The sequence below is a fragment of the Hypomesus nipponensis genome, chromosome 13 (genome assembly GCF_054491055.1).
Source record: "Hypomesus nipponensis isolate SF chromosome 13, ASM5449105v1, whole genome shotgun sequence".
Classification (NCBI taxonomy): Eukaryota; Metazoa; Chordata; class Actinopteri; order Osmeriformes; family Osmeridae; genus Hypomesus; species Hypomesus nipponensis.
The window spans coordinates 7,596,347-7,647,500 of record NC_140373.1 but is presented as its reverse complement, the minus strand read 5'-3'; the positions used below and the strand labels follow the sequence as shown (position 1 = coordinate 7,647,500).

Sequence of the window (51,154 nt, the reverse complement as noted above, 5' to 3'; positions counted from 1 at the left end):
TTATACACCACCACACTCTTCTCACAATCATCAAAATATTTCTTACCAGCCCACCGCCCCCCCCCCCCCTCCCCACGCCTCCCACTTTATCATCTCTCATTGTATGAATCATCCTAATTTTTTCCACAAATTGTTGAACGTTTTCTGGGAACTGACTGGTAAGAAAAACATTATTTCCAATTAGTCTGACTTTCTGAGAGAGGGGCCTTGTGGAGCTATATCTGCCTGCATGGTAGAAAAGTACTAATTGCTGTTTAATGCTCAATCATTTGTCCAAAGATGAATTCCGACTCTGTTCATTTAGAATTCCTAGATTTATTTTTTTCTGAAGAGAAAATGAAGTCCAATTTACAGTACCCAAACTGCGTCATGGCTCCATCAATGCTGGACGTGCGAAGAAACACAGAACAAAGATTTAAGTCAAATTTACATCAATATATTTTTTCCTCTCCTATAATTCATACCTATTCCATTTCAAAGAAAATGTCCAATGATCCTCAGATGCTATGTGGTTCTTGTATGTTCTTAGATATTCTTGTCTGTCCGTCTGTCTGTGTCTGTCTGTGTCTGTCTGTCTGTCTGTCTATCTGTCTGGCTGTCTGGCTGCTTGATTGTCTGCCTATCTGTTGTCTGCTTCAACTTCATAATTAAGGGTGGTGAGGGCACATTGTCACAGCTCTTCATTGCTCATATCAGCATATATAGACATTACCTTACTCTGCATGTTGTTGTGACATCATTGGAATTGTAAAACATCCCCAAGGTTGCGCTGGAGGCTCGGGTGTGCATGATTAAGGAAAGGAGATCTGGAGAGCAACAAGGAGAACAGTTGCTTTTTCTCAGAAGGACTGATTCAACAACATGGATGGAGCACTAGTCTTTTGCTACAAAAGTCCCACACACAGATATAAACAGCCTAAGAAGCCACTTCAGAGGAAGTTGGCTGTTGGTTGGAAGCCTCACTTTAGTTGGAAGTCTGTCACATCCAACCATTAAGACACTGTGTTTTGTGCTCTGCCAGTGTACATCCAGCACTATTGGAAGAGAAGTATATTCTACAAAACAGACAGTGTGACATTTGTGTCCTTCTCAGAATCATCCATTTTCATTGTGTGTGTGTGTGTGTGTGTGCTGGCTGGCTAGTGTAGCAAGGATTGCTGCCCTTCCTACACAACCAGTTAGAAAAAATGTGTTGTTTTCTGGATGGGTTATGGCGAGGCATCAGAAAATTAAAATAATTACTTCTCTATGATTACAATAGTACCTCTCTATTCTCGTAGACAGTAATAAACCAGTTATATGGCTGTGCACAGCCAAACACATGGCAAGTAGCTCTGACTACTAAACTTATACATAGTCAATATAGTGCTTGTACATACGATTAATTTGCAATTGATAATCTAGTTATGGTGTAACTATACATTGTCAATATGTCATATGTCATATGTCAATAATAGAAAATATAATACTGTAATCTTTTCTGTTTTGATCATAGAGAGCAGGTTGCAACAACACAAAAAACCTAACAACACCAAGCATTGTCTGTGCTATGTGAGTACAGTTTAGCTGTGTCATTGCCCTCAGAGGACCTTCCACACAGCTCTAGACAGACCTGCGGTCGTTGGCTGTGGTATGTGAGTCTTCCACAAACTGAAGTGACTCTAAGTAACTAGGTGAGCCTCCTCATACAGTAGGAGGCTACTGAGGTAAATCCTTTGTGTTGTTTTTGTGTTCATGCATCATCAATATGTTTCTATGGCTGATGATATTACTGCGCCTGGTTTACAACAAGGTTGTGAATGTTACCAAGCAGGATACATAGATGGTTTCCCTGCAAGTGATGTGTTATGTACCTGAAATGCAAGGGTAGTAGTGACCCCTACTGTTTGTTACTGATACTGGAATAGAAAGAAAAAAACGAATATTAGATCAGATGATTGCATAAAATTCACAAAAATGAATTAATCTTTTATTAATTATGCTTTAAAAATGAAAAAACAACCACTGACAGATACTTGTTCAGCACCAAGAACAAGTTGACAAGATGGCCGACATGTAAGACCCTGGTGAGATTATGTGGTTGTTAAACTCACCTTGACAAACATAGTCATAAGGAGGACAAGATCTCAAGACTCACACTACTTGCAGCACATCCCAACATGCGTATACAGCTCTGTCTGCTTGTCTCCTACCCAAGAAGACCCAATCCTTAAGTGTAATGGTTACAGTGATAACCAGTTGTATCACTCAGTGTCTACATCAGGGTAACAAGGTGTATGTGCCTTTATTGAAGAATATAGGACAGCGTGTTTCATGGTTGGACTAACTGGGTCTAACTAAGTGGACAGTGTATTAGCACCAGGTTCATGTTTTGCTTGTGTCTACATGGTAAGACATTTTCTATATAGAAGCTTCAATACACTTCAGGGAGAATAATGATTCTTCAACTTTTTCTCAAGGTCAACCATTATGTAGTCTCATACAACTGACACATGAAGTCAGGATGTAAACATAACTTTTACCTTGGTTAAATGTTAATATGAAGAAAATTATTGCTAGAATATACATATAATATACATATTCTAACATACTCTAAAAATAAACATAATTGTATTTCAATTGTATTAATATCTTTCTATTTATCCAAATACAATAGTGAGCTGTATAATCTTGAACATGTTGTCACTATTAATAACTCCTTATTACAGAAGTAAAAAAGATGAGACTTCTATTTCCATGGTTCCCACCCCCAGTTATAAAACCACACCTCCTACATTATAATTTGTACCAACATGCAATTTGTAGCGACTAATTACACATAATCAAAATAAAAACTTTTTGGCAATTTGTAGCATGGAAATCCCCCGGTCTCTGTCCACTCTCTTATAGTCCAGCCAGCCGTTAAAAACATCAACTTAACCTAAGTTGAGAGGAACAAACAAAGGTATATACTGTTGGCACACTGGTGGATCTCTGTGACCAATGACAGAGAATTATTTGCATTTGGGAGTCCCTCTTTTGTTAGTGCACTGAAACCTGTAAATGTGATCTCTTCTGTGATCGTTGTCCTCTGTGTATACAGTGTGGCCATGCTGTGATAGGGACAGCAATTGCATGAGCATGCATCTAAAGATGATCCAAAGGGAAATGTGTGGATCAAACATGTACACAAGAACCAAGAACATTTGAGCAAGTTGTCATAAAAATCAAACATAAATAAGATTCATCCCCGGTTCAGATAGAAATTCTTGAGAATCTTAGAGGGCTTTTGATGTAAGTCTTTGAGCACCATCTGCAGGTACAACAGGAAACACATTTGGTGGTCTTCACTGTGGTCTTCACTTTTGGACTCATGATCCCAGTGCAGTGTGGCTCTTCAGGATGGTCCCTGCTGTGAGGATACTGCTGAGTTCACTGCCTCTTGCTGTCCAGGATGGCCCTCCAGTCATGGGACCAGGACATCAGGCGTCGCTGGGTAGGGCTGGGGGGCAGGTGCTTGTTGTGGCAGGCGGTAAACAGGATGTGCTCCCAGGCAGGGTTAGGCTCTACTCCTGGAGGAGGGGAGGGGGACACATTAGATTGCAGCTCAAAAACAGATAGATAGAAAGGAAAGGTAATGGACTTAGAGTAAGGTGTCAGAGTCAACACACAAACTTACCAAGGATGTCTGGCTTGTCGTCTATTAGGATGTCTCCTGACACCACCGTTTTGTCTCTGGTCAGAATGATCTGCTCCAGGAATTCATGGCCCAGGTGCTTTTCTACCCATGCATACTGAAAAAATACACACACATATAAACAAACAGATGTGACACACACACACCCATCACATACACAAACAACTCCAATAACCACTGTCCAAACAAGCCACCGTACCTACAGAACACCATAAAGTACTGTATAAACACAGTGCTGTGTCAGATTGCAAGCCTACCTTCTCATATGGGCAGTGTTTGTAATGCTTGATAGGGCTGGTGCATATGAAGACATCTGTGCTGTGGAAAAGAAAACAGCTGTCAACAGCAAATTAGACTGATTGAACAAGGTGTACTTCGCGACTCACTTGTTTATGCTACCTTACTTGGTTCAGTGTACCTGTGTAAGTTGTGTAAAGGAGCAACAATTTCCTTACCTGGCACAATGGGCTGGAACAGAGGCCTCCAGATAAATAGTATCATGTTTCTTTTTATTACATTAAATATCTTACTACTACAGCATAGCACATGTCTAGCGCAAAGTTTAGGTACTATAGACCCAACTTTAACAACCTCCTTCAAATACTGAGTCCGTTTACAGGGAGAGAAAAGGATGATGACTTGTTCACTGTGTAAACACCAAACACATGTACATATAGTACATTTACATAACTCACTATGTGGTGCATTCCTGAAGGTACAGAGTGGACTGGTCAGATCTGGACTGGTCTGGTCTCTGAGGCCCCATTCATCCCTACTGGTTCTTCCACCCCATTTTAGGATTTACATTATCTGTTAATGATTGTTAGTCTTCCAGCAGCCAAGAATGATTTGTATTCAATATTTGTGTACATTATTCAAGCTCCTCTGATCTAGCTTTGTTTGTATCAATGTGAGTTGATACGGTTGAATGGTGCGTTAAACAGACCCCCGTTCATCAATACAAATTCACGTGGCATTTGGTAGTCTCTTACTTTTCCAGCAAGGCCATCTCCTTGACAGCCTTCAGTCCCCCAGGGAGTGGTTCCAGGTTGATAAAGAAGTCCTTTGACTCCCAGATACTGATGGCTTTCTCCTGCAGTTAATACATGCATACATATTGTGTGTAATTAACACGTTTGTATGGAGGTGCTTATGTGTGTGTGAGAGAGAGTGAGTGAGTGAGTGAGTGAGAGAGAAAAAAGAGTGCCTGACAGAGAATTCCACTCATATCTTACACTAGATTCATGGCCACGGTGGACTGCTCCACCTGTCCAAAGTCTCATACCAAGAAGTTATTCAAAGGTTGTGGAAGGCTTGGAGCATGTTACTGAGCTAACTACACTTGTATGTCTGCCAATTAAGACCTATGAAATAAATTAAATCATGTTGTGGTCATGTGCGTTTGTGTTGGAAATGTAAAAAGTGAGTCATATGATCCACTACCGCACAGCAATCACATCAAATGATAGCTGCCGTGATCTGACATGTATTTAAAACTGGGTTTAATAAGATCTGCAAAAATGGAAACGATAGAAAGACCAACCTTTGATCAAGCCATTGCAACTTGACGATTCAAATCTATTTGAAAACATGTTGCTCATTTTGCAGAGCCTCCAATGGGCCACGGTGATCCACTTACACACAAGTCACTCCGCAGCTGTCCATACTGTGATGACACCCAGAACCCCCGCCTGTCTTCCAAGGTTATGAACGGATCGTTGGGGTACCTTGCGCGGTAATTCTTTAGGAATCCCCCTTCGAAGTCAGCGATGACCCCGTCCATGTCCACGAGCACCCGGAGCCTCTTGCTTGATGAGGCAGACGACATGTTCGCGGAAATACACCGACCATAGAGCATGGCTGTCTCTCTTCCGAGCAGGCGTACAACTCTCGACAGTAGTAACATTATGTTTGTGATGTTGCAACTATCGGTTCTGGAACTAAGAACAGCACGGCGAAAAAGCGAGAGGACTCAAATCCGTCTAAAAGTCCGCATGGAATCCTAAATTTAACACACCAGATAACGTCCTAGTTTGGTACTATTTAAATAAAACCAGTTTTGACTATTGTTTTTCCTTGGCAAAATGTTTATATTTCAAATCCGTCATTCTTTGTTAGCTAGTGCCAGCAGTGCAGTGGTGCAGTGTTCTTGACCAGAAGCAGGTCAAATGTGACATGCCTTTGGTAACTGTATAGACGTGTTTACAGACAGTGGTCTAATACTGTGACGCACAATTGTACAACGAACACTAGAGTGCTACATATCCGATGTGGAATTTAGGATTTGCATGCACCCTTGTACAGTGTTACTTCAATGTACATTGCGTCCAAGAATGTGCAGGTTCCAAATGAGGTAGCCTAAAGAGTGGTGTAGCCCTCTTACTTGGTCCAATGTCGATATACTGCAGAATTCCAGAAATGCTTTAAAAGCTTCACCCAGCTAGATCATACTTTACTTTAATTGACTAATACGATATATGCTTGTATGGGATAATATGTGCCTTTCTTGGGTAGCAAGCGTTTTATACTATAGTCTTCTTTTTCATAAAATCTTCCCTATCAACCCGCAACCCGGTAGTGTTTACTGTAGTTCCTGTATTTATAGATTTTTAAAGGGCCAGCAGCGAAGATTACCCAAAGCTTTCATGTGCGTTACAGGTTTGACTAGTTATCTGTATTAATCACTTTCACATTTATTAATAATAAATATTATACAACTTTATAATGGTAACTGATATATTTTCCTTTGGCACTAGGAGTCTCTTTCAAATCCAACACATACAACAATCAACAGTAAATATGTATGGTAAACATGTAAGGTGTCATGTGATCTTTACTGCGTATATTTAATTTGGTGAAAAACTGAAGGACAGGATGTTACATGACTAAATGCTAAAGTGTCAAGATTTGTTTTTAAGACTCATTAAGGGGGTTTACCACACCTCAGTTGCAGTGACAAGGGACCTGGCAACCCCAACATTCGGTCTCACGATACTTTCCTCTCTGAGGCGGCTGTGTGGCCCCGTGTTTCAGTCCGGACGGAGTTATTTCTGACATTTGAATGAAAAACAGTGCGTTTTACCTCCACTTCGGACAGATGAAATAATGGCTTCAGCCTTGGAGCAGTTCGTGAACAATGTGCGGCAGCTCTCTGCTCAAGGTTGGTGAACGAAACTGGTTTTATTTATCAGATGAGCTGGGACTCTCAGCTAATGCTAACCAATGCTTTGCCGTTGATAGCACGCTAGCCAGCTAGCCAAACTGGTTAGCTAGGTCCTCCTTTTTGCTTGATCATGTAAACACGCCGCTTGAATATGCGTTTAAGACGACAAGACTCTACTAAAGTGACACCAAAGAATATGGTAGTATCTCATATGTACAATAATGAACTGGGACCACACTGCTGTTGAAAATATCTTGCGAAATCGCACTTTTTGTTTTTGTTAGAGAAAATCATTTCTGGGGAATGTCTACCGGTAGTCCCACCCATCGCCCATACCATTGGCCAAGGGGTACGATTGTTAAATGTCATTGGATAGAAACCCAGTCTGTTAACTAATGTGCACTACCTCTAGTATTGCTAATGTGGAGGCCTTGGCTTGACAGGAGTATATTTGACCTGGCGCTACATTTTACAGTAAATAGCTGGCTAGCTTACATCATCACATGAGCTTACATTAGCTCATTCAGTCTCTTTCCATCATGTAAACATACCTTCCGTAGACGTAACTGATTCCATGAATGTATTTGTTTTTGGGATATCCTATTTTATCAATTACTTTCATATACAACATTTTTTGGATTTTTTTCTTATCATTTTAATGGCGTTGTTATTTGCATCTATTGTTAAGGCCATTTTCATTAATTAGGGGTTGTTTTGTCTAATTTGTCTCTCCAGGTCAGATGACTCAGCTGTGTGAACTGATCAACAAGAGTGGGGAGCTGCTAGCCAAGAATCTGTCCCACCTGGACACTGTGCTGGGGGCCCTGGACATCCAGGAGCACTCCCTAGGTGTGCTGGCTGTGCTGTGAGTAGCCCTAGAACCATCTGGAAACTACTTTCTCTTCTTGTCTTCATTGTTACCTTTTGTAATTGAAAAAGTTGTCTTCCCTGCTTGTTACCTTACATTTCTTAATTTCTCTCTCTTTCCAAACCTTCACCCCTCTCTCTCTTGCTTCTTTTATAACATTCCTTACCATTACATTTCCCACTCCCTCTCTCCCTTTTCTACAGGTTTGTAAAATTTTCCATGCCAAACATCCCTGACTTTGAGACACTCTTTTCCCAAGTCCAGCTCTTCATCAGCACTTGCAACGGGGAGCACGTCAGATATGCAACAGACACTTGTAAGTTTACACCAAATGACCTTACTCTGATGTGTTCAAGACTGTTGTTTTTCCTCTGTGCACAATGTCAGTGTGATAGCATGCAAGTGCCAAAGTGACGTGGTTACGGATTTCTCAAGGTCAAGTATGGTGATGGTCTGAAATTGATCTTGACTGATACCGACTGTGTTTCCTCTGCATCTCTTTTCTACCAGTTGCCGGCCTCTGTCATCAGTTGACAAATGCCCTTGTAGAACGAAAACAGGTACGACTTTCTCAATAAACGCTCGCCTTCATTAACCCCAAGTATTATTCTGTGAAGTTCAATATTGAATTCCTAGAGTGTTTCTCACAGTTACTAGTAGTACTGAGTCCTGGCCAACTGAAATGGTTCAAATAGATAGATGTTGAATAATTTGACTCAAATTCCGGTACACTCATCACGCTGGAAGAACAAGCAATATGATTGACATAAACCTGAAGGGAAAGTTGTCAAATTAAGACCAGTTCATTTTTTAATGTGCCTTGAGTGAAATAATCCTTTAACACCTCTTCTCCCTTCACAGCCATTGAGGGGTGTCGGTGTCCTAAAACAGGCAATAGACAAAATGCAGATGAACACAAACCAACTTACCTCAGTTCATGCAGACCTGTGTCAGGTATGTACTCACTTGCTAGAGACTGGAATCCTGGACACAACTTGGGCCTCTGTTAAGAAGCCACCTACACCAGACCTCTACCTAGGTTATGTCTGCATGCATTCTGATTCTACCGCTCTCACAATTGTGCCTCTGTCTCCACCCACACAGCTGTGCTTGTTAGCTAAGTGCTTCAAGCCCGTCCTGCCCTTTCTGGAGCAGGACATGATGGACATCTGTAAGGAGAACGGCGCCTACGATGCCAAGCACTTTCTATGTTACTACTATTACGGAGGCATGATCTACACGGGTCTGAAGAACTTTGAAAGAGCACTGTATTTTTATGAACAGGTACTGGTTGCTTCACTTGTCCCTTACAAACCCTACAGCACATTGTTCTTCCTAGTCATTGAGAATAGAATATATGGATCTTGGATATGACTTTGAATTGAAGAAGATAAATACCTGATTATCTCCTTATAGTTTAGATGTTTGGTTTAGTACGGTATTTTAGAGATTTGCACCCTAATTGTGGCACGTTCCAAAGCATTAATGCCTATATAGAATACTTTAGGCTATCCTAGTGTAAGACTCCCTTCCGGTTTCCTCTCCACAGGCAATAACCACTCCAGCCATGGCAGTGAGCCACATTATGTTGGAGGCCTACAAGAAGTACATCCTTGTATCCCTCATCCTTCACGGCAAAGTGCAGCAGCTGCCCAAATACACCTCACAGATAGTGGGCAGGTTCATCAAGGTAAACATAAAATGTATTACATCCATTCTTTTTATAGACAATATGTCTGTCACATTCAGTCAAATACAATATATATATATATATATATATATATATATATATATATATATATATATAATATATATAATGCCATACATATTAACTGCTGCTCTGTGTCTCCAAACAGCCCCTGAGCAATGCCTACCACGAGCTGGCCCAGGTGTACGCCACCAACAACCCTGCCGAGCTCCGCAGCTTGGTCAACCGACACGGCGAGACGTTCACACGGGACAACAACACAGGCCTGGTCAAACAGTGCTTGTCTTCCCTCTACAAAAAGAACATCCAGAGGTTAACGAAGGTTAGCTCTGATGAGTGATAGCACAAATGAACCAACCACCTCAAGTTCACACTTGTCTAAAAGGGGGTGTTCCTCACTCAAATGTTGCTCTGAACTCCCTGCTGATCTCTCTCACCCTCTTTGCCTCCTCTCTCCTGTCACCTTTCCATCTCACCTCTATTCCCCCCCCCCTTTCTCTCCTCACCTCCTCCTCTCTCCCCCGCTTCACCTTCTCTCCCCTTCCTCACCTGTCCTCTTTTCTCCCCCCTTCCTGCAGACGTTCCTGACACTGTCCTTACAGGACATGGCCAGCCGAGTGCAGCTGTCTGGCCCCCAAGAGGCTGAGAAGTATGTCCTGCACATGGTGAGTAGACCAACATGGACATCAAATGACTGCTCTGCACCAGATCAACCCCTAAACCCTAAGCAGCCTCCCAAAGAACACATTTAGCATGTGAATCGAGATTAACATTCTCGTTCTGATTACAGTCCAACTGCCAGAAATCGCAGCATTGTAACTATATCAGTCTTCAGTTATCCTGTGCGTTTTCACTCACGCCTTCTATTCTCTGCAGATTGAAGATGGTGAGATCTATGCTAGTATCAACCAGAAGGATGGCATGGTCTGTTTCCACGACAACCCAGAAAAATACAACAACCCTGCTATGCTCCACAAAATTGACCAAGAGGTAAGAACCTGTGAATGGCATTACGTATGCACAGTACATACTTGTACTTCTACTAGAATTGAAAAAATGATGCTATGAAAGCTGCGTTAGTAATTTGTTGTATAACAAGAATCTATAAATGTCTTTCCTCTGGTAGATGTTAAAGTGTATAGAGCTGGATGAGAAACTAAAGTCCATGGATCAAGAAATCACAGTAAACCCGCAGTTTGTGCAGAAGGTGAGAATCAATTTACTGCAATCAACTAAGACCATTTTGGATTGTGTGAAGATATGAGTGATATGAGAATTGTGTTTGAATGCTCCCGGTATGTCCCAGAATCTCACAAGGAACTATCACACGTTGGGTGTCTGGTTTACTATTGTAGATCCAAAGTTTATAAGACAATGGATTGTCTTTAATGTGTTTCAGAGTATGGGAACCCAGGAGGATGATGTCGGCAGCAAAACATCAAGTTATTCCTGAGGGCCAGGGTGAACTCTGCCTGACAACAGGTTCTCATTGGATGATACTTTTTTTAAAAGAGGAAAACCTACAAACATTCTATAGAGTATGGACATTGGTCAAGGAAAATCTAAATGTGTGGAATTATAAATTTGGTTATTTCTTCATGGTGTCTTGAGGAAACCTTTAACGAAAAGAAAAAAAACAACTAAATTTTGTCAGTGTTTTATTTATCAATGTTCGAGTGGGAGAACCACTGCTGCATCAACAACCACAATAATAAAAACTGGACTTATTTGTTCAAAAATTGTTATGTGTGGATAATCACTGTTTGTTTCTGTTGCATGGTCATCTATTTGGAGGGCACCACATTCTAGGTAGATATGGCTACAAGTTAAGAAAACTTAAGTGTTCTCTTCTTGTAAAGATCTTCCATTGCAGTTTCTTGAAACATAATGTAGATTTGATATCATATGGTATATTATCTAAATCTGTCCTTGACCAAATGCAAAGAGGGGAGTATCCTATTCACAAAATTGGTGCACTGTTTTTTAGGTCCGTTAGAGGGCGCACACGCATTGTCTTGTGGATTGAATTGACTGAGGAGCAAGTGTGGTAAACAGCTATTGTCATGATGTAATCTTAGAGGGATCGCGCTTTACGATTGTCGATCTGTTGTAATAAAATGTTTCAAAATATTGTGCTTGGTTGTTAATATGATTTCTTGGACAGCTGCTGTTGAATATTCTCACGTTCATTTGTAATGTACAGTACTCTGGCTTTATTTATGCGACCAACATTTGACAGGCGGATATGGATCGTAATAAAGACATGAGCCAATCCCAGTGTAGACTCCCCCACAGTGGAGGCGGGACTAAGATGGATTTTTTTTCCTCTAATGTCAATCATGTTCCCGCCGCTTTTCCATTGGTACTCAGAGACATGAATGAGGTGGGTCTTGCAAAGCTCGCGGTGTACTGTTAAAATTCCATTGCCAACCATTTAGCAAGGCTAGCTACTGTATCTGTCAGTTAGCAAGCAAGCTAACAAGCTATTAACCCCCACTTACCAGAGAGGGAAAACGGGAGATACTTTATCCAGGCATGGATCTATTTGTAGATGGAATTTATATTTTCTAAAGCGGAAGTGATACAAATTGTCTGGATGTGTGCTTTGCCTACGTCCTATTCTGATGTGGCTAGCAACCTCTCAAACTAGCCCACTGGAAACAATCGGTGGATAACCTGGCTAATTAGAAGTGACCTGGGGGTTTGCCAGTGCCAGGGATCGTTGGAGGAAGCACGTTTTTCCTTGCTGAAAATAGTCCAACCGAATGTCGTGTCCATCATGAGTCCCGGCGGGTGCCCTCATGTGAACAGTTTTAAAGTGGATAACTGGAAACAAAATCTACGGGTTATCTACCAATGCTTTGTGTGGAGCGGATCAGCCGAGACCAGGAAACGCAAGGTAAAAATTAAAAATAAAGATGAACATGCAACCAGACGCAGACTGCGCTGCAACAAGCGTGATGTTGACAGCTATCCAGAGGCCGTCAACCGCCGACCAAGACACACGAGGAGGCAACTGGCTGCATAGGCGATCATTTTGGTGGTCTGCCACTATTGTGTGTGTGTATGTGGTTGATGTGTAGGGAGAGCTATAATGCCTGTAAAACCCGGTTTGCCTCTTGTGTACATTTTTCAGTGGAACAGACTTTAGGGCCAATACAGGGATATTGAGTCTCATCAGTCTAATTGTCTCAGAACCTTTTGATGAAAGGTACTGAGGACCGCTCGTAGTCTTAGGATCCCGATGCCACTGCAGCCACTGCAGTAGTTCCAACGTTAGGAAGATCATCTATTGTGCGGAGGCTATTGCTGTTATACATTAGACATAATAATGAGTTATATCGTGACATTCATTCCCTCTCGTGACATATGACACAATATCTCAGTGTTTTTTTCAGTCTCTCCTACCTTATGAATCAATTGAAACATTATCTGCTCCATCCAGCCCTCCCTACCCCTGTTCTGGAATTCCTATTGATTTGTTCCCTGTCAGTGATGCTACATAAAAAAACAACAGCTCATTACCAAAATACCATTGTAGGCCATCAAAAATGCAGCAATGGTGCATTAAGACAGAAGCGCCATAAAACTATGTATACGGCTGACATCTTACTACTTCCCAAAATCAGATTACTTGATATTTTCTATCATACCATAGAACTCAAGGCCAACATTAGAGGAGAGTTTGTGTGCTGTAAGAAACCTACCTTATGTTTTTGAGAGAGAAATGTTCTGTCTGTGTTGTGTGCTTGTATGCAGGACATGTGTGCATTGGCCAGTGAATGTGCTTTGGTGGGGGCAGGTGTGAATGGAAGTGTGTGTGTGTGTGCTTGGTTATGTGTTGTTGTAGACAGTGAGTGATGGAGGGGGGACACCTGTATTCGGAACTGGTCCTGAAATAGGCTTGTAATGCTCAATCCGATCGTGTACTAGAAATGACACCAGCTGCATCACCTTCCCATCCATCCGCCCCTCCTCCTGTCTTTTCAGTGTGCTGTCATTCCTGCAGGAGTGGTGATGGAGGATGGGAGGGTGGGTGGATAGAGAGAAGGAGCCCCAAAAAAACAAGTTGTAGATCTCAGCATTTTGGGAGTTTCCTAATGAGAAGCTGATTGGCTCATTTGTCTTCTTTAGAGGCAGACAGTAGGAGAGGCAGGGAGGAGGCGAGGCAGGCTTGAAGGGCAGACAGGAGTACAGTTAGGATAAAGGCTATCGATGCTGATATTGACCAAAAATCTATTGGCCATCTGAAAATAGAGAGAGACTCCATGAATGACTGAGAGTATGAATGAAAAAATCTCTCTCTGTGACCTCACCCAAGGAATACTTGATTTGCTGAATGACAAACGTCATGCATCATTGAATACACACACTTACACAGTGATGTCCCAGTTATTACCTTGAATGTAGCCTGCATCTTACTGTGGCACGGTTCCCTCTAGCAAATGGCTCTCTGACAGATATGATGCTAGGACAATCATGGCGTCATTATTGTTTTATTATCGTATTAGCCCTTATGGCAAGTAACATCATTTAAGCATTAGGCTCAGTCTCTCCATCCCCTTCTCCCAATACAGGGAGTTGGCTTGTTGATTTCTGGCCAGGTCTGGTGACCAGGGCTGAACCTGCATCCACAAAGCTCTGATTAGGACGGCTGGTCTCGTATCCCTAGAACCTCATTCATAATGATCTGAAAGGATCAAACAGGCACTAGGTCAGCACTCCTGCACAGAGGAGCTATACAAGCACAGACCCAGGACCCGGTAAATCCTTCCCGTGATTCACTCGGTGTGTCGTGGGACACAATGTGTCCCCTCCCTGCTCAGCTCTCCATGACTGCACGCCTGAACCACCTCCCAGGGATCATCCCTCGACCAGGCAGGACTAGGCCAAGAAATATGGATTCTGTGTCATATATATCCTTCTCCCTCTCATCCTCCCATCCATCTATAATTCATACAATTCATTGGATCCAGTGGCCATACTTCATACTTATCCGCCCAGTGAGAGCGTGTGAAGAATTTATATACCATCCAGCATGACCCATGTGTACTACTGGTTGTTAGACTGTCCTGGTCTTGAATGGAAGTCAATTGAGCACTGTAGGTGTGACTGTTACTCTCTTGTTCATAATTCATGGGCTCTATAAATGCTTAACCATGCAGCAGTGAGCAGACTGGCATTTGAAGTGATCTCATGTATATGTATGTAGGGGTAGTCTGTTGCTGAGTGCACATGTCAAGAGACATGGTGGTTTGGTCAAGTGTTTATCACTGCTGTAGCTGGCTGGTAGTTTGTAGTTTCTGTTACTATTGAAAAGGAGGTATGAGGCCGTTTCATCAGGAGGCTGGTGGGAGAGGCAGGAAGAACACGGCGCTTGTCCAGAAGTCTCCTTTTCTCAGGCTCCTCTGCAATGAGCTCGATGGGTTTTCTTCTTCTACATTTCCCCAGATTTGTTCTCTCTCCTCCTGTCATGCACAGTTGACATCCCACAATACTCTGCCCTTCACAGTTCCGCTGGCTCATCGGCGTGCAAAGCTCTCTCATCTGCATGCTTTGAACTGCCACTATCTGTCCTCCACTGCCATCTCTCTCTGTCTCTCTCTCTCCCTCTCTCTCCCCTCTCTCTTATTTCTTCCCTCTTTCAAGCCATCCTCTTTCAAGCCAAATACTCCACATTTCTATCAGTACAACAACCTTGCTGTGCTGTGTGTGCGTTTATATCTGATATCCTCAATAGGAGTGCCGCAGCCTTGTACGAAGACACTTGTGGTGAGAGTGTGTGTGTGTGTGTGTGTGTGTGTGTGTGTCTATGTAAGTATGCATGCGTGTGTGTGATTCTGTCGGAGACCCCATACTGTGAGGACTAAGGAGGTATGGATGGAAAGGAGGGGGCATCAAGAAGAGAGCGTGAGAGAGCAGAAGAAGGAGAGAAGATGGAAGCAGGGCTGTAGGGGAGGAGGTGTTGCATGACGCATGTGTCATCAGGGTCCGTTTGAAGCCCTGACCCCCAGGCCTGCTCCTCTGAAAGGTTAGATTACATTTGTGCCACCAGAGGAGAAGGAGCGTGGGGGCCGGGCGAGGATACGATTCCCTTCCTCTCTCTTTCAGCCTCCTGCTTCCTGATGGGCACCCCCCCTCCCCCACGCGTCCTCTCTCTCTCCATATGGTTTCTCTTGCTCGCTCGCCCCTTCCCAGCTCGTTCCGTCCGTTTGCCCCCTCCATCAGGCGAACACGAAACAGTCCCCCCAAGTTGTTCCCAGTTCGGACTGAAAGGCTGGGATCTGTGATTCTCTCTCTCTCTCTCTCTCGCTCTCGCTCTCGCTCTCGCTCTCGCTCTCGCTCTCGCTCTCCTTCCCTCTCTTGTTCTCCCTTTCCCTCACTGTCCTCTCTCGCCCCCTGCAGGCCAAGTCATGTATCTGTCACATGTGTGGCGCTCAGCTGAACCGGCTCCACTCCTGCCTCTACTGCGTCTTCTTCGGCTGCTTCACCAAGAAACACATCCACGAGCACGCCAAGAACAAACGGCACAACCTGGGTGAGACCCACACACACACACACATTTCCACACACGCTCCAACACGCCAACACCCAGGAAACACACACGCACCAGGTCACCTGAAACAAAGACACCGACCCACATCCATGTAGCAGTGCAAAGATGTGAACACACACATACACAGACATTCTAACCGACAAAGCAACTCTACCCCTGCAACATCAAAGACCTTCTTCTGAGGAGGCCACCCCTCCCTCCCTCCCTCCACTCTCCTCCTCCTCTCTGCAGCTCCCACAAACACGATGTGCCCCAACACAGGCTGCTAATGAGATAATTACTCTGTAGAGAGCTGTAATTAGCACCCAGACGAACGAAAAGTCAATAAACACCGGGTGGAGGAGATGTGTGTGTGTGTGTGTGTGTGTGTGTGTGTGCCTGCCTCAAAATCTCCCTCAGCACTATGTCTTATCCGGTCGTTCAGTTTTTCTCTGTTGCTGTTGTTATTCATACGCAACACGGTGTTGTTTGTGTAGAACACTCCGGAGATTGAAGCCTGTGTGAGTGCACCTCATCAAGAGGCACGAGCAGTGTGTATGTGTGTGTGTGTGTGTGTGTGTGTGTGTGTGTGTGTGTTTGTGCCCACTGGGTTGAGACAGCATAAATGATAGTGAACTCCTGAAGGAAACCTCGCATCTCTCCAGACGAGTGCAGAGTAATTAAGTCGGGTGGTAAATTCCCACAGAGCTACACAGCCGCCTCTCATCCTCCTCCTCTCGCGTTCTCTTCTCTTCCACCTGTCTTCCCTCTCTTCTGTCTTTGACTCCTGCCCTTTGTCCAGGCGGTGGGTCTCTCTCTCTCGTCATTATCTTCCCCCCGTTTCTCGTCCCTCACTGGGTTCCCATGGTTACCCGCAGGCCTTTTCCACTTAGGGGAATTGTTTATCGTTTAGAAAGAGAGATAGAGGTAGCGAAGGAGGAATGGAGGGGGAGGGAGAGGGAGAGAAGCTACCTCTCTCTTTTCTCCCCCTTTCTTTTCTCCCAGCAGGTGAAACAGCAGGAGATGCTGTTAATGTATGCTTTCTCACGAACAGCTGTATTATATTGGTGTGTGAGTGTGTGTATGTCGGTGTGTGAGAGAAATGGGGAAAGTGACATTGAATTCCAGTTCCAGAGAGGGTAGCAGTCCTGCTGTCTGAAACACTTGTCAAGGAGACCATTTAGACAGGAGCTTTTTGTCCACTCTTTCTTTACCTCTCCCTTCGTACCGCTCTTTCTCCCGCCATCTCTATACCCCTCTTTCTCTCTCCCTCAATCTCTCTTTCTCTCTCTGTACCTCTCTCTCTACACCTCTCTCTACATACATCTCTTACTGCTGGTCTCCATCTCTATACCTTTCTCCCTCCCTCACACGCTCTGTCCAACTCCCTTTTTAGACCCATCTTTCACTGCATATCGTTACCTCCCTCTGATACCCACCTCTCTGTCTCCATCCATCCCTCTTTCCCCCACCTGCAGAGGATGACAGCGTCTGCCTCGAGTGGCCCACACGCAGGTTGTCATAGCAACTGCCAACAGGTAGCTGCCTTAAGCTTAGGTGTGTTGAGAGAGAGAGAGAGAGAGAGAGAGAGAGAGAGAGAGAGAGAGAAGAGCCTCTCACCTGGCTTTTCTGTGAGGGTACCTGTCATTAAAGTAATCCCTGGGGCCTCTCCTCCGCTCCCCTGGGCTCGTCCCTGCCCTGGGCTCGTCCCTGCCCTGGGCTCGTCCCTGCCCTGGGCTCGTCCCTGCCCTGGGCTCGTCCCTGCCCTGGGCTCGTCCCTGCCCTGGGCTCGTCCCTGCCCTGGGCTCGTCCCTGCCCTGGGCTTGCTCTAAGCTGGCCTTGTAGGCCTACAGGACAGAACATGGGTGGAAAGATATTACACATACATTTAATAATTTAGCATTTACAGTAAGTACAGGGACATTCCCCCCGAGGCAACTAGGGAGAAGTGCCTTGCCCAAGGACAAAACATCATTTGGCACAACCGGGATTCAAACCAGTAACCTTTTGATTAATAGCCCGATTCCCTAACCGCTCAGCCATCTGACTCTCTGGATATACCTGGATCCACTCTCTCTCTCTCTCTCTCTCTCTCTCTCTCTCTCTCTCTCTCTCTCTCTTTCTCTCTCTCTCTCTCTCTCTCTCGCTCTCTCGCTCTCTCTCTCTCACACACTCTCTTTCTCTCTCTCTGTCTCTCTCTCTCTCGCTCTTTCACACACACTCTTTCTCTATCTCTCTCTCTCTGACTAATCTTAATTTTGGCCTACAGATGAACTCAAATGCTCCTACATAGCCTTGAGTCATGATGAAAATAAACCTGTTTAATTCTTTCCTTCTTCCTTCTCGCTCTTCCTCTTTCTCTCCCTCTCTCTCCAGCTATGGACTTACTATATGGGGGAATATACTGTTTTGTGTGCCAGGACTACATATATGACAAAGACATGGAACAGATCGCCAAAGAGGAACAAAGGAAAGCATGGAAATTGCAAGGTATTATTATTATTCTCTCTCTCTCTCTCTCTCTATATATATATATATATATATATATATATATATATCTCTATCTGTGCTGTGGCTTAGTCAATGTACTTCGCTGAAATTAGTATTCATTATTTCTGTCCCTCTTTCTTTCTACCCCCCTGTCCTGCCCCTGTCCTGCCCATGCCCCCCTGTCCTGCCCCTGCCCCCCTGTCCTGCCCCTGCCCCCCTCCTGCAGGGGTGGGGGAGAAGTACTCGACGTGGGAGCCCACCAAGAGAGAGCTGGAGCTCCTCAGACCCAACCCCAAGAGGAGGAAAATCACCACCAACTGCACCATAGGTGTGTGTGTGTGTGTGTGTGCGTATGGATGTTGAGTGAAAGAGGTAAATACATGGGGTAGGATATCAGTCAGAGGATAATAAATGGGTGTTCATCGTTGAAAAATAGGTGTTCAGAGCTTAAATATGCCCTTTCCTCATCCCCCAGCCCCTGCCACGCCCCCCTCCCACAGCCCCTGCCACGGCCCCCTCCCCCAGCCCCTGCCACGGCCCCCTCCCCCAGCCTGCCAGCCCAGGCTTTGTGATGGTGTTAAACGGCATGGCTGCAGGCTGCAGTGTGGTGCTAAATGCCTGCTGTCCCGCTGGGCTCCCTCTACTCCCCTCTTTCTCTCACCTTCTTTAAATGTAATGCTGTCGGAGAAAATGAATTGAAGATGAGTTGAGGGAGAAAATCCAATTTGTCTTTTGTCAAGTTGCCCAGTGCCCCAGGTGTGTTATGTGTGTGTGTGTGTGTGTGTGTGTGCGTGCGTGCGCGCGTGTGTGTGTGTGAAGCCAAGTAATACACAGACAGGACAGCCTGGCAGGGGGAGGGGGGGGGGATAACAGGAGCATGTTCACTCTGGCAGGTGCTCACAGCAAGAGACTCTCTCTTCCATCCTTCCATATTTGTACCCCCTTCCTTCAAGCCATCCTCTGGGATTCAGCTGAAGAGCGGTTTGTGCAGGAGCAGATGGAGCGTGTGCTGCAGTCTGCTCCACATTCAGAGGAAGTGCTCTCTAAACACCGTCTGAATTGTTAGTGCTGTGAAGGATGAGTTCAATTCATAACCACCCCTCCCTCCCCCGCAGGGCTGAGAGGGTTGATCAACCTGGGCAACACGTGCTTCATGAACTGCATCGTCCAGGCCCTCACACACACCCCTCTGCTCAGGGACTTCTTCCTGTCCGACAGACACAAGTGTGAGATGCAGGCCAACTCCTGCCTGGTGTGTGAGATGTCCCAGCTGTTCCAGGAGGTGAGACGGGTCGCTGTGTGGGTGTGCACTCATCTTTCCTCTTCTTCCTATCTCTCTTTCTTAATTACCTCTCCCCGCCAACGTCTCTCTTCCTCTCTTTTTCAATCTCTCTCTCTCTGTCCTCTCCAATGTTGTCCTTCTTTTTCTATGCCCTGGCTTCCCTCTTTACCTCCCTCTCTCCTCCCTCTCTGCCTCCCTCTCTACCCCTCCCTCTCTCCTCCCTCTCTCCTCCCTCTCTGCCTCCCTCTCTACCTCCCTCTCTGCCTCCCTCTCTGCCTCCCTCTCTACCCCTCACTCTCTGCCCCCTTCTCTGCCTCCCTCTCTACCCCTCCCTCTCTGCCTCCCTCTCTGCCTCCCTCTCTACCTCCCTCTATACCTCCCTCTCACCTCCCTCTCTACCTCCCTCTCTCCTCCCTCTCTACCTCCCTCTCTGCCTCCCTCTTTGCCTCCCTCTCTGCCTCCCTCTCTACCTCCCTCTCTGCCTCCCTCTCTACCCCTCACTCTCTGCCTCCTTCTCTGCCTCCCTCTCTACCCCTCCCTCTCTGCCTCCCTCTCTACCTCCCTCTATACCTCCCTCTCACCTCCCTCTCTACCTCCCTCTCTACCTCCCTCTCTGCCTCCCTCTTTGCCTCCCTCTCTACCTCCCTCGCTACCTTCCTCTCTGCCTCCCTCTCTGCCTCCCTCTCTGCCTCCCTCTTTGCCTCCCTCTCTACCTCCCTCTCTACCTTCCTCTCTGCCTCCCTTTCTGCCTCCCTCTCTGTCCCTCACTCTCTCTCCTCCCTCCGTGTCTCAGTTCTACTCGGGGCACCGCTCGCCCCACATTCCCTTCCGCCTGCTGCACCTGGTGTGGACTCACGCACGCCACCTAGCGGGCTACGAGCAGCAGGACGCCCACGAGTTCCTCATCGCAGCGCTGGACGTGCTGCATCGACACTGCAAGGGTTGGTCTCTTTCTCTCTCTCACACACACACACACCCGCACCCGTGTACACGCAGTGTGCATCCTTATGAGGGCACAGAGTCTTCAGGAGCTTTAGCTTTGATCCTCAAATGTGTGTGTGTGTGTGTGTATGTGTGTCCAATCAGATGACAATGGGAAGAAGGCCAACAACCCAAACCACTGCAACTGCATCATCGACCAAATCTTCACTGGGGGCCTGCAGTCAGACGTCACCTGTCAAGTCTGCCAGTAAGAAAGAAAGAAAGAAAGAAAGAAAGAAAGAAAGAAAGAGGGAGGGAGGGAGGGAGGGTGGGGAGGGAGGGAGGGAGGGAGGGAGGGAGGGAGGGAGGGAGGGAGGGAGGGAGGGAGGGAGGGAGGGAGGGAGGGAGGGAGGGAGGGAGGGAGGGAGGGAGGGAGGGAGGGAGGGAGGGAGGGAGGGAGGGAGGGAGGGAGGGAGGGAGGGAGGGATACCAATATGTGTCTTTGTCAGGGTATAGGCTGCTAGTGCCCTAGGGTACCCTCTCATGCCATAGTGCTCTAAAGTAACTCCCTCCTCCCTGGCCTGGTTTGACCTGCTCTCTCCTGCTGTGAATGACTGTGGCATACACACCCTCACACCTGATAAGGCCTGCTGGAGTTCTGCAGCAGAGCGTGCCCAGTCGAACACAGAGAGCACTATCCCCACCTGGTGGTTGGACTGGGCAGAGCAGGGCGTTGATTAAATTCAATGTGAAAATCCATATAGAAAAATAGCAATTTCCAGAAGATGACTCATCGAAACAGATTGCTGCTTGGGTAAATAGAAAAGCGCTTACTAGCTCACACCCACACTCCGCTACCACTCGGACTACCACTCAGTCCGTCCACTTTCATCTCTCCTTTCTTCTGCCCCTCCCCTCCCAATTTTTTCACACCTGTACCATCTCACAGACAGGTTTAACTAGCCCTTCTCCCTCCATCTTTCTCTCCCTCTCTCTCTCTCTCTCTCTCTCTCTCTCTCTCTCTCTCTCTCTCTCTCTCTCTCTCTCTCTCTCTCTCTCTCTCTCTCTCTCTCTCTCTCTCTCTCTCTCTCTCTCTCTCTCTCTCTCTCTCTCTCTGTCTCTCTCTCTCTCTCTCTCTCTCTCTCTCTCTCTCTCTCTCTCTCTCTCTCTCTCTCTGTCTCTCTCTCCCTCCAGTGGTGTGTCCACGACCATCGACCCGTTCTGGGACATCAGTCTGGACCTGCCGGGCTCCTCCACGCCCTTCTGGCCCCTCAGCCCCGGCAACGACGGCACCCTGCTCAATGGAGAGAGTCACATGAGCGGCGCCACCACCCTCACCGACTGTCTGCGCAGGTGGGACCAGACGGGCCACCCCGGGCCTTCTCTTTCATCCATCTCTCTCTCTCTCTCTCTCTCTCTCTCTCTCTCTCTCTCTCTCTCTCTCTCTCTCTCTCTCTCTCTCTCTCTCTCTTTCCACCCCTCTTTCCATCCTGCTGTATCTGCCCCCCTCTCTCTGCACAGCTCTGTGCTTCTCCCTGTTTCTGTCCCCCTCTCTCTGCACAGCTCTGTGCTTCTCCCTGTTTCTGTCCCCCTCTCTCTGCACAGCTCTGTGCTTCTCCCTGTTGCTCTCTCTCCCCCTCTCTCTGCACAGCTCTGTGCTTCTCCCTGTTTCTCTCCCCCTCTCTCTGCACAGCTCTGTGCTTCTCCCTGTTTCTGTCCCCCTCTCTCTGCACAGCTCTGTGCTTCTCCCTGTTGCTCTCTCTCCCCCTCTCTCTGAACAGCTCTGTGCTTCTCCCTGTTTCTGTCCCCCTCTCTCTGCACAGCTCTGTGCTTCTCCCTGTTGCTCTCTCTCCCCCTCTCTCTGCACAGCTCTGTGCTTCTCCCTGTTGCTCTCTCTCCCCCTCTCTCTGAACAGCTCTGTGCTTCTCCCTGTTTCTGTCCCCCTCTCTCTGCACAGCTCTGTGCTTCTCCCTGTTGCTCTCTCTCCCCCTCTCTCTGCACAGCTCTGTGCTTCTCCCTGTTGCTCTCTCTCCCCCTCTCTCTGCACAGCTCTGTGCTTCTCCCTGTTGCTCTCTCTCCCCCTCTCTCTGAACAGCTCTGTGGTTCTCCCTGTTGCTCTCTGTCCTCCTCTCTCCACCCATTGCAGTTGTTGTGCAGTTGTGTGCCATGCGTTGTCTCATCTGTGGGCCACACGCATGCACACGCCCCGCTGCATTGAGCCCCTGCTCTGTTCTGCAGGTTCACCCGGCCCGAGCACCTAGGGAGCAGCGCCAAGATTAAGTGCAGCAGTTGCCATAGCTACCAAGAGTCCACCAAACAGCTGACTATGAAGAAGCTCCCCATCGTTGCCTGTTTCCACCTCAAAGTTAGTCTCTGTCTGTGTGTGTCTGTGTTTGAGTGAGAGAAATGTTTGTTTATAGCCCAAATGGCAACTTTTCTATATACATCTTCTCACCTCTCCCTCACCTCTCCCCGTTGTCTCCCTCCCCCCTCTCCTCCAGAGGTTTGAGCACTCTGCCAAGCTGAGGAGGAAGATTACTACTTACGTCTCCTTCCCTTTGGAGCTGGACATGACCCCTTTCATGGCCTCCAGGTTAGTGTGTGTGTGTGTGTGTGTGTGTCTGTCTGTGTGTCTGTGTGTCTGTGTGTGTGAGATAACTGTCCCATGCCCAGTAGACAAGCTTAGCAGCAATGTCAGCTGAGTGAGAGGCAGGTGTGTGTTTGACCCTGCGCCCGTGTCGTGTGTGTTCCAGCAAGGAGAGCAGGATGAACGGTCAGTACCAGCAGACTGTCGAGCCTTTCAACAACGACAACAAGTAAGTGTCCGCCCAGCGACACGCGTGTTCTAGGAACACATGGGTCAGAGCCCCCTGTTATCGTCACACACACACACACACACACACACGTGATGGTTCCTCCTCTCTCTCTCCCTCTCGTCTTGTGTCCCTCCCTCTCCTCCCGTTCAGGTACTGTCTGTTTGCGGTGGTGAACCACCAGGGCACCCTGGAGAGCGGCCACTACACCACCTTCATCCGCCAGCACAAGGACCAGTGGTTCAAGTGTGACGACGCCATCATCACCAAAGCAACCATCAAGGACGTGTTGGACAGCGAGGGGTGAGAGTTGTTCCTACCCTCACCCACAAACCCTGGATGGATGGATGGATGGATGGAGTAAATTCCATTTTGAGTTTGTTTTTAATGCTAAAGTGTGTGTTAGTTCTGTCTTGTAGCTTTGGGGCTAGTCTGACTGGTGCCTCTCCTTTCCTCCCCTCCTCCAGGTACCTGCTGTTCTACCACAAACAGTTCCTCGAGTACGAATAGACCCTCCTCGGCATGAAGAAGTCCACACACAGATCCAAACAGCAGAGAGACGAGGAGAGAGGGGAGATGGGAAGTGGATCAGAATCACGGATCAGAATCATGCCTCCTCTCTAATAAACAAACCAGAACAATCTGCACTGAACTGCTGTAGTATCCACTTGATAGAACAGGAGGTGCAGGGGGATTAGAAGAGTAAGCATATTTTGCCTCTGATACTTCGTAGACAAATGGACAATGAATATACTTGCTCAGATATTGTCAACATTACACATTCAGTCTTTTTTTTTCCTTTTTTATTTCCGAATCCTTAATTCCATTTGACCACACAAATCATCTCAACCAAGCATTTAAAGGAGAGGAGACAAGTTTGTCTTGTATCCGTATATGCATTATTGCTCTAAATGCAACAAAAAAACTACAGAGAAATGGTATTAAGAGAATGGCAGATGTGAATATGGAAATCATTGTGAATTTCAGTTGCAAAATACTGTATGAACCTAGCACACATTTTTATTTTTTAAATGAAAAAAATGCAATGTCTGTGAAGGAGTCTTGTGAAGGGGAGGAGTCTTGTGGAGGGCAGGAGTCTGTCGCGTGTTTTCTTCTTTCCATTCTTTCTTTTGTCATGTTGAGGGTTAGGGACAACACATAGGTATATTTTTATACGTCATTCAAATCTCTGTTTACGGTGTACCCCCCCGTCCATCTTTCCGAAGCTTGGCGTTCATTGTGCCGTGTTGTCGCGTCTTTTTCAGAAGAAGAAAGCCAGGTCATGCTTCTCTCATGACGCTGCTCTTGTGGAGCCTGTGTTCCCATGACCCTGCTGTCGTGGAGCCTGTGTTCCCATGACGCTGCTGTCGTGGAGCCTGTGTTCCCATGACGCTGCTGTCGTGGAGCCTGTGTTCCCATGACGCTGCTGTCGTGGAGCCTGTGTTCCCATGACGCTGCTGTCGTGGAGCCTGTGTTCCCATGACACTGCTGTCGTGGAGCCTGTGTTCCCATGACGCTGCTGTCGTGGAGCCTGTGTTCCAACGGTCTGCTAGGTTTGTGTGTGTCTGTCGTGGTGGTGGTGATGATGATGGCGTATTGTGTGTGTGTGCAGGATGCCTGGGTGTAAAAGGTTGTGAAACCATGAGACAGCGCTGTTCTCACACCTGTATCCTGTCCGTGTCTGGGTCCATCCTGCTGGGTTCACTTCAGCCACGGGGTCCTCCAATTCCACATGTACGGATGTGTGGGTTTGTAAAAGAGAGAGAGAGAAAACAGGTGTGTTTGTGTCAGTTGTGCACGTTTGTGTTCTAAATCAGTGTGTGTATGTGTTTGTGCGTGTATGCAAATGTGACGTGCGTGTGCCCATGTGTGTTCATTGAGTCGGTGTGTGTGTGTGCGTATATGCACGTGTGATGTGCGCGTGCGCATGTTTGTGTACTGAATCAGTACTTGCATTCAGCATGCTGTCTAAGATTAATCTAAGTTGTGTCAGAGGACTTGTTTGTTTTTCATAATTACTGTATGTAAAAGGTTGTATATGTACAGTTTGTATGTATGTTAATAAAATATAAACATGGTTCAAAATCCCAAATGCCCTCCATGTTTGCTGGGTTACCTGGACCAATGACCCTAATAGAGCAGGTCTGATCTGTAATCCTCCACACACTTCTGCTGCAAGACTTGGACACAATGAAACACTCAATAAAGCTCTATATCTCTATCCGGCTGTGCATTCATTCTTTATCGCTGGCATCAACTCTTTCAAATCAAGGTACTGAGGTGACTGTGTAGCCAGGGGAAAATAGTAACTTCCATTATGACATGAATAACCAAATAGTTAAGGAGGTATCTTTCTAAATGTGTAGTAGTCACACAAAGAAGTAACATGTTCAACTATTTATTAGCTTTGTGCTGTGCAGTTAAAAGTCAAACAGGTCAGTGTCCAGAGTTTCATGTTCAGGTCCTGGACAGAGACAGAGAAGCATGCTATCGTTCTACACCAGATCTGACGAGATCTGCGTTGAAACCAGCTGGCTTAAAGGTGGTGCTGTTGGTGTGCTATGACTCAGTGGTTCTGTTGGTGTGCTATGACTCAGTGGTGTCGAACGACTTTCTGTCCTGTGATCACATGTTAGGGTGAGATGGTGATCAGTGGATCCTGTGGGCAGCGTTCGTATTGCATGACCTCCCAGGGAAGCCCCTCGACCCAAGTCCCACTCCCTGGTTTCTGGGGTAGAGAGACGTCTGCTCCCCCCAGCATGGGGCTGTAGTCGGCTGGGCCTGGTAGACAGAGAGAGAGGGGGGCTGCTGGTGGTTGTCCCCCCGCGCCGGTGCTCGGAGGTCAGGGAAGCAGTGGACACACTCACAGGTCTCAGTGGGGCTTGGGCTCCGGACAGATGGGAGAACTTTGAACTGAGACCCACCAGGGTTCATTAGGCGGTCTTCGTAGACAAACACATGAATATCATCAGATACACGCAAACAATGTTGGTAACACCGTGCCCACACGCTAATGCACACAGACTAACCTTGAGAGGACAGGCCGTTCCGGTTGGGCCCTTGGTCCACCTGCCCCTCACGTCCCTGGGCATCACCATTTGCTGTGACCCCTGGTCTGGAGGGTGGGGCCCTGGCCCTGGCTCTCCTCAGCACCACCACCAGGGCCAAGGACAAAGTACACAGCAGCAGAACCAGGCACAGGCCCAGCAGAGAATAGATCAGTACAGCAGAGTGGTGCAGGCCTCTGGGTGGAGAGTGCCCTCTATGGGGGGCTGTTGGTAGGGCAGTGTTAACCACAGGACTCAGAGGGGGCTGGACTGGTCCCTGGGCTGGAGAGGGTGTCATTAGAGAGACGGTTAGGATTCAGAGAGCATTAGAAGTCGGGGTTTGATTGGCAGAGAATCAGTGTCATGTGTTCCACTTACTCTGACAGTGGTGAGAACACTCAGAGGGGTGACTGCCACACACTTCGGCACAACGCAGACATTGCTTCAGAAGCCTGTCATAGTACTGACCAGACACTGCCCTGCACTGCTGGGAAACTGCGGCCACACATACACACAGGTGCACATTTTAGGATGTACAGACTACTGTGGTGAGTTTATACACACACACACACACACCGTGGCAGTAAGTATTACTGTAGTACAGTCTGATAGTATAAAGGTCTGTGGAAAATGTGTGTGTGTGTGTATAAACTCACCACAGTAGTCTGTACATCTAACAATGTGCTGGGTCTGTTTACACACCATCTGACAAGAGATGCATCTTTTCACCAGACCATCCCAGTAGTTGCCCTCAGAACAAACTTCAACCATGGCTCTCCCTCTTACACACAAACACACATACACACACACACATACACACTGGGTGGAATACACAGAGGGTAAATCAGGGTTTGATTTTAAATTGACAAGGTGACTCTTGAGGACCGTATCACTTCTGTAGAGTATATATCTATGTATCTATGGACCTATTATTACGTTATATTGTACTTCTCAGACAGTTGCAAGAACTCAGTTTATACTCAAAGACCAGAAGACTGATCCATTCTTTTCCAGTACTTTCAGTTATCATCTTAGTGACCCAACCTAAAGACATGACTTTAGTGGAGTGAGATCATGCGTGCAGTTTCATGACAGAGGCCCTACTGTGCTCTGCTCTGCTGGGTTCAAACCCAGTGAGCTGTGAAATGTACACATGCTCAACTGAGACTAATGTACAGTGCTAAATATATACAGATATACAATGCTACAGATATGCAGTGTTACAGATCTACAGACATACACTGCTACAGATATGCAGTACAACAGATTTACAGATATACACTGCTACAGATATGCAGTGTTACAGATTTACAGATATACACTGCTACAGATATGCAGTGTTACAGATTTACAGATATACACTGCTACAGATATGCAGATGGGCCCTCATAAGATAGAGCTCAGGCCCCATCCTGATCATCTTGTGGTCCTTCACCTCCTACACCATCTTGAAACTGGACGACAATGAGGTCTCTAAGGCTCTCTAATGGTGTACACAGAGTTCCTGGTTCCTACCAGAGCATCCTGTGGTGTAATGCTGATCCTGTGCTTCCTATGCTTGAAGCTGACCACTCCCCAAACTGACCACTGACAAACATCAATGTAGAGCACTGCAGATGCTCTGCTAATTCACAACTCTTCACATCTGTGTTTCACTTGTTTGACTCTATTCTTCCAGCATAATTGTAGTCATGAATTCTTACCAAGTCAATAGATTTTTGATAGCTCAGGTATTCCACCTTATACCCCCAGTATTCCACAGTAATACTAACTACTACTCTGTCTGTGTTACAGGATGGACCACTGCATTCTGACTTCACAAACATTCCCTAATAAAGGTCTGACATTGATTCATTAAATTTAGATATCAGCCATCAAACAATTCTAATTCATACAGCAAAGAATACAGCAAGACGGTCAGTTACCTAAGTGGAAGGGATGAACATCTTGCAGGTGTGTGGCAGGTCCTCAGTCTGAAGGCTGCTCCACATGGTGAGTCTGGGCTTTATGTCAGATGGGGGGTGATTTGGGTACAACCACATCTCAACTTGTTTGGGACTTCCCCCTTCTATCATAGGCAGGAACACAGCCAGGGTGGTGCAGGTCGGTGGAGAGAGAGAGGGGGGGGGGGGTCCCAGTACTCAAAGAACTACTGACTTGGTTTACTGACTAAAACCATCTGCTTTCTCTGCACCTGGACCAGCTCTGTTATTTCTAGCAGTTGTGACAGGGAAACATGCCACCTACAGAAACCTACTAAGACCCAGAATAGGACCTATAGAAACACAGATGTCTAGTCAAATCTAAAGAGAAGGAAGTTGTGTAGTCTGTCAAACCTTGACTGCCTGTCAACCTGTTGAACAGCCATTTTTGACCTTCCATCTGTATGTTAGAATGAAATCAATTGTTTCAGCAATATAAATGTTTGTGTGATAAACTGTAAAATGGCTGTCAAATTTTCAAAACGTTTTTGGGGGTTGTAGAAAAATGTCAATCGCTATCAAATACTGACTCACCACATCTGCATGGGATGGTCTAAAACAGGCTTTACGATCATTTCACAGTCATCTCTAAAAGGGTTTTTACTTGCTTATGGGATGGTTGCTTGCCAGCAAACAAAAATGATAGAGCAACATTAGAGGTTTGACACAAATTTTGTGTCATATGAAGTAGACGTGGATTGATGACATTAATGGTTACATCAATACAACCCATACCTCTCTCTCACATACACACACGCACACACACATACACACACACACACACACACACACACACATACACATACACATAAAAATGCACACTCTCTCACAATCTCTGAAGTGGCTCAAAACATGCTTCTCTCTAGTCTGCTTGGTTGGCCTACCCCTACAGGTCACATGTCAGTACACTAACCAGCTCAGACTGTCCTCTGTCTGACTCCTGCATGACTGCAACCAAACAGCAGATGGCGCTGTTGAAACAGTCCTGCGTCTGCTTCCACTCCGCCGTTGATGATTTTACTTCCGAGTTCTTCTCTGCTGCTGTTTATGATATGATAAGAGTTCTGCTTTGCTGTCAATGCCAATGTTTTTGTTGGTCATTCATTTTTGAACATATAGTATTTGATATGATAAATCCAATCATCACAAATATCAAAAGTTATAAAGTTGGCAATGGGATCCAGCAGGGGGGTATATTATCCTCATCCCTTTTTAATATCTATATGGACGACCTTTCCAGGCACCCGGGGGGATGCAGAACAGGTTGTATGATAGGTGATTTCCTGGTCAACCACTTTATGTATGCAGACGACCTAGCTTTACTATCCCCTAGTAGCAGTGGGTTCAACAGCTGCTTAACATCTGCTCTAATTATGGGGTCAATTTTGATGTCAAGTATAATGCCAAGAAGTGCGTGGTAATGGTCTGTAGAACTAAAGATGACATGGATATTAATTTCCCTGCCTTTCAACTTTCTGGGCAAACTCAGTACCAAATACATTATTACAGACACATTGGAGGATGATACCAACATGTTTAGATAGAGGAGATTGCTGTATGTCCAAGCTAACATGTTGGTTAGAAAATTCCACCACTGTACACATGACGTTAAAATTAATTTGTTTAGAGCCTACTGCACCCCTCTCTATACAGCTGTGGGTGAATTACAAGGAGAGCTTGGGTAAATTGAAAGTCGCCTATAATGATTGTGTCAGGATACTCCTGAAGAAACCCAGGAGCACTGGAGCCAGTGAGCTGTTCTGCAATGTGGGTCTAACCTTCTTCATGGCCTGTTGAGGAATCTTACTTTTAAGTTTATGAGTCAGCTGGACCGCTCTGCAAATGTTATAATGAATCTGATGACAGCCCCTGGCCGTAGCTCTGTCCAGTTCACCTCTAAGATCTGGGAACACTGGCATGAGTGCCTTTTTTAGCCCTTTTTTCCGTGCATATTTCTATGTAATGAATCGTTTGTATGTATTGTTTGTTTTTTAACCATGTGGGCCTTCAGCCTGTGAGAAACTTTATATATCAATATTTTGTCATAAATCTCTATAAAGATAATAATAAATTGTATTTTCCAAGGCGCCTTTCTCAGCACTCAAGGACACCCTACAGAGATATATAAAAAACATTAAACTTGAGACTCCATTTTTAAAACTTCTTCTACAGTCTAGAGACAACACCCTGACTGAGAGCTACATACTGTAATATCCATAATTCCTCCGGACGGAAAGAGCTATAGTGGTGGAGGCAGCAACATGGACCTTCCCATGCACAGTAACACACTTCCTCAGCAGTCAGTATGTGGTCTTTTTAACACCGGCCTATGAAATGTTGTGTGATTGGATATGTATAATATGATGATTACCCAGCCCATGGATATTCGCTGTGTTAGATTTCTGTTCAATTTCTTCAAACCACTTCACCGAATTCCCCGGAATCTTTTAGGGAAAACTGACCTCAAGCCTGGCACAGGGTTATAGTTCTTAATTCCTCATAAATCATGATTGAGTCAGTCGATTCTCTCTAATACCAGAAGGGCCATAGTGTAGACAGTCAAGTGTGACGTGAGTAACAACGTTTAATGGAGGAGAAAGGAGACTTGTTACAACTAGTAGGGATTTGTGTAACTAATACATACCTGCAGGGTCCTAACTTGTGCAACACTGCTACGATTCTGAACCCAAATCAGCCTGCCCATGAAACTACAAGCGTCAGATACAGTAAGCTGTGTGTGTTTCATAGATAAACACACACCTGTGATCCAACCTTAGGTAAACATGACCTTCACTTTATCTCCCTTCACATGAAGTCAGATAAATGAGACCCACACACACAAAACATGAATAGCAGAAACTCACAGAATACCAAACCTGCATAGTCCAATGATGCCAATGATAATACATGTATTCAAGGCCTTTACCCGCAGACATACATCAGTGTTGTATGTCAACCTGTCTACTGTCCTCTCTGTTTCTAGAACTGGTTTCATTGATCCGCAAAGAAAAGCGAAAGGAGAGAAAGAGGCCAGAGACAGGAGATAAACAGTTGTAGGCTCTGAGATTGCAAGTAGGGAAGTTGTGGCAAGTTTGTGCAGGGGATTTCTTCATGGGGATGAATGTGAGGGGGCGGGGAAAGAGAGAGAGAAAACAGATTGATTGCAACATGTCTTAGAAGAAAAACTGGCAAGAAGAATATGTTCTATATGCTCCTCACTTTTGTGCAAACTGATCACATGAAATGGAGTAATCTAAGCATTATCAGTATGTAACTATGCATTTATTTAATCAATTAATAGATTAATCCAATGATAAATGTATAGTCTGAAAGAAGCTTGGCAGGCTGAACATATATGTTTATCTTAGTAATCAACACACTGACTGTGTGAGCACTTGCATTATTGGGACATGAGCTGAGTCAATGTATTCTTTATTCAAGACACTGTGTTCTTGCACTTCAGGCCTCCCGGTTGTGTAACTCCCGCCTTGACCCATGCTTTCCAGTGTAGACAATGGCTGGATTTTCCCCAGCTGCATGTGTTATTCCCTCTCCTGTACATGCCTGACCGTACATTGGTTACAGATGGATTTGGGAGACTTTTACATGGTGACTGCATAATGAAAAACTGTAATTTGTTACACAAACATTGTATTGAAATTACACAAACATTATTATATTCTATTACATTCTTATATAACATTAGTTGGAGATGTTCTGTCAGATTAGGACTAACTGTGAACCTACAGCATCTGTTTCTCATCACATCTGTGTGTTATTTTTAGCTTGAGTGGGGTTGAAGGTTGCTGTGAAAATATTGTTTCTCAGAACACCATCTCTAGCTTTGTAAAACGTTCCAGCCGGCAAATTTGTGAATGACCTTTCTTGATCTATGGTTAGTGTAAAATATCTTAATGCACAGTTTTTCACTTCTAATCATTCCTGCTATTCTTTAGTCTGGAACGATCAGTGCTACACCAGTACTGTAGAATGTGATGTTTGTCATGGGACTTCTTGAGAGAATCAATCGTTTAAGATGAAATGTTGTGGATGATGTAGATTATCTGCGCATCACTCATGTTTTAACAGGCCACAGACAAGCCACACCCTTGTGAACAGGCCATCAATTCCTTCTTCGTCACTCTGTACTTCCTGTTGCTTCTGGATTTGAACCTTAGGGATGATGGTACTCCAAAACAAGAGAATCAGAATGAGGATTGGCCAAGAACAGTCACAACTAGAATCAACAAGGTTCTTTTAACAATGAGCTCAGTACTTTAATTATTAAGGATTAGTTCATTAATAACTTTTTCACACTGGAAAAATAAATAGCCAGTTATTCATATTTTGTCAATGGCTTCACTGGTGCATTAACAAATATCCATTGTAGACCAAGAAAACTGTTATTCTTTGTGCATGCACTTTCTCTCTTCATTTCAAAACAGTGTCTAAACTGTGTAGAGGTACTGAGATTCTGAAATAATGTAGAAACAGTTTTACGTATGTTTCGGATGCCATTTGATGCACACAAACCTTAATACATTGACCACAGATGCGTATCTGGGGTTAATCCTTCCAAAAGACAGAACCAGGGACAAAAAGTGAGGTGGTGAATCTCACTGGTCCCCGGACTTAACTAGAATCTGAAAAATGATTGATTTCATCAGTAGCCAGTTCTAAAAAGGTCAGGTTCTATTGAAGGCAGAAGAATTAGACTCCACCTCCCTGTTATAAGATGTAAGATAGTCTAAAAGCTTAACTCAGTTGGTAATGCAGATATTGACCAGACTCAAAACTCCACGCGTTCAAAAATTCCAACGCTTAGAAACCAGTCTGTGCAAATGAGGTTCACTTACACTAATGGGTGGATTATTGCTCCTTGTTCCTTTTGTTGGGAGAAATTAGGTGATTTGGCCTAGCCTGATATAGGTTTTATATAATTGTTCCCAATACGAGACCCTCCAGACCGAGCCTGGCTGCCAGCCCAACTTCGCCCCGCCCACAAAAAAATTGGGTCGGGAAGTTGAGTATGACAACGTCAGGCTACTCCAGACCCAACTTCACGACCTGAATTTTTTTGTGGGCGGGGCGAAGGCAGCCAGGCTAGATTTGGCCATGAGCAGACAATAAACACACTTTGGGGGTTTGGTCTCTTTACAAGAAACCCCTAGCCTGGCTGCCAGCCCAACTTCACCCCACCCACAAAAAAAATTGGTAAAAAGAACTGCTGCACAATGAACAAAAATGTTCAGCCAATAGTGTCCAACTTTACTAACAATGCAGGTCAGCTGGGTGTGTGTGCACGTGCATGTGTGTGTGCACGTGCATCCTTGTGTGTTTCGATCGATGGGAAATTCTCAAATTTTCTCATCCACTTCAGGAAATGACTTTATTGACTGTGTGCCTGGAAAAGCCCATGTAAAGCTCAGCCGCGGCCTTAGGGACTTTTTGCCACACCCAGAGTCTTTAGTCTGCTTTTTAATCAACATGTGAGCGGAGCTAGTTCAGGCATGGCACTCGGGTAGCGCGTGTCATCCGCTCATTATCTCTACCTGTGTTAGCAAGTACAAGCCCATTGGCCACGTCTGATGAGGCGGCATTAAAAGGCCGCGCGGATACACACACACTCACCCCCGGTTTCTGTATGATCTGTGCTGCTGCCCCCCACCATCCCCTTGTCCCCCATGCTGTTTGTATGTCCTTTCATCAGGGGGATTATATCTTTACTGCTCCCTGCTTCATATTTCAGCGCTTCCCTTAGATCATCCACTCCGCCAAAGACAAACCTATTTCCATGTCATGGTTATCAACAAATGGTCAAACCAAATACCTGAGGTCTTGACTGAAATATTCTTTTAACATCCAATGTTTGTTTCTTCATATTGAGTTACTCTGTGTCTACAGGGTGCTAAATACTTGACATTGCTACCAGCTCATCAACTAACATGAAGCTTGACTTTGCTACCAGCAAAGTCAATATACCAGCATCAGTTATATCAGTTCGATCAGAAACAGCTCAGTTGCGCTAGCCTACACATCCTGACAGTACTTTCCATTTCAGACTCCCAAGTTCACTTCATGAATAGCTGCATTATTCTGTCCCTGATTGTGTTTTTGGAAGAGAGTCTGGCAGTTCCAGGAAACAAAAACAGGAAGATGACTTTAAAAGGGCATCTGGGACTTGGACCATCGTCAAAAGAACTTAGCTAAACCGCCCATCTCAAATCAGATATACAATGCAAAATGAACTACAACTCGCTCCTCTATTTGTGCTTCAAGCTGAATTCCCTGTCTCTCTATCTTCTAGTTTGGCCTCTCTTGTCATGGTGAGTCACTATCATGGACTTTCCCTTATGAGACATACAGAGGCTCTACTCAAAGCAAATGTGATTACATTCTTTCTCGCATCACTTCCTCTGATTGATCAACGATAAGCCTTCTTTCTCCTTCCCTTTCTCACCTGTATCCAAACTCTCCTCCTTCCTTCTCTCACCGGTATCCAAACCCTCCTCCTACCCTCTCTCATCGGTGTCCAAACCCACCTGTCTTTCCAGCAGTCTTCTTTTCCCTGCATCCCTTAGATTGTTATTATTTTCACCAAACAGCTACAAGTCACAAATGAATCCAAATGAAAGTAATATATTTAGAGGTCATCAATGCATTTTGGAGAATGTAAGGAAAACTGTCAAGTTTGAAAAAATACTTTCCCTGATGTCTTTTTTCCCTACATGACTTGTCTACATCTATGCTGCTTCTACAAATTCTGGATATGAAACCCACAGAAGTGGAACAGAAAGTATCCCACCATCTCTTTTATCAGGCAAGGGGGAATCAATGTCATGGCACGGAAAGCAATGTTCAAATGTTATTAGGATTACTCTGTTGTGATACTGTTATTGACCCTGGTTATTATTTGCCGAGTTGTTGACCAGGATGTTTAGATAACTTTATAGACAAGTTTAAATGTTTGGGGTCAATCCGTTTTCAGAACAAGAAACACATCCCTAAGAAAGGACCAGATCGATTTGGGAAAGTAAACCGAGTACGGTGGAAAGGTTCACTGTGACACGTTACTTTATTCGGGGTGTCACGAATGACAAACGTTAGTGATTCAACTTTTTTCCCCACATTGCAGCATGTTTGCAGCACCATAAGAATGACTGTCAAAGTACACATTAAATGTGTTGAGATTCTGAATGAAGGAATGAGACGAAATGCCTGCAGGGGGAAGTAATGAGCAGGTGTAACGTTATCCTAACACAGCAGGAAGCTGTCTTTATAAGGGCATATGGGGGTTGAACCTTTGGTAGCACATTTGATCCTGCCCATTTATATTCGGAGGCAATAAATACAACTGTACTGTAACACACATGGCATTGCTTGGATAGAGGTGTCGTGCTTCCACACATTCTCACACGTGTTCACTAACAAAAGTCCGGACACCATGCTTCTACAGAGCATATGGAACTATATCTTGGGGCACTCGGCTCTGCTCAGCTCGCCTTTTTTCCCAGTCCTTTTCACCCCCTGCGTCTACATCTCCTTCAGCCTGCCCTTCATCCTACTGGACCTACTCTCTCCTCACCTGGCCTGGGTTCGGAGATACAAGATCCAGGGTGAGAGCCAAATCTCTTGGACTACCATGGGCCAATGCCTGGGTCTGTTCTTCTACAACTATGTGGTCTACCTCTTTCCTATGATTTTAGTTCACTGGTACTTGCGGCCCATCAGCCTGCCTACCCAGGCCCCAGAGAGACTTCGCCTGGTCTGGGATGTCCTAGCCTGCCTGCTGCTCTTCGACTTCCAGTACTTCTTCTGGCACTTGCTGCACCACAGAGTGCCCTGGCTCTATCGTACCTTCCACAAGGTGCACCACACTCACACCTCCACCTCGGTCCTCACCACCCAGTACTCTGGGGTCTGGGAGACTCTCTCTCTGGGTTTCTTCGCATCCATCAACCCCTACCTGCTGGGCTGCCACCCACTGACAGAGATGCTCTTTTACGTGCTCAACATCTGGCTGTCTGTGGAGGACCACTGTGGCTACGACCTGCCCTGGGCCACTCACAGGCTGGTTCCTTTTGGACTCTATGGAGGAGCTCCGCATCATGACCTACACCACCTGAAGTTCAGGTCCAACTTTGCACCCTACTTCACACACTGGGACCGTCTGTTTGGGACCCTGCATGAACACTAACAGAAAAGGAGAAAGATGGAACTAAGCACTGAAGAACAAGTTGGATGAACTGTTAAACGGAGAAGAGGGCTATACAGCTTGGAATGCTATATGTTTGGAATTCTGATGCACTGAAGCCAGCCCTTCTGACCTGATGCCAGAGCACAAACTATGACCATAAGGATGAAGTACTGAGGTCTATTGAGACACATTGATGTAGCAGTACTCAATTATGAGTATGACAATGATGAGTATCTTTTACATTAAAAGACATGGGAAGAGCAATCTGTAATATATTGCATACATTCTATATGCATATCTAAAACAGCTATATATTTATTTATCTATTTTTAAGTATCATCGCAATTTACTGTGCTGTTTAATTATTTTGTTGTTTTTGTTGATTTGGATATTCTTGATATGTAGCTGATTGTTCCAGAATGTCTTCCAGTATTTTATTTCCAACACTGTTATGGAAGTGTAAAGCAGTGGTCTGGTAAATAATTTGAATGTCCGGTGGCTTATCAATGTTTGTGAAAAAAAAAACATTAGAAAAGGGACGTAAGATGATGAACAATTGGTTATGTTAATCAATAAAATTTGATGTATTCAACATATTTCAATTTTGTCAAAAAAAAATTACATTGTTTTATCTTTAAAATTGAGAATCCATCTGAGACTTCTTAATGAACCACAACCTGTTATTATCCAGAAGCAATATTCTTTGTACGAATGCAATAATTCAATGCACTTAACTGGACACTTAGCCTACATAGAGACACATACTTTCTCGCTGTCCATGAATGTAAAATGGAAAGTCCCACTTCACTATATCATAGATCACCATCGGGTGCTTTCCTCTGAGGACATGTGATCAAAGAACCTGTTATGAAGCATTTCGTATACAAGAAAAGCCCGTCTGCTTGTTTTTTGTTAGTGCATTCCGCCACCTAGTGGCACACAACTACTGACAACATAGTCATTTAGGACCATTGCCAAGGGACATGATACGTCACATGTTTATCATAAGTTTCGTTTTCGATTCAAACATCAGTGACGTAGGTTGAAAAGTGAGCTTTTCTCTTTCTCATTACAGTAGCATTACAGATCGAATCTTCGCACTTGACACTGCAGTCGCTAAGGTAAGAATGCTGTTAGTAAAACTGCTCTGAACTATAATTTTATAAACAATAATATAATACTAATAATACAAAAACCCATTGATTGGATGTATGCAATATGTAACACAATTTGGTACTTTTTATTTATTATATCCAAGTAGATGGTTTACACAAATTATAATAAATACAATTGCAGACTTATAACATAACTTTGACATTGCAACATTACAATAGTCATTCTTTATACATAATATGCATAATAATCACAACACCTCTCATCTGTTTTCCAAATCCTCTCTGTGTAATCCAGTATGGAAGCAAAGCTGAAAGCTCTCCAGTGTCATTTCACCTGGGGCATAAATAAGGCTGACATTCAAGACCTGAAAAGTCTTTCGGAAAAACTCCTAGATCGCATTAAGTCATGCCATGCTCGCTACCACCCCATTTATTTCAACATCTTAGCATTTGTGAGCCATCTAGAGGGAGACAGTGGTGTTGCGCTAGGGTTTCTTAAAAAGGCAGAGAAGGTGCTGAGAGAGAGGAAGGATGATACTGAGCTTCTGGTAACCTATGGTAACTATGCCTGGGTTCACTACCACGCTGGGAACAATGATGAGATGACGGTCTACCTTGAGAAGCTGGAAGAGATTTACAAGGCCCATCCCAAGGTCTCTATGAGCCCCTGTGATCTTCCCATCATCCATGGAGAGAAGGGCTGGAGCTTCTTGAGGCTCGGGGTCACCTTCTACCAGAGGGCCAGGGACAGCTTCCAGAAAGCCCTGGAGGGGATACCAGATAGCGTGTCCTTCAATATGGGCTATGCTGTGGTCCTGTACCGGTTGGAGGGCATGGGGAGGCAGAGAGGACCAGGGGGAGGAGAGAAGGCTGGGGATGTGATCCAACAGCTGAGGAAGGCCCTAGTCCTGGATCCTGACAATGCGGAGGTGATGGTCCTCTTGGCTCTGAAACTGCAGAACCAAAGCACAGGCAGACAGGAGGCCACCAGGCTGGTGAAGCAGGCTCTTCGTCTGGCTCCAGACGTGCCCCAGGTCACCCGCTACGTAGCCAAGTTTCTCAGGTTGGAAGGCTCCATCAAAGAGTCCCTGGAGTTGCTGGGGAAAGCCTTGGAGCTCAGCCCTAACTCATCCTTCCTGCACCACCAGGTAGGCCTCTGCCACAAGAAGCAGATGATCAAGATGCAGGAGGAAGGGAGGGGGGCACCAGGGAGAAGGCCTGTGGGAGGGGGGGTCCCTGTGGCTAAGTGGAAGGCTATGGCAGCTGAGTGCATCCGTCACTTCTCCAGAGCCGTGGAGCTGAAGCCCTCCAACAACCACGCCCGGGTGAGTCTGGCTGAGGCCTACGCTGACCACGGACAAATGGAGGAAGCCACAAAAATATTCATGTCCCTGGAGAAGAACAAGAGCTTGCTGGAGTCCGACCGTCAACACGTCCTCTGCTGCTACGGGCTCTACCTGCTCTACAAGAGGAAGACTGAGGGGGCAGCCGTCACTCAGCTGAAAGCAGCGTATCAGATACCAGCCAAAAGTGCTGACCGTGAGCGAGCAGGGAACAAGCTGAGGATGATAGCAGAAAGGTGGACCAAGCAGAAACCACGAGAGGCCCAGGAGATACTGGCCTTCCTCACTGACCAAGACAAAAAGGATGTGGAGAGAATACAAGCAGAAAGGAAGGAGAGGGGGAAGCAGGAGAAGGAGAGGAAGAAGAGAGAGACGGCTGGAAACATTGATGACCTGGCTAGTGCCTGTGATACAGGCCTGAAATTTGAAGGATAAGATGCTTTTTCCCCATAAACACATCTAATGTATAACTGTACTATTTGTATAGGCTGTCCAATACACATCTGGTTATACAGTTTGTGCAGGCAGTTGTTTGTTGGAGATCCTTTAATTAGTAACATAATTATATTTTATTACTTCAAATTGTAATCTACTTCTTATTGTGGCTTTAAATGATTGACATCATCATTGTAGCTTCCTCAGTCCAATTAAATATCATAATCTGTCTCTTGTAAGGGTACTGAATACATTTTTGGGTGTATGGATTAATGTATAATTCTCAATCACATTTACATTTCACATGTACTTTTACAATGAATTAATACTAGCTTAGAATGCAGTTTGTGGTTGTCTACTCTAATGAAAATCCGTGTAATAAAACACTCACAAATGACATGGGTTTGCCTGTCTTTCTCGAGGTTTTAGGTTGGTTGGTTGTTCGGTTGCTTTGATGGCGATGTACACTACAGAGTTTTAAGATGTTCACTGCAAACAAAACTAAACAGGACACAGGAAACGAAACTAAAGGAACCATTGTTTACTTACTCGTTCATCAAGACCAATGATCAAGACACCTGACACCTTATAGTTATGGCAAAGTAAACCTGGCTAACGACTGACGACAAAAAAAAACAAAAAAAAACTAATCTGTAATTCCAGATGGGAGTTCTGTGAAATTGAGTTAGTAACGTAGTTTGGAATATAATTGCAAATGGAGTGAGGGTTATAAAACAAGTACATTTGGAACAAGCATTTCAATCCCAACGTAAAACACAATCGTGTGACATAATCTTACTTTACGAGAACCAACAAACCTGCTACTCAACCGTGCTATTTACACACGCCTACTAAAATGAATGTCGCAGCCCATTGTCTTTGGCCCACGCTACGTCACATGTTTATAAGTTTCGTTTTTGATTAAAACAAATTATCTGTTTGACAACTGACCGTGTTGCCTTGTCATTACAGATCGACTTAGTACACAGCCATAAGGTAAGGATGTTGTTTAGTAAAAGTGCTCTTAACTATAATAGCTTACTGTAAAATAGAATAATCTAATAATACTAGTAATACAAAAATTAGTTGAATTGATGTATGCAATACTATTTGTCAAAATTAAAATAATTTTTATTTACCATGGCCTTGCAAATGGTTTACATTAATTAAGATAAAGATAGATGAAAACATATAACAGAACTTTAATAACAGTTTTGCAACAATACAATAGTTATACTTCATACATTAAATCTAACCTAAACAACCATCACCTGTTTTCCAGAGTGTCTCTCTCTAATCCAATATGGAAGCTAAACTGAAAGCTCTCCAGTGTCATTTTACATGGGGGATTGACAAGGCTGACATTGAAGACCTAAAAAGACTCTTCAGAGAACTCTTAAAAGTTAAAAACTTAAGCCATGCTCGCTACCACCCCATTTATTTCAACATCTTAGCATTTGTGAGCCATCTAGAGGGAGACAGTGGTGTTGCGCTAGGGTTTCTTAAAAAGGCAGAGAAGGTACTGCGAGAGAGGAAGGATGATACTGAGCTGCTGGTAACCTATGGTAACTGTGCCTGGGTTCACTACCAGGCTGGGAACAAGGATGAGGTGACGGTCTACCTTGAAAATCTGGAAGAGATTTACAAGGCCCATCCCAAGGTCTCTATGAACCCCTGTGATCTTCCTATCATCCACGGAGAGAAGGGCTGGAGCTTCTTCAGGCTAGGGGTCACCTTCTACCAGAGGGCCAGGGACAGCTTCCAGAAAGCCCTAGAAGGGATGCCAGATAGCGTGTCCTTCAATGTGGGCTATGCTTTCGTGCTGTGCCGGTTGGAGAACATGGGGAGGCAGAGAGGGGCAGGGGGAGGAGAGGAGGCTGGGGACGCAATCAAACAGCTGAGGAAGGCCCTCGACCTGGATCCCGATGAGGAGGTTGTGAGGGACCTCTTGAATGTGAGGCTGCTGAGACAAGAAACTGGTGGACAGCAGGCCATCAGCCGGGCTCCGGTAGTGCCCCAGGTCACCCACTATGTGGCCGAGGGTCTCAGGTAGGAATATTGCAGGGGTTATCTTTCTCTGTCTAATACCCATTATATATATATATATATATATATATATATATATATATATATATATATATATATATATATATATATATATATATATATATATATATATATATATATATATATATATATATATATATATATATATATATATATATATATATATATATATATATATGAAATACATTACATGAAACCTACATTCAGCCAGCTATTCATTTCAAAGGGGGAAAAAAGTCCAGATTTTAAATGCTTTTAAATAAATGTGTACCAATGAAGAGTTCAAAAGTATCAAAACACATTTAGTCAATTTCTTGAATTCTAGGTTGTCCACAGCCATTTGGCAAGTTGGGTTCTTGTGTTAAACTATTAAAAATAATAATTATGAAAAACAAAAAGTACGTTCAGAAACGCAAACAGTCTAATTTGGAAAAAAAAAAACTTTTCTTTACTCAGAGATCTGCACTGTAAACAGAGGATCAAAAAAAGTTTGTAATGTTGCACGTTTACATCTTTGTGTATTTGTTTAGCTTCAAAGTCCTCCAAAGTAGCATACTTAGATTGTCAATGTGATTTGCCATTGGTCAATCAAAAGCCTTTTTTCATGTTTCCAATTCCAGTAAAGACAGTGATCTTAAAACTAAACTATGCCAGCTGGAATGTCACTTCACTTGGGACCTGAAGAAAGATCATATCGATATTAGAAACCTCCAGATCAGACTACAAAACAACATTAAACAAGATCTGGGCAGAGGTGCAGGTGTTTCTCGCTCCTACATCTTTCTGGCATATGTAAAGTATCTCCAGGGTTACCCCCAGGAGGCCATGGAGCACATGTGTGAGGCTGAGAACCTGACCAGAAAGAAACACAGAGACTGTGAGAAGCAGCTTATTGTTGCCTATGGCAACCTGGCCTGGCTTCACTACCACAATGGAGATTACACAAAGAGTCAGGGCTACCTGGAGAAACTGGAGCAGATCAAGGAGAAGTTCCCCGTAAGATTGGGATGCCTTCACTCTGAGGTGTATGGGGAGAAAGGCTGGACTTTCCTCAAGTTCTCAAAGAAGAACTACCACCAGGCCCTCGAGTACTTCCAGAGGGCCTTGGAACTACAGCCAGAGGAAAGTGAATGGAACATAGGCTATGCTATTGCCCTGCATCGTACAGAGGAGAAGCGATCCGGTCCCCAGGACTCCCTGGCTATCAAACAGCTGAGACGAGCTTCAGAGACCAGCCCAGAAAATGGGGAGCTGTTGGCCCTGCTGGCCATACAACTGTCCCTCTACAAGGAGTTTGAAGAGGCAGAAGAGCTGGTGGAGAAAGCCCTAGACATATCACCCGACAACCCAAATGTAATGCGCTATGTGAGTAAGTATCTCAGGCAGCGCGGTGATGTCAACCGGTCGATTGACCTGTTAAAACGAGCCCTTGATCACTCAGGCCAATCTGCTTTCATCCACCATCAGCTGGCTCTCTGCTACAAGAGCAAGAAGATTAAGATGCGAAAACAACAAGGAAGTTATCGTGCAAACATGGGTGAGGTCAAACGGCTGAGGTGTCTGGTCATTGAACACCTTACGAAGGCCACTTCTCTGAAATCCTTCTTCATCTATGCTATGGCTGAACTGGCTCTGCACTACGGGGAGGATGGGCAACATGCCAGGGCAGAGGAATTGTTCAAGAGCACCCTGGAAACAAGCATTAAGAATCAGGAGCCTGCCCAGATTGTCCACACCTTCTACGCTCAGTTCCTACAGTACCAGGCCAAGTGTGAGCCGCGAGCCATCAAGCACTACACTACTGGCCTACAGTTGGACAAGGACTCCAGGGAGGGGAAGGAATGTGCGGCTAAGCTGAGGAAGATTGCAGAGGCGAGGGTGGCCAGGGACCCTTGTGATGGAGAAGCGTGTGGGTTGTTGGGGCTGGTATACAAGATACAAGAGCAGAACAGCCGGGCCGTGGAGTGGTACAAGAAGGCCCTGGAGCTTGACACAGAGAATGAAGACTACCTCTCTGTTCTCTTTGAGTTACATATTAACTTACAGGAACAAACTGTCTGTATACCATGCTATCCAGATATGGTTCAAAACCCTCTTTGACAAAACTAACAAGATTCCGTTCATGTAACCCATTGGCCAAGTTCTAAAAATCAGTACACCTCAGCTATTTACAGACACTATAATATGGTTTCTATTTTACCCAATATGAATCACTAAAGCCAGATGATCATATAAGAAAGTTCATGTTTAGCCTGTTGATATATAATGGATTAATTCAAACATGTAATGATCTTAAATCTGTAACACTGTGATTCTATATGATCTATCTGTAATATTCGTACCGTCCTGGTATGTTATGCTGCTTTAAGGTTACTCTTAACCATAATGCATTTTCATCCTTTAAAGACAACAACAAATCTTTAATATTTTTTATAACATTTAATATTTATATTGAATGAAACGTAAAATTAGAAACAAACATGACAGTTTACTTTTCTTTGTGCTGTTTTGAGTTCACTCGAACAATGACATCAGTGTATGTGTGTGTATAGTCTACCTGTCAATGCAGTTATACAGAGGGTATTAGAACCTTGTAATCAAGTTACCACCGTATGCTTGTCAGTCCTACAACTGCAACCTCACAACTGTCCTCAGCATGTTTCCTGATCATCAATAAAATCACCTGGAGACCAGTCCAGCTGTTTTATCTTGTTCTATCAAAACAAGTATGGTCCTTTGACACACTGTCTTGTTTGGACACAATAAACTTAGTATCTCAGCATAGATAGCTTCATGTATGTGTATGTAGCACTCACAGATTTGGTAAGTGTCAGCCAATTAATCACCGACTTGTGTCAAACAGCCATACCAATATACACATGACTTTTCCAGGAGGACCGTCCACCTCATATAACTTGACTTGTCATAAATATTCCCACCAGATCTGGTTAAATGTATATTGACTGGTTATGCTGATTCACCTGCTATTAAGAGGTTACCACAAGAACCTGTAGCAGTTTTACTCTGTAAAACATTACTATGAACACAGTGGAACAGTCAAAAGTACAGAGAAAAATCACATCTCAAACACTGAGTACTTGATGTAAGTATTGGACCCAGGTCAGAGTTGTTCTAATGTAGAACAGAAGTTCTGGGTTAGGGTGATAGTGGAAATGATTTCTTTCTCAATGTAGTTGTTTATAATGTTCAGTGTAGTAAGAGTCTTTTGTAACATCAACATGGGATCTGTCATTTCATGACTGAATTAGGAGCATCAGCCCGCTTCATAAAAATTACATAGAGTCCAGCACATGTGCATTTTTGTAAAAAAAAACAAGACAACAACAATGATCTCTATCAGCCAATGGCATCCCTGCAAGAGAGGCACATTAATGATGGCACGCTGACTGATTGGTTGAAGGGATGGTCTGTATATTTGGTTGCAAATGCTGCTTTAAAGACAGGAGTTTTGGTCAGTTTGAATGGCGCTGTCTATGAAGGCTTGTCAACAAATCTTCACAAAACGTCAGCTGATACAACACTGCAAAAAATACCCTTTTGTCACCTCCGCCAATACACTTGGCATGACACATGAAAACGGCAGAGAAAAACACCTCTGGGTAAACACTAAGAATCAGCCGTGTTGTTGTCTAAGAGTTTGGCCTCCGTGTTGAAGGCTATGTAGCAGTCTGCCGCAGTGCTGTCTGGGCGGGGCTTACTAAGGACTTCCTGGACAGGTGATTGGACTTCCTGTTTGGTTTCTGGGGGGACGGTGCGTGAAGCCATGGATTTTCTGCAGTGGCGTATTCCCGTGACGGTGGCTAGGACCAGCGAGCTGGAGATGAGGGCGAAACCACTGAGGAAGAAGGTTGCTGTATAGGTGCCTGTGGTGTCCACCAGCCAGCCTGGGGAGAGGGAGGTTATATTATAGTTCAGCCACATTCAAAGCATAAATCATTCTTACATGTGGAGGGCAGAAATGAGATAACTGAATATGTTGTGTTTAAGTGATAAAGTTATATATTGATGAGATTCAGGATTGCAGGTATAATGTCAAACTAGTAAAGTAAAAGTAAAATGTTCTCATCTGTCATTCATTTACCTGTGAGATCCACACAGCGAACTCAATGACATTACTTTTGAATATACTATGTCCTTTAATTACATCTCTGGCAATGCAAAGTATTAGGACCAGGACTGGAAAGCTTACCTCCTATTGGTGGGCTGATCAGGTAAGGGATGGCATGCAGGAAGTAGACAATCCCCAGCGCAGAGGAAAGGTAAGGTGTTCCCACCACGTCTGAGGTAACCACAGGGATGAGGGCCACGTAGGCACCATCAAAGTACCCGTACAGGACAGAAAAGGGAACCAGAAGGGCGAAGGATCTCAGGAGGGGGATGAAGAGGCAGCAGAGGCCCTCCATGCCCACGGCCACCATGTAGCACACGGCACGGTACGGCTTCAGGCACCTGAGGGGAACAGGACAATCTTTTTCACTTCCTGTCAATTAGCCAATCATGTTCTCGACAATATTAGCATACGATTTATACATTTCTATAAAAAAAAAAACATCAACAACAACAACAACACAGGGAGGGAGGATGAGTAGTTTTGACTGTGATACTAAAATAATATTTGATGTAAATATTATTTGTGTACACATCTCTATACCAAACAACAACACAGGAGACTGTGTTCCTTCTACCTCATATCAGTGAGCCAGCCAAACGTGATGTTTCCCACGATGCCAATGACCCCAAGTATGGACATCAGGAAAGCAGCCTGGTGATGGCTGACACCGGCGTCCAGTGCATACGGCACCAGGTATACAAACGGCAGGCTACAGCCACTGGCCAGGAACAGGAAGGAAGCAGCCAGACCCAGGAAGTCAGGCAGCAGCAGGAAGCGGTAATCCCTGCTGGACAGGAAACAGGGCCAGTTGGTGGGTCGGTGCTGTAGGGCGGGGCTAACAAGGACGCCATTGTTGTCCTTCTCTGTCATCGTGGCCACCTTCACGGGGTATGACCCGCGTTCAGGGTCCACTGGGAGGGGCTCTTCCTCCTCCCGCAGCGTGATTGGACGGAGCAAGGCACCACAGACGCAGAGGTTGGAGACGAAGCCTCCGAGGATGAGAAGTGCTCCTCTCCAGGAGTAGTGTTCGATCAGGAGCTGGACCACAGGCGCCAGGACAAAAGTACCAATACCACTGCCAGACATGGCGATGCCGTATGCCAGGGCCTTCCGCTCGCAGAAGTAGGAACCCACCATGGCAATGGCCGGGGTGTAACACAGGGCAAAGCCTACACCTGCAACCATAAGACACCCGTTTGTTGAGGATCGAATGAAGTGCCTTCTTAGGTCTTACTATTTTATACCCTAGATCCTTATCTTCATATTTATAGGACTCCCTGTATCTTGTGTGTCGTATATTTGATATTTTCTATATTTAAATTGTTACTCTGAGTGCTCTACTGCTGCTGCTGCAATTTCCACACTGCGGGACAAATAAAGGATTATCTAATATAAAGACCCTTTTGATTTTGAACTTACGGATATGTTGCCTCTAAGGTGTCTGTTCCATAGCGCCTAAATGTGAAGACCCCCAGGGTGAGGTAGAGGTTAGGGGCCTGTGAGATGCCTGTTGAAATGTCCTTACCTGTGAGGACCCCCAGGGTGAGGTAGAGGTTTTCCAGGCTGGAGGCAAAGGAGCTGAGAATGAGGCCAGTGGAGGAGAGGAAGCCTCCCATGATCACAGCCACTCTGCAGGACAGACGGTTCCCTATGAAGCTGCCCATCGGGGCTGTAGATATAAACGCAAACAAACATATCTGTTAACGTTTCACTTCAATGTAAATTCCTGAACAGTAATAAATGATAAATATGACGTTTTGTGGTTGATGAGTAAACTGTTGTTTAAAAACACTGTTGTGAAAAGTCTATGATTTATCTTCTGTTCTACTTGTACTTATATTATCGTGTATGTCAGGCAGCAAGTACACATCAGTGATCCCTGATCCCCTTGTGCCAATCTAATAGCTCTAGTCAGCCAAGAACCATGCTGCAGCCTACAGTGCCTATTCAGCACCTCAACAATGCAATTCCTGTACTGGCCAGTGTGAGGAGCTACACAACAGAACATCCCAACAAGTTGTTAACTGTTCTAGTCATATGGACAGAGGCAGTCACACATAACTTGTGAAGCACCATTACCGTTTGAAAGGCCCAATGGTTTATGGGCATAACCTCAGGGGTGCGTGTGTGGAGTGTGTGCTTCCAATCTTACCACAAAGCATGGTGGTGCAGTCCACCAGGGAGTGGATCCAGGCGGTACCAGAGTAGTCTTTCCCAAAGTGGATCTGGAACTCCACAAAGAAGATGGAGATGCATCTGGAATAACACCAGGAGATCGAGAGCACAGAGGAGGGAAATTAACTATACTGTTCATTGTGTACTTTTTGTTCAGATTATTAATATATATATATATATAAATATATATATATATGTTTATATAATATGTTATGTGTTTACACATGCTGATACAACATACAAGGTAAAATATCTCTTTCCATGACTTGCCTTTTTCCTTCTTTTTATCTATTTGATAGATAAAAGTTGATAACAAATCTCTCTGACTCACACGCACACACACACACAGCTAGCATGCAGATAGGCTTTCTCAGGATCTTGTTTGAGCTCTCTCCAGGATTATGTAATTAGCAGGTCGCACAGAGAGATTGGGAGGCTGGGGGTCGTGATGCAATAGGCTAGCCTTGTGTAAGACTAGGCTGGGTGGCCTGTGCTGTTTAAGAGGGGGACATGGTGTATGTTCTTGTGGTTATACTCTGTATGCCTCAACAAATACCCTACATACTGAGCTGATCCACACACAGTAGATACCCTTCTAGGCTGGTTACTTGTTGAAGAGGGAAAGGTTCAGAGCAGAAGCTACAGGGGTGACAGGAGAGTGAAAGAGAAAGGGAAGAAGAGGTCAGTCCTGAGAGAAGGGAGAGGGTGTCACAACCCCAATAACTCTTCTTTACATTTGTCTGGTTCACCTCAGGTTGTTCTCATGCCACGTCACTGAAACTCCCCTGTCATATCAGATCCCGCCACTCGCTCTCGCTCTGCCTTCACCTCGTTTGGTCTTCCCCGTCCATCTCCACACCTGCAGCTCAGTCCCTCATTAGGCCCCAAGCTTGAATAGACTTATAGATCCTCTTAGTTCTCTGATAGATCTTAGGGTTTTTCAGCTTTCTTCAGTCTTATTTTTCCCAGAGCTGCCTGTTCTTGACCCTGTTTGCCCGCTTTCTGGACCTGGGATCCCCTGGCTGGCCCTTGTCAGTATGTGTTTGCCTCTTTGACGGATATCCTGGTTTTGACCTTGCCTGATTGACTAGTAAACTGAATTCTCCTTGCAACTTAGTTTGTTTGTGGTGCTCGGGGGTTCAAACCTACCAGCACCAGTGAACTTTTCAGAGAGAGTTGGGGACAGAGTGAGAGAGCAAGAGTGGAAAGATGTTGGAGAGAGAAGTGGTGGGAGGGGGGGGGTCTAGCGAGCAATTTGTTAAACCTCCCTTTCCTCCCGCCTCCCCAACAGTTCACACCTGAACAAACAGCACCAGACATGCGATAAGTGTGTGTGTGTGTGTGTGAGTGTATGTGTGTGTGTGTGTGTGTGGGGGGGGGGGGGGATGAGCAAGCGATAAACTGTTCGTCACTTAGGGTCAAATAAATGTGCAGGGCACCTGAACACTGTGTACCGGCGAGAGGTTGTTTTTGAACAGTGAGAATACTGCCCCCAAGCCTCCTCCCCTGATTTATTTCCTTCCCAGCTAAGACAGAACCAGAAAGACCAAAGATCTGACAGAGATCAGGGCAGGGCCGTGGTGATACAAGTCTGTCAAGATCAGTCCCTGAAACAGGACTAACTGACTGGAATTTGAGACTTGAAAGGAATCTACACACCCTTCTAATCCACTGTCTAATCCTATTCTCTAGCCTGAATGCATGACAGCACGCACCTACTATAGTTACACATGCACACATATACATGCATACACCCACAAACACACACACCAGGCTCTTCACCAGCTTCGTACAACCAATTACACAATCGTCCACATTAGCTGTCACCTCGGTTAATAGAACTCTTTAACCAAACAGAGATCTAAAGGGCCAAGATGGACCAGATGGTGTTGTCATACCAAACCACCCTGGGTGTGTGTGTCTGTGTGTGTGTGTGTTTGTTTTAGTCAAACATCAGACTAGTCAAAGAATCAGACCGCTGGGTTACAGTTGTCTAACTAGTATATGTTAAAATCAGGTTGGAGCAGAGGTCATTTGGGCCAGCATACTCATAATGAGACCACATGAAAGTTCTCCTTTTGGCAATCACTTAAGGAGTAGGTATAAGACCGGGGTCAGAGTTCCAGCAGTGATATTTCTATATTGTGTTTACCGAGGTTTCGAGTCACTTTATCATGTTGTCCTGTAGCTGTTCCCTCTGCTAGAGTAGCTCTGCATGTTGTTTAGACACAACTGTAACCTGAGCACGGTGGGTTACTTTCTCCTTGTGTCGCATCGTGAACCCAGTCTGCTTGTCAGTCTGGTAACCCTGTCTGGTTGAAAGTCACACTTGCTTCAAGGCAAGCTAAACATAGACTTGGCTATGATCTATATTGACGATGTATGTGTTTCCCCTTGTTTTGAATACCAGTGTGTTACTCAAGCCAAAATAATCTTCCATAATATAGACCTGGCAAAGCTATCTCATCTGACGGAGAAAGCTACATCTCTTTTTTGAGATATTATGTTACATGTTGCTGTACTGCACTTGTCACAAAAATAAAACTGAATTTGTCTCACATACTACAGGGATTTATTTTATATGACATTGCTGGTAATTTTAACATTATGATGCAACCAGTAATCTTAATAGCATTGCCAGCTTAAGGGTCAGTGGTCCTCTACATTAGACCCTAGTCATACTGTTCAGACCCTGGGGTGGGTTGGACCCAGAACTTGCTCAGGCATAGCGTGGCCTGGATGATGTGTATGTGTGTGTGTGTGTGTATGTTGAAGGATGTTGCTTACCTGGTGACGGCCCGCGTGCAGATGGTGACCATGAAGCAGCCCATCACGATCACCCAGCCCCAGCCCCCATCAGGAGGGGGCACTGGGGCCCGCTTCCTCCCATGAGCCATTGCAGCAGCGTGCACCATGTTTAGGACCCCTCGCTCTCCGTCTCTCTCTTTTCTTGTCCTTTATGTCTCTTGTTGGTCTCAGGCTCCTTTTTCTATATCTTCTCTTCTTCTGTCTGCCAATTCCCAAGGGCAGGGGTCCCAAGGCAGGCTAGCTCTCAGTTCAGGCAGCTTGGAGAGTGAGTTCCAGAGTGGAGGCAGTAGCTAGGCAGACCCAGAGCTCCCAGGAATGGTCCTTCAGCCTTTAGTTACCACAGCTGCTGATAGGTACAGGATATACCCACTCTGGACCGTGGCTGGACCTCCATTAA

General features: G+C 45.1%; 8 protein-coding genes across 14 annotated transcripts; 5 read left to right on the top strand and 3 right to left on the bottom strand.

Moving 5' to 3' along the window:
- Positions 1-1,934: 1,934 nt before the first annotated feature.
- nt5m (5',3'-nucleotidase, mitochondrial) lies at positions 1,935-6,248 on the bottom strand. Of its 2 annotated transcripts, XM_084669568.1 has the most exons (6): positions 5,316-6,248; positions 4,669-4,769; positions 4,372-4,457; positions 3,934-3,989; positions 3,659-3,773; positions 1,935-3,551 (listed from the first exon to the last, which is right to left on the bottom strand). In XM_084669568.1, the coding sequence occupies exons 1-6, from the start codon at positions 5,580-5,582 to the stop codon at positions 3,412-3,414; spliced, it is 765 nt and encodes a 254-aa protein (XP_084525694.1). In that variant the 5' UTR covers positions 5,583-6,248; the 3' UTR covers positions 1,935-3,411. The 2 variants fall into 2 exon arrangements, with proteins under 2 accessions (XP_084525694.1, XP_084525695.1); XM_084669569.1 differs by lacking the exon at positions 4,372-4,457 and having other exon boundaries at positions 3,934-3,994; positions 5,316-6,245.
- Positions 6,249-6,663: 415 nt separating this feature from the next.
- Positions 6,664-11,156, top strand: cops3 (COP9 signalosome subunit 3). Its single transcript, XM_084669567.1, has 12 exons — positions 6,664-6,836; positions 7,575-7,704; positions 7,911-8,023; positions 8,218-8,267; positions 8,569-8,661; positions 8,812-8,991; positions 9,257-9,397; positions 9,564-9,737; positions 9,994-10,080; positions 10,292-10,405; positions 10,542-10,622; positions 10,815-11,156. The coding sequence occupies exons 1-12, from the start codon at positions 6,782-6,784 to the stop codon at positions 10,866-10,868; spliced, it is 1,272 nt and encodes a 423-aa protein (XP_084525693.1). The 5' UTR covers positions 6,664-6,781; the 3' UTR covers positions 10,869-11,156.
- A 634-nt stretch (positions 11,157-11,790) lies between these two features.
- On the top strand, positions 11,791-25,677 carry usp22 (ubiquitin specific peptidase 22). Of its 4 annotated transcripts, none has more exons than XR_014729480.1 (14): positions 11,791-12,314; positions 15,821-15,953; positions 18,327-18,440; positions 18,667-18,768; positions 19,556-19,722; positions 20,516-20,663; positions 20,809-20,911; positions 21,838-21,996; positions 22,882-23,008; positions 23,145-23,236; positions 23,397-23,459; positions 23,610-23,759; positions 23,924-24,158; positions 25,069-25,677. XR_014729480.1 is itself a non-coding variant. In XM_084669565.1 (13 exons), the coding sequence occupies exons 1-13, from the start codon at positions 12,195-12,197 to the stop codon at positions 23,964-23,966; spliced, it is 1,521 nt and encodes a 506-aa protein (XP_084525691.1). In that variant the 5' UTR covers positions 11,791-12,194; the 3' UTR covers positions 23,967-25,677. The 4 variants fall into 4 exon arrangements, 2 of the variants coding, with proteins under 2 accessions (XP_084525691.1, XP_084525692.1); XR_014729479.1 differs by having other exon boundaries at positions 24,722-25,677; XM_084669565.1 differs by having other exon boundaries at positions 23,924-25,677.
- Positions 25,678-25,860: 183 nt separating this feature from the next.
- Positions 25,861-27,274, bottom strand: tnfrsf13b (TNF receptor superfamily member 13B). Its single transcript, XM_084670825.1, has 4 exons — positions 27,160-27,274; positions 26,882-26,998; positions 26,486-26,785; positions 25,861-26,398 (listed from the first exon to the last, which is right to left on the bottom strand). The coding sequence occupies exons 1-4, from the start codon at positions 27,272-27,274 to the stop codon at positions 26,106-26,108; spliced, it is 825 nt and encodes a 274-aa protein (XP_084526951.1). The 3' UTR covers positions 25,861-26,105.
- An 8,566-nt stretch (positions 27,275-35,840) lies between these two features.
- Positions 35,841-37,278, top strand: ch25h (cholesterol 25-hydroxylase). 2 transcript variants are annotated; one of them, XM_084669516.1, is made up of 2 exons: positions 35,841-36,101; positions 36,192-37,278. In XM_084669516.1, exons 1-2 carry the CDS (start codon positions 35,930-35,932, stop codon positions 36,680-36,682), a joined length of 663 nt encoding a protein of 220 aa, XP_084525642.1. In that variant the 5' UTR covers positions 35,841-35,929; the 3' UTR covers positions 36,683-37,278. The 2 variants fall into 2 exon arrangements, with proteins under 2 accessions (XP_084525642.1, XP_084525643.1); XM_084669517.1 differs by having other exon boundaries at positions 35,855-37,278.
- Positions 37,279-37,695: 417 nt separating this feature from the next.
- On the top strand, positions 37,696-39,972 carry ifit9 (interferon-induced protein with tetratricopeptide repeats 9). The gene is made up of 2 exons (XM_084669515.1): positions 37,696-37,803; positions 38,093-39,972. The coding sequence occupies exon 2, from the start codon at positions 38,094-38,096 to the stop codon at positions 39,573-39,575; it is 1,482 nt and encodes a 493-aa protein (XP_084525641.1). The 5' UTR covers positions 37,696-37,803; position 38,093; the 3' UTR covers positions 39,576-39,972.
- A 906-nt stretch (positions 39,973-40,878) lies between these two features.
- On the top strand, positions 40,879-44,987 carry LOC146259759 (interferon-induced protein with tetratricopeptide repeats 5-like). The gene is made up of 2 exons (XM_084670458.1): positions 40,879-41,624; positions 42,263-44,987. Exons 1-2 carry the CDS (start codon positions 40,879-40,881, stop codon positions 43,740-43,742), a joined length of 2,226 nt encoding a protein of 741 aa, XP_084526584.1. The 3' UTR covers positions 43,743-44,987.
- slc16a12b (solute carrier family 16 member 12b) lies at positions 44,062-50,895 on the bottom strand. 2 transcript variants are annotated; one of them, XM_084669513.1, is made up of 7 exons: positions 50,737-50,895; positions 48,541-48,588; positions 47,927-48,030; positions 47,300-47,443; positions 46,349-46,949; positions 45,853-46,112; positions 44,062-45,547 (listed from the first exon to the last, which is right to left on the bottom strand). In XM_084669513.1, the coding sequence occupies exons 1-7, from the start codon at positions 50,862-50,864 to the stop codon at positions 45,270-45,272; spliced, it is 1,563 nt and encodes a 520-aa protein (XP_084525639.1). In that variant the 5' UTR covers positions 50,865-50,895; the 3' UTR covers positions 44,062-45,269. The 2 variants fall into 2 exon arrangements, with proteins under 2 accessions (XP_084525639.1, XP_084525640.1); XM_084669514.1 differs by lacking the exon at positions 48,541-48,588.
- Between the last annotated feature and the right edge of the window lie 259 nt (positions 50,896-51,154).

Coding starts and splice junctions, on each gene's coding strand:
- ifit9 (XM_084669515.1), top strand. CDS start 38,094: ATGGAAGCAAAGCTGAAAGCTCTCCAGTGTCATTTCACCTGGGGCATA.
- tnfrsf13b (XM_084670825.1), bottom strand. CDS start 27,274: ATGGTTGAAGTTTGTTCTGAGGGCAACTACTGGGATGGTCTGGTGAAA. Junction 26,999..27,159: donor TAGATGTACAGACTACTGTG/GTGAGTTTATAC, acceptor GTGTGGCCGCAG/TTTCCCAGCAGTGCAGGGCA. Junction 26,399..26,485: donor GAACGGCCTGTCCTCTCAAG/GTTAGTCTGTGT, acceptor TTGTCTACGAAG/ACCGCCTAATGAACCCTGGT.
- nt5m (XM_084669568.1), bottom strand. CDS start 5,582: ATGTTACTACTGTCGAGAGTTGTACGCCTGCTCGGAAGAGAGACAGCC. Junction 4,458..4,668: donor GAGATGGCCTTGCTGGAAAA/GTAAGAGACTAC, acceptor ATGGGGTGGAAG/AACCAGTAGGGATGAATGGG. Junction 3,552..3,658: donor CGACAAGCCAGACATCCTTG/GTAAGTTTGTGT, acceptor CCCCTCCTCCAG/GAGTAGAGCCTAACCCTGCC.
- ch25h (XM_084669517.1), top strand. CDS start 35,930: ATGCTTCTACAGAGCATATGGAACTATATCTTGGGGCACTCGGCTCTG.
- slc16a12b (XM_084669513.1), bottom strand. CDS start 50,864: ATGGTGCACGCTGCTGCAATGGCTCATGGGAGGAAGCGGGCCCCAGTG. Junction 48,031..48,540: donor CAAGTAACCAGCCTAGAAGG/GTATCTACTGTG, acceptor GTGTTATTCCAG/ATGCATCTCCATCTTCTTTG. Junction 45,548..45,852: donor GATCAGCCCACCAATAGGAG/GTAAGCTTTCCA, acceptor CCCTCTCCCCAG/GCTGGCTGGTGGACACCACA.
- usp22 (XM_084669565.1), top strand. CDS start 12,195: ATGAGTCCCGGCGGGTGCCCTCATGTGAACAGTTTTAAAGTGGATAAC. Junction 18,441..18,666: donor GAAAGCATGGAAATTGCAAG/GTATTATTATTA, acceptor CCCCTCCTGCAG/GGGTGGGGGAGAAGTACTCG. Junction 20,912..21,837: donor GTCACCTGTCAAGTCTGCCA/GTAAGAAAGAAA, acceptor CTCTCCCTCCAG/TGGTGTGTCCACGACCATCG.
- cops3 (XM_084669567.1), top strand. CDS start 6,782: ATGGCTTCAGCCTTGGAGCAGTTCGTGAACAATGTGCGGCAGCTCTCT. Junction 8,662..8,811: donor TTCATGCAGACCTGTGTCAG/GTATGTACTCAC, acceptor CCACCCACACAG/CTGTGCTTGTTAGCTAAGTG. Junction 9,738..9,993: donor ACATCCAGAGGTTAACGAAG/GTTAGCTCTGAT, acceptor CCCTTCCTGCAG/ACGTTCCTGACACTGTCCTT.
- LOC146259759 (XM_084670458.1), top strand. CDS start 40,879: ATGGAAGCTAAACTGAAAGCTCTCCAGTGTCATTTTACATGGGGGATT. Junction 41,625..42,262: donor TATGTGGCCGAGGGTCTCAG/GTAGGAATATTG, acceptor TTCCAATTCCAG/TAAAGACAGTGATCTTAAAA.